At 39.0% G+C, this 58,999-nt stretch overlaps 4 protein-coding genes across 5 annotated transcripts; 3 read left to right on the top strand and 1 right to left on the bottom strand.

Moving 5' to 3' along the window:
* The first annotated feature begins 1,561 nt into the window (after positions 1-1,561).
* On the top strand, positions 1,562-31,216 carry LOC134755725 (probable DNA mismatch repair protein Msh6). Its single transcript, XM_063692272.1, has 19 exons — positions 1,562-1,804; positions 2,019-2,165; positions 3,481-3,613; positions 4,494-4,686; positions 5,775-5,909; positions 6,053-6,188; positions 7,102-7,241; positions 7,809-7,943; positions 8,027-8,216; positions 8,924-9,230; positions 16,242-16,397; positions 17,592-17,838; positions 18,047-18,202; positions 18,605-18,739; positions 19,055-19,276; positions 20,338-20,511; positions 21,240-21,417; positions 27,722-27,873; positions 28,309-31,216. Exons 1-19 carry the CDS (start codon positions 1,651-1,653, stop codon positions 28,588-28,590), a joined length of 3,372 nt encoding a protein of 1,123 aa, XP_063548342.1. The 5' UTR covers positions 1,562-1,650; the 3' UTR covers positions 28,591-31,216.
* A 4,182-nt stretch (positions 31,217-35,398) lies between these two features.
* LOC134755839 (UDP-glucosyltransferase 2-like) lies at positions 35,399-39,717 on the top strand. The gene is made up of 8 exons (XM_063692460.1): positions 35,399-35,559; positions 35,679-35,772; positions 36,151-36,343; positions 37,284-37,481; positions 37,691-37,910; positions 38,260-38,479; positions 39,123-39,342; positions 39,432-39,717. The coding sequence occupies exons 1-8, from the start codon at positions 35,407-35,409 to the stop codon at positions 39,703-39,705; spliced, it is 1,572 nt and encodes a 523-aa protein (XP_063548530.1). The 5' UTR covers positions 35,399-35,406; the 3' UTR covers positions 39,706-39,717.
* A 2,744-nt stretch (positions 39,718-42,461) lies between these two features.
* On the top strand, positions 42,462-53,827 carry LOC134755748 (UDP-glucosyltransferase 2-like). 2 transcript variants are annotated; one of them, XM_063692309.1, is made up of 9 exons: positions 42,462-42,590; positions 47,871-48,026; positions 49,097-49,184; positions 49,741-49,936; positions 50,719-50,916; positions 51,770-51,989; positions 52,206-52,425; positions 52,987-53,206; positions 53,509-53,827. In XM_063692309.1, the coding sequence occupies exons 2-9, from the start codon at positions 47,877-47,879 to the stop codon at positions 53,810-53,812; spliced, it is 1,596 nt and encodes a 531-aa protein (XP_063548379.1). In that variant the 5' UTR covers positions 42,462-42,590; positions 47,871-47,876; the 3' UTR covers positions 53,813-53,827. The 2 variants fall into 2 exon arrangements, with proteins under 2 accessions (XP_063548379.1, XP_063548388.1); XM_063692318.1 differs by having other exon boundaries at positions 42,480-42,491; positions 47,853-48,026.
* Positions 53,828-55,085: 1,258 nt separating this feature from the next.
* Positions 55,086-58,023, bottom strand: LOC134755796 (uncharacterized). The gene is made up of 2 exons (XM_063692405.1): positions 57,339-58,023; positions 55,086-57,006 (listed from the first exon to the last, which is right to left on the bottom strand). The coding sequence occupies exons 1-2, from the start codon at positions 57,768-57,770 to the stop codon at positions 56,053-56,055; spliced, it is 1,386 nt and encodes a 461-aa protein (XP_063548475.1). The 5' UTR covers positions 57,771-58,023; the 3' UTR covers positions 55,086-56,052.
* Between the last annotated feature and the right edge of the window lie 976 nt (positions 58,024-58,999).

Below are 58,999 nucleotides of genomic sequence, written 5' to 3'. Positions count from 1 at the left end.
CTATACATAGTATAGCCGTATAGTATACGCGGTCAAAGTTACGAATCTTGTTTTGCAGGTAGTAGCACTTGCGGTTTTACTTACAATAGACAAAGAGTTAACCAAAAGGGCCAGCCTAGAAACTAACGACTATAGTAAAATCATATTTTAACCACACTAATTACATAGTTACGGTATACGGCAAATACTGGTTTTTAGATAAATATTTGGTGGGTTTTTACTAACTACCCTCTAGTTGCGGTCAACTGCTGCTTAGAAAGCGTCGTTCCACGCTGGGTTCCACTCTCCCATTAAAATAAGTGACTGAGGACTGGAATAGAATCCACAGGTCCTCCTTTGAGAATCCTGAATCCCCGTACACGCAAAAGTACGTGTTGACGCGGCACTTACGTCCTTTTATAAAGAGTTTTTTAATGAAAACTCAAAATTGACCCAACCGATCATGTTCAAAGTTTTTGTTTCTCAAAGTATTTTCTTAGGTCTACTCTTCCGATATTTTTTCATATTTTATTAAACTTTGTTCCAAAAGTTATAGAGGGATGAACATTATTTTGGCCTTTGGAAACGGTTTTTTCCCAAAAGTATTAAATTTATCGAAAAAAGTGCATAATAACTTTGAAGTTATTTTTAAAGACCAATTTAATGATGTGCCACACGTTGGTGGTTTCAGATTTTTTTTATTGTGACACTTAGTTACATGTATGGAACGCCCCTCTTAAAATATATTTTTTACTAATTGGACTACTAAATCCAGTACAAAATACACGTTTATTTCAGATTTCTATACCCTGTCAGCAGTGTCAGCACTCTAAATAGTTTATACCCACCAAATTGGGTATAAACGAGTAAATACGGGTAAATTGAGTAAATACTGAGTATTTACTCGGTATTTACTCTTGAGTATTTACTCACTACCCATCTCTAGTCTGATCAGATACCCTTTCATCATCATCATCATATCAGCCTTCTATCGCCCACTGCTGAGCATAGGCCTCTCCTCGCGTACGCCACTTATCCCGGTCCTGAGCCAATCTCATCCAGAAGTGACCCGCAGTCTTCCGAATGTCGTCCACCCAACGAGCCAACGGACGCCAGGCACTCTTAGGCGCCAGATACTCTTAGGCGCCAGATACCCTTTACCCGTAGGAAACTTGCTGAGTAATGTACAGGAAATGCGGAGATCAGCAAAAAGTTTGTTAGTCCAGTTTGGGTTGGGTTGGGCATTGAACCCACGCTACATTTTTTTAAAGATACGACAGTCCGTGAGGTGCCGAGGGGATATTTTTTTTTATCTGCCTATCGCTAGAATGTAATAAATCTATATGAGATCTATAAAGGCTGATAACGAAATTTTGCGGTAAAATGTGCTTGATCGATTTATCAGAATGTGCTTAGATGATGAATATCTAAAATTTCGACTATTTACCAATTAAAATAGTTTTTTTTAAATAACGGTATAAAACAAGTGCCGAATATCTCTTGCACAGTATTTGACATTGACAGTTTGACATTTGGCCCGGTCGCCGGTCGGTTTTGCGCCAAAATAATGTCAATGTCAAGCACGATTGCACGTACAGCACGTATTCTTTAACTCCTCATAATTATAATAAAGCCTGTTACTAAATACAAACACGATATTACGTACCAACAATGTCTAAACGCAACAGCGTTGGACCTTCAAATACCCTATTTAACTATTTTACTAAAACACCGCCCGCCAACAAGAAGGCGAAACCCGTACAAAATGGAGACGGAACTCCAGACCTCGACTCATTAAAAAAAGAAATAGAAGTTAAAATTGAGAGTAAGTATACATTTAAGTTAATGCTGCTACCTATTGAATACAATTTTAGGGTCAGGGTTTCCTTTACTTTAGAAAGGCTTAAACCATTCACATTTAATGCTTAAGAAGACAGCTAACAGTCTTTGTTTGATCCATAAAGTGATCTTAAATGGAAACTTGTACTCAATTTGATGTAAAATAAAAGACCCAAGAGTGTCTAATTTTATTTTTATAGATAAGAAACGCGAGAGGCAAGTCACTCCCTCTCCAGAAGTGAAGGAGGAAGTACACAGTGATGGTGACGAACCTATCGCTCCTAAGAAACGGAAGAGGATCAGATTGAATCCTGTGGATTCCGATGATTCTGATACGGAAAATAAAGGTAAATTTTTAAACCAGCATAGATATTTATCTATTTAACAAGGTTTTTAAATGTAGAACTTGCCTTAGACTTCCACAGTTTCTTGTTGTAGGATCTAAATAATTTAAATGATACTGAGATAACAGTTCATATAAAGTTAACTGCTTCTTTATTATACAAATACAACATTTATTTATTAGAATGTTACTTTTTAGGGTTCCGTACCCAAAGGATAAAAATGGGACCCTATTACTAAGACTCCACTGTCCGTCCGTCTGTCTGTCTGTCACCAGGCTGTATCTCATGAATCTAGACAGATTAAATTTTCACAGTTGATGCATTTCTGTTGCCTCTATAGTCTATAACAACAAATACTAAAAAGTACAGAAGCCTCAGTGGGCGAGTTCGACTCACACTTCATGATTCGGTTTTATGATTTATTAAAGAAAACTTCTTCTTCTTCTTTTGTCGCGACCTTTTCCCATCTACTTGGGGTCGGCCCTCCTTATCCTTCTCTTCCACTGTGCTCGGTCTTGAGCTGTGCAGGCGTCCAATCCTAATTGTTTTAGGTCTTTCTCGACCGTCGTAAGCCAAGTGGTGGGTGGCCTTCCAGGTCCCCGTTTCGTCGTTGGCAAATCTAGGGCTAGCTTTACCATATGGTCCTCTGGCCGTCTTTGGATATGGCCGTACCAGCGGAGGCGGTTTTCTTTAACTTTTTCTATTATTATTATTATTTTTCTTTATTTATTAAAGAAAACACCATAGGAAAACTTACATACTCCTAAAAAACCGACCAAGTGCGAGTCCGACTCGCGCACGAAGGTTTCCGTACCATTACGCAAAAAAACGGCAATAAAATCGCGTTTGTTGTATGGGAACCGCACTTAAATATTTATTTTATTCTGTTTTTAGTATTTGTTGTTATAGCGGCAACAGAAATACATCATCTGTGAAAATTTCAACTGTATAGCTATCACGCACGGTTCATGAGATACAGCCTGGTGACAGACAGGCGGACAGTGAAGTCTTAGTAATAGGGTCCCGTTTTTACCCTTTGGGTACGGAACCCTAAAAAATCACTGATTACCATCAAGGTAGCATTAGTTCAAGATTATCCAAGCTTTTTTTATCAGTGGGAGAATGCCAGTGTCAAACAGGATGACTTTGAATAGGTGTGTCTAATGTTGATTTAATAAAAAAATCATTTAAGCAACTTTTACTTTTTTTCTTACTGTTATATTCTTTAAGTAACAGTAAGAAAAAAAAATTATATTTAGAAGAATTTGGCATCTATAATTTGACTAATTATGTTGTTTACAATATTTTGGTTGTTTAGTAGATAACATAATTGAGACCCCAAAGGAGAAGACAGCACTAGGGAAAAAACTGAATGATAGTTTTAAGTATGAGGCGATCCAGACACCAAAGGGCACCAGCAAGAGCTCAAAGAAACCAGCTGCAACTAATGGGTAATTTTTATTTACACAAAATAATAATCATTCTGTTTATTTATAAAATACTCAGTTAATACAATTTCTTTTGTTTTTGCTTGACAGATGGCAAATTCCATTTGATATTCTACCTTAAACCAAATAAAACAAAGTATATAGTTAAATCAGACCATTCAATTGCAATTGCGTACAAAACGTGGCAGCATGGTAGAAAATTGAATGTATAAAAACCATCCACCAACCGCCATGTACAAACGAATGGTATTAACATAAAACTAATAAGTCACACTTAACAAAAGGCTATAACAACACATTAACATGTTATTTTCTTACCAAGCACCTCAATTAACCGGTAAACCTATTTCGTATGGGGCAAAGTTAAGTGCTACTTTGAAATGAGTTAAACAGTTAGCTTGACCAAATTCAACCATTTACTACACATGCCACATACATACTTGCAGTGTAATCTTCAGTCCATACTATAAACTTGGTGGCTAAATGTGTATGGTCACATACTTTAATTGTTGATCCATTGTTGGTTGGCAGAGCCTATATCGGACAAAGCAATCAGTGTTTACCACTTTATTGACATCTCCCTTGAGTAGGGAACTATGGTAGCACCCATGAGGCTGACATGTTCACCTAGAGTGTCCAAAGCCTCCATAAAAACCAGATTAAAAAAAAAAATCTAAGGTTCATTACTAATTTATTAGGCTAATTTGGTTGTCAATACTAACAGTATGGAATGTCCAATGTGAAGTAAACCCTAAATGGCTCCACAATTAAAGTCCGTGACAGTACAACGATTGCCGTCCGCCCTACGACCCGCCGTCAATGTTGCAGCCGCAAGTACATAATTATGGGCTCTAAACTCATGCTGCCTCATTTTTTCATGCAGGCCAGCCATACCACCAAAAACTGAGACAGCAGACGAGTTGCCGGTCAACGACGATGGCAACTGGGTGCACTGCAAACTGGACTGGCTCCGGCCTGACAAGATTCGCGACGCCAACAAGAGGAAGCCAGATCATCCGGACTATGATCCTTCCACTCTCTTTGTGCCAACGGAGTTCATGAATAATCAGACTCCTGTAAGTTATTAAGTTTAGGAAGTCATACATACCTCGTAAAGGCTGGCGTCCACTAGACTCGCCGAGGCGAATCGAATCGAATCGCAATAATTCGCCTCCTATACATTTACTATGAATGGTAAATTCGATTCGACGCGCCGCGGCTCTTCGTCAATGGACGCAGTTTCATAGTAAATGTATAGAAGGCGAATTATTGCGATTCGCCTCGGCAAGCCTAGTGGACGCCAGCCTTAAGATTGTCTTACTTTTAGCAGACAGACCAGATTAGGGTCATGAAATTGCACACTTAAAAATTCTCGCAAAATAGGCGCTAGTCGTCGAGTTGCAATACTCGTAACAATACAATACAATAGCGGATTTGTTTTAAGAGAGAATAAAAGACGCAATGTTTATAGCAAACTGAAATTACTTAGGCAAAAAACTACCAAAGTTTCCAGAAACTTTTTGATTGTACAGTCAAATTAAACAATGTTTATCACATTGAGTGCCGGGAAGCCGCTCGGCGGGTTTTCTGTTCGTAGTTGCTTTCCTTTTAATTAGTTAATTTATATAACAATTATTTCATTAATTATTTTTAATCATAAAAAAATCGTAAAAATCAATTAATATTAATATTTAATAAGCTGCTTTAAATGTTATGGAAAATTATTTATATACACATACATATTATTTGCATGTTAAAAAAATAGAATAGAATAGAATTCATTTATTCATGGGAAACTGCATTTCATACAAACGTATTACAAAGAAAAACTATATTTAAAACAAAAAAGTATATACCTAGTTTACCACGAAACTGCTACTTGCTACGTAATTGTAAATATTGTAATGTTATTTAAAGTTGCATGAAGTAAAGGGCTATTATAAAAATATATAAAAAAGTTAATTTCCTCTACATACCGTGAAAACGCTAGGATCGGCAACGCGCGCTATTTATTTATTATTATTCATCTGTAACTTAAACAAGTGCAGTGATATACACGCATCAGCTTTTAGCTGCTAGTGTATTAAACAATATAATATAATATAATAATAATATAATAACTTGTCATCATCATACTCAAGCTTTTTCCCCTTTATTTCTCCAGGCTCATCGTCAATGGTGGCAGATGAAAACATCTCATTACGATTGCGTTCTTTTCTTCAAAGTCGGCAAGTTCTACGAATTGTACCACATGGACGCCGCGGTCGGGGTCAACGAACTCGGATTCTCATACATGAAGGTACTTTGCATCTAAATTTGTTCCCTATATATACCTGTTTATATGCAGCCTTTTTCTTAAGGGGTATTAGTAATCATCAATGTCAAGTTGCCATTGATATTTCTGCCTTATTGTTTTGGTTTCATAGTTCATTTTTGTTATAGGGTGATTTCGCTCACTCCGGTTTCCCGGAGAGCGCGTACGCTAGAATGGCCAATACGCTGGTGTCTAAAGGGTATAAAGTAGCTCGAGTTGAGCAAACGGAGACGCCTGATATGATGCAGGATAGGTGCAAGAAACGTAAGTGTAAATAAGGAAACTCATCATCATCATGTCAGCCGATAGACGTCCACTGCTGGACATAGGCCTCCCCCAAGGCTCGCCACTCCGACCGATCCTGTGCCGCTCGCATCCACCGAATTCCCGCGACCTTCACCAGGTTGTCGCTCCATCTCGTTGGAGGCCTACCGGCAGTTCGTCTTCCGGTACGCGGACGCCACTCCAGAACCTTCCGGCCCCACCGGCCATCAGTTCTGCGAGCAATGTGCCCCGCCCACTGCCACTTAAGGTTTGCAACTCTGCGAGATATGTCGGTGTCCCTAGTTCTACTGCAGATATCATCATTTCTGACTCTATCACGCAGAGAAACCCTGAGCATAGCTCTCTCCATAATAAGGAAACTAATATAATATAATCTGTTTTCATGTCATGCAAAGTTACGAATTGCAAATGCTGTTCAACTGCCTTAAAATAAACCTTCCTTCCTTTCCTTTTTCAAATTACTTCTATACAATTTATAACTCTTGGCTAATAGTTTTCCGTACTAGTTGTTAGTGTTTATCTAATCACTCACACCCCACTCATCCTTATTGCCTAGGCAAGAGAGTTCAATATAAAAATAGAGCATGTGAGTGGTTAAATGCAGAAGAGATGCTATCTTAACATATCACTAGCTGGTACAAGTCACGTTGACAAAGGCTGAGAGGGGTCTAGTCAAATATGTATTACGTTTATGCAAATAATTGTATAAAATTACAAGAAAAACTAAGGTACCTAACATAATGTTAATAGATTTAAAAAAACTTTAACAAGAAATACTGAAGCATTCAACAAACCTAATTAAGATTTTAAGTCAACGTAAACACATCTCTTACCTCACAAAATCTCACCTTTTTATGTTAGGGAATATCTCTTATTCATATATTTGTTCCAGTGGGTCAAACCTCAAAGTTCGACAAGGTGGTGCGTCGAGAAATATGCCAAGTGACGCTACGTGGCGCGCATGCGGCCGGTCTGCAAGACCCGGGCCCGGCCGAGCCTGGCGCGGATTACATGCTGTGTGTAGCCGAGGAGGTAGGTGTACAGTCTCTACTAGTTTTCAAGCGTTATTGATAACACATATTCCGGCGGGTCAAACCTCAAAGTTCGACAAGGTGGTGTGTCGAGAAATATGCCAAGTGACGCTACGTGGCGCGGTCGGTCTGCAGCCTGGCGCGAATTACATGCTGTGTGTTGCCGAGGAGGTAGGCATTTTACACTTCAACAACTCGAGCAAGGGTACTTCGTCGCTTAAACACAGTGAGCGAAATTGGATGTTGCTGCGAGCGTGAGACAAATTTTACCTTCAAATTAGATAATTATTTGTGCAACCAAAAAGCTTTACGCTAAACTTTAAGCTCGTATTACAGATACCTACAACTTTTCACCTCAGCAGAGAGAAGTTATTAGAAGGCTAAAATACCGCATGAAAGATAAGTCCTCCTAATACCTACGTTTATAAATTACATAAAATTAAAAAAAAAAACCGCACACAGTCTCTCTCCGACTCCCGTTCTCGTTGCGTTCCACTTCGCGTTCGATTTCCTGTTCACATTCGCCCTGAAATCGTACACTGATAGTTATTAGAAATTAATTTTCCAGGAAAGCAACGGGATCAGCACATATGGCGTGTGCTTCGTCGACGCTTCAATAGGGTTGTTCCATCTGGGACAATTCAAGGACGACAAGCATTCCTCAAGACTTCTTACTACTCTGGCGCATTTTCCGCCCGCACTAGTAAGTTTATAGAAGAACAACGGAATTTCCTTATGTGTTATAAATTCGGAACATTGGTAGAATTTGTAAATAATACTTTGCAGATCGTATACGACCGTAGATCCACCACAGCGCGTACATCAAAGTTACTCGGCACACATTGCCACCGCGCACGACGCGAACCTCAAGTATTATGGCCACCGGAGAAGACTCTTAAAACGCTTGCGGAAAACTACTACAAGACCAACGCCGATGGGGATTGGCCGGAGGGATTGAAGCCTTTCCTGCATGAAGGTAAATTAGATATGTGTACAAATCAAGATTAAGGAGCTGAATTTCTTGCGCCCAAATTTCCGCATGGAAATAGTTTTATTTGATCTCTGTCGACTGTCAAATAACTAAGGTATCAGACGCACAGACACCACTCAACAGCCTCGAAAAGAGAAGAGCAAGCTCATAACAGGCCATTAGCCAGGTGAAGTGCCCAGTACTGTCCAGTCACCAAGTTTACTTTTCGACAATAGAAAATATTAAATCACATTTAGAAACGGGTCTATCGCGAATTTATTTTGTTACCTTTATTTACCGACGTTTCGACACAGGTTTCACTGGTCGTGGTCGCGGCTAACTGACGTCCCAGCAAAATGTCAAAACAGAGATTTGTGTGACTACCCCACGAAAAGTGCATTTAAAGTTTGATGTAGACATCACATTTTCAAACCACCCACTACACATAAAAGTTAATTATTGTCAATAGTCCGACACACAACACTCACAACATCCGCGCACACATCCGAAGATAGATCCCCCGATAGAAAATACCCCGTAGGGGCATAGTGGTTATGGTCATCATTCAAGGGCCTTCTGCCTTTAATAGTCTATATCTCCTTATAATATGTCTGCTTTTAAAATGAGAGACTTACATTGCTCACCTATCATGGAAAAGTTAACGCTTGATTTAAATTTTAATTAATTGCATATTTACTTCATATTTCTTCCAGGTGACGCCTTAGGTTTAACTCCAGCCCCAAATTGCTACCTAGCGATCAAAGCCCTAGGCGGCTGCGTGTCCTACCTCTCCCAATGCCTCCTCGACATACAAGTACTAGGCATGTCGCAGTTCGAGTCCTTCGTGCCGCCCGACGTGCTAAACAAGACCTTATCGCAAGAGCTCAAGGTCGAGAATAAGTGGGAAGGCGGCAGTACCATGGTGTTGGATGCTATCACGTTGAGGAATTTGAGGATAGTACAGGATGAGGGGTGTTTGTATGACAAGTTGAATTTTTGTGCCACTGCTATGGGTAAAAGGTGAGAAAACAGTCATAAATATCAATTTAGCATGCCATCTTTAAAATGACAGGGGTCCGCTCGGTGGACTGATCTCAAGGATTGGCTCGGGTACGGATTTGTACGAAAGCGACTGCCATATGAGTTTTCAATTCAATTGGGTACAAAGAATAGAATAGTTTTTATTCGTAAACACACAGACAATAGGCATACATTAACAGAACATAGTGAAAATAAAGTGTCACGAAATGGCCCCATCTCAGCATGCTGCTGGCGACTTGAACCACGAATTAATAAACTAGTGGATGTGAAATGACTCCTATTTAGTATGAAAACCAGTGTCGCTAAACTCACACATTCATAGCCACGTTAAAATACGTCACACACTTACAAAATTGCTCTGATTCGTAGCAACTTTCCATACCAAAAGGTTATTACCGGTGGACATTTCTCGAACGAATATCAACTGTAGGCTACATGAGTGACGGTTTAAAATATAATGTCAAAGCTATATGACATACGACTCTTTCATTATCTCATTAATCTCACAAAAGCTCGCTCAACGTTCACCTAATACAACTACTCAACACCAGATGGCGTTATTTTATAGTTTTAAAATCACTTACTTATTACAGGCGAGAAAAGGGCTAAAAAACCAGTATAAGTAAGGTCTAATTACGCATGGTTTGTTACGGATCTCACGGTCACGTTACACTGGTGTTTTCGAGATCTCTACACGCCTGCGAGTAGCTAACCGTTGGAACATCGTTCCATTCGATATAGGGAGGGGACAGTGTAATCGGAGTGTTTTATCGATATTTGTGTGTTCAGTTAGGTATTGATATTTCATTACCGTATGTACACATACACATATACACATTTAGATGATACTTTATTTATGATTATAATATAGGTAGTGATAATCGTGATTGTATGAAAAATAATATGTAGTACAGTACAACAAATATCTAATTAGAAATGTGTTTCTTATTAATTGACCAACTAGGTTGTTAATGTGAACATTAAATATATCTTAAAGTCAAACAGATAAAATCATAGTTCTTTAAAGGTCTATTAACTCGGTATTGCTGTTATTTTGTAATAACAAATCTGCAATTACTTACATAGGTAAGTATTCGTCTTTAACAATATATTTACTTGTAGCAGCATTTAAGGCCAATCTAGACGGGACAACCTGATTAAATTGTCAAATTAATTGTATGGTGTGAAAGCATACATGAAACTGGCTCATCGATCCCACTTGATTTGATTGTAAGATTGTGACCTATCAAATCAGGAAGGGGGGCGGCAAAATTCCAATATTTGACGCTAGTTTGCGTGGTATGGAACACTTTTTATTAATTTAGTGAGCCCGAATGTCACTAATAATTACTAAATTAGTAACTAAGTTTTAGGCTTGTGGACGCTAGATGAGATGTATGGCAATTTTATCCCCAGAAATCTTTCTCTAAGAAATGCTCCGAGCAAATGGTGCTATATTTTTGCGGAAACTAATTTTCTTGCCCAGTAGCATTGATCCACTTATTTTTAATATCGGCATCTTGTGGGAACCTACAATCATTAATAATAAAGAAATAGAAAATATAAATCGTTTATTCATGGCACATTGCATGCATTGTACGCATAAGTACATTAAGTACCTAGTCTAATTATTTTAACGATGAAAATATGATGGGTGTAAAAAACAAAAACGTATGTAAAGGAATACGAAGGTTTGAAAGGTTGCCATGAAATGACCCCGACTTAACTTAGTGCTTGATGACCAGAGCTGCCATATTTACTTAGACATTGATTATCCCAAATAATAATTAGAAACGTGTCTAAAATAATAATTTATTACCGAACCAAACATCAAACTTGAAATATCGTAACTTTAACTTTATCGATATAAATATCGACATTGCGCAGCATCTGAGTAGCGAAGTTATTTGACATTTAGGATAGCGAATATTCCAGATAAACGTAAAGAATAGTGACAAAGGATTGTGAACTCTAAGTTCTAACTGATAAAATATAGATTTACTTAACGAACATTCGTAAATAATGCAAAATAAACAGATTTTTCGTATTAATCGGATTATATTTAAATAAATAACCACCGGTGATGGGAAATACCTCCACGTGAAAGATTTTTTAAACCGCTGTGATTTCTGCAGCTTAATACTGCACAATACGGCATTTTAAATTTAATTATCAATTTTTGTTAGACGAGCGTACGTACGACGTGAATGTCATTCGAGCATGAAGTTTACACAACAACTGAGCATAGTCTGTGCATAAAGTAAGTCGGTCGCTACTAACTGTCGGATAGACGGGAACGCCCACTTGCCATCTCCATCCTACTCCGTGACTTGAACGAAGAACTTGTTGGTATTAGACCAGATTCCTCACGATGTTTTCCTTCACTGAAGAACTATCGCTAAATATAGAATTTTGTACAAATATTATTTTTAAAGTAACTTGATACATTTCACGGCCCATGTATAGTTAGCATGTATGTTATGTATAGCCCATATCACTAAAATGATTGAGAAAAAGTACAAGCGCATATCTATGCTTAAAATGTGTACCTACCTATATGTACCCCTTCCCCTCGGACCCCGCAAGGTGTAGACGTGTCTAAGCCCCCGCGCTAATTGTTACTAATTAAATAAATAAACATTTTACACAGTTTAAATTCGCGTGACAAAATAGGAGCGCATAAGTTAGAAGACGCAACAGTTACCAGACCGCTGTGTGATACGTCACGCCTACGCTGTGGACCGGGTGAGTGCTACGCTGGTACGACGTCATTCGCTACGAATCATCTGCTACGCAGCGGCGAGTGTTACTACCTGTTGTACATCTATGGGCTCCTGGTACTTCGCTGGCATTTCATGTGAGCGCAGCGATTACGTCATCACCTCTCTCTACGCGCCATCTTCTACGCAACCTTTCGCTCCTGGACCCCTGGTACCTCTGACGGTAACCCATCTAAAGAGCGACTAGCAATGGACGACAGTATGATATGCAATGCATGCCAATTGGACTTAGCTGTCGGCGCAGAGTATTTGCAATGCATGCTTGAGACATGTGGTAAATTATATCACTATACTTGCAACAACAAAACCCTTTCAGAGGCCGAAAAGTCAATATGGGTTTGTCCCGAATGTGCCTGTGCAGCTAGGAAAGGAGGCCGGAATTGTGACACCCCGGTTGGTACCCCCGTAAACATAAAAAATGTTGCGCTCAGGAAACCGTACTCTAGTGGTCCTGCACCTCATCCTGCCCCTCAACAATTCCCCCAGAAGTCGCCAGAAGCTGACAAAGGTCTGTCCATGTCAATGCCTACGACCTTGGAAATTACTTTGCTTCGAGACCAAATAACGTGCTTAACAGAACAGCTGGCGGATGCAGTCTCTACCATCGGGCGGTTCCAATCTGAGATTTCTACGTGCACGAGTAAGGTTAAGGTTGAGGTGTTGAGCGGCAAACTTGAGGCATTAGAACGGGCTGTCGAGTCCCGCTGCGTTGGCTGCGCTGCTTTAATAGTATTACCCAAGCCTTTTAACATTAGGGACGATATTGATAATAACAGTAATACAGACGAAACGCGAACAGCCAAACGTCATAAAAAGAGTAAAAAGAGCAAAAAGAGCAGTAAGGTCATGGACCCCGTTACACTGCCCAGTACCTCAACGGTGGAGCCACCATCGGAAATCCCGCATGCAGATCCACCAGTTAACCACTTTGACGCCGCATGCTCCGAGGACTGTGGTCCCGTGACGGACAATTCGTCTGCGGAGAGGAACGGAAATCCTACGGCCGAAAGATGGGGAGAGGTCACTAAGAAGAAGCAGAGACGGCCAGCATCCATACGCTGCACCGGTGGCCCTAATGTTACTACTCTCAGGGCGGTCGAGGTCCGAAAACACATCCACTTGTGGAACATGGTCTCCAGTGCGGATGAAGTCCGGGATTACCTGCAGCGGCTTTGTGAACGGGGCACGTGTACCGTGGAGGAACTTCAGCCCAAAGGTGATTACAAGTCCTACAAGCTGGGGGTCCCTGTAGCTTATTATGATCAGTGCTTGTCGGCGGACGTATGGCCTGACAATGCAAGAGTGAAAGCGTGGTTTTTTCGGAAACAAACCAGGCAAACTAAAGGAACACCGAGCTCTAACTAAGGGCCCAACGATCAGCATTGCCTACCAAAATGTCAGAGGTCTCAACACAAAGCTGAATTTTTTTAAACAAAGTATTCTTGCTCACGAAAGTGATATTGTCGTCGTCACGGAATCATGGTTGTCAGCATCTGTAGAGGACCCCGAACTGGTGGGAGATGCTTGGAGCGTCTTGCGCCGAGATCGCGTCACCGGACGACAGGGAGGCGGTGTACTGGTTGCTTCGAGGCCAGGAATTAGTCTGCGGCGGCGACGAGAGTTTGAAACTGCCGACGGAGAGGATCTGTGGACCTCTTTTGTTGTGGGCGAAACACTGTTGCATTTGTGTGCTGTATACATTCCACCTAACTCTTCCGAAAGTGTGTATATGCAGTTTTTTCAAAAAATAGAGTCATTCATTGACTCTCTTGGTGCGGTCATAATCGTAGGTGACTTGAACCTTAACCCTAAGTATGCCTCAACTAGTATCCTAAGTTATTATGGTTTTTTTACCACAGTCTGTGACTTCACTGAAATGAATGAGGTATTAAATGTGCATGGAGGAATGCTTGATGTAGTGCTGGTGCGACAGCGTGCTCATGGTGTTAAGGTTAGTGAGGACCCACAGGGTAGCCTGGTTCCATATGCCGATGCTTATCATCCTCCTCTTGAAATTTCTATCCCTACCATGAAAGCAGTAAGTGACTCCGTGGAGATCGACGCTAGTAACCTTGATTCGAGCCGCGATTGGAATTTCTCTAAGGGCAATTACGAGCTTCTTTGCCAACTAATTGCCAATGTATCTTGGATAACTGTCATTGAAGCCCGAGAGGTCAATGTCGCCGTAGACCTCTTCTATAAATTGATCTACGGAATTTTTGATTCGTGCATACCCAGGAGGAGAAGGTCCAGCAAGCCCAGCAGACAGTATCCGGTCTGGTTTACTGCAGATCTTATAAGAGACATAAAACGGAAGGCTTCTCTTCACCGGAAGTGGAAACAAACTGGAAACAGAGAAATATATGCAGACTTCTCCAAACTCAGAGCCGATATTAAGACGAGAACATCAGTAGCTTATAAGAATTATATTGGCAGTGTTCAGAGTAACGTCACAGGTAATCCTCGGGTTTTTTGGCAACATATCAACAACCTAAAATCCAAAGGTGGGTTTGTAAACCGAGTGTTACACGACGGGAAGCCTTATGAGGGTGTAGAGGCGGCTCAGGCTTTCGCGAACTTCTTCTCGAGTGTCTTCCTTCCTGGGGTACCGTTACTTGACCCCTCTAAAACTATTCAACAGGATGTGACGAGCACTGCTAATTTGATTAATATCGGCACAATATCCCTTCAGGATGTTGAAGCTGGCATAGCTCGTCTGAAGCCCCAAAGCTCATTGGGTCCTGATGCCATCCCTGCGTATATTCTAAAGGGCTGCAAAGACTGGCTAGTACAACCTTTATGTCATATTTTCAACCTGGCTCTACGCACTGGGGAATACCCGAGTCACTGGAAGGTAACACGGGTACGGCCGATTCCTAAGTCGGGCGATGCAACTAAGGTTGAAAACTATCGTCCTATAGCGATTCTCTCCTCCATTGCGAAGTTGTTTGAGTGTATCATAAACAAACATATAGCCCCTCAAGTGCAGCCGTATCTTTGTGACGCTCAACATGGGTTTAGGCCCAGGCGATCTGTCGAGACGAACCTTTTAACCCTGGTAGACTCTATCTCTGAGCATTTGGATATGGGGATACAAGTAGACGTGCTGTACTTTGATTTTAAAAAAGCCTTTGATCGCGTAGATAACGACATACTCCTAAAGAAGCTATGTAACATCGGTTTCTCGCCAAATCTGCTCCGGTTCTTTGCGAGTTATCTACGCGATAGGCAGCAGTACGTGCAGCACGGATGCTTTGTCTCCGATTCCTACCATACTCGCTCCGGAGTAAGCCAGGGTTCAATTCTAGGCCCTTTTCTGTTCGGCGTCATGATTAATGACCTGGCGTCTCTCCCTAGATATGCGCAATGTCTTCTATACGCCGATGACCTAAAGCTTGTTTATGGTCTGGAACAACTATTGTGATTTTGACAACCCGTTTGTCATCAAGATTGTCTTTACCGCTTTAGTTAGGAGTAAACTGGAGGCAGCGTCCAGAGTGTGGAATCCCCATGAGGTCACTTACGCCTTGCTTCTAGAAAAGATCCAAAAGGCGTTCCTGAGATTTTTATTTAAAAAAATCTATGGGTACTATCCCTTCCTTTACCCAACAAAATATTTGCTTTGAACTCTGGGTTTTAACTCCCTGGAAGTGAGGCGTAATTATGCACTCATGACCGGGGCGTGCAGAATATTGCGTGGGGACACAGACTGCCCTCAGCTGGTCTCGCAGCTGTTGCGCCTCCGCGTCCCTTCTCTGTCTCAGGCAAAGTTTAATTTTAGACCTCGTCATCGCGACTTACTTGCTGCACCTAAAGCGCGCACTGCGGCGTACAGGCAATCACCACGGCTTCGCGCTTTGCACTACATCAACGCACTTCTCAAGTCGGCTCCGGACTGTGACGTTTTTGCCGGTAGTTGGAGGCTAATTTGTGAGGAATGCAAAAACCTTTGTGAGGCAATGGATGACCGTCCGTCCTCAGTTAGTTATTAATATTTCTTTGTATATTGTTTTATTTTGTGTATATACCTCGTTTCTTTGAATTTGTGTAAAAAAAAAAATGTCATACCTACCTAGTCCCAGATTATATACTGTACCTTGTTTGTATGTATTACTTTCTGTCCTAAATTTCGCAGTGCATTAGTACCTACTGTAATGCTGTGTAATTTTTTTTTTTTTTTAATCAATAAAATGTGTGTGTATATTTTCAGATTGTTATACCAGTGGGTATGTGCGCCAAGCTGCAATTTAGCCGTTATAAAGGAACGCCAGGAGGCTGTCAAGGAGTTATTCGAGAACCAAGAGCTGAGTCAAGATGCGAAGAATATACTTACTACATTGCCAGATTTGGAACGGCTTTTGGCGAAGTTAGTGTTGCTCTTAAGTTGTTATTTTCATAGAATTTAGGTTCAAAATTTAGGGAGTTTATATGCGGTTTGAGATGACGCTGACATACTCCACTGACTCGCTGCCGCTTAGGTTGAATCAGCAGAGCCATGCGAGCTTACAGTGCTATTTTGTATTAACATCGCCTTCCCCTTGTAGTCTCCTCTTCCTAGTTCTTGCTCCAGGATCTGCTCGCTGGAGTTACCCCAAGTATCAGTATCAGCTAGGATCAGGGACCGGCCCGCTATCCCTTATCGGGGTTTTATAAGGGTATTGCATAAGGCTTAACTCACCATACCCTTTGCCAGACGAAACCCTTTGTTTTGCTTTTAAAAACCCTTATATAAAGCTACCAGATTTGAGTAATCGGTAGCCCAAATACCCTTACAAAACCCTTATCATCCGCTCACCAACACCTTGCATATTGCTTATAAGGGTTAGCCTTATAAAGGGCTTCCCTTTTAGCATATAAGCGTGCTAATTTAAGTCGTCTACCTTGTTCATAAAGCACACATTACTTCGAATCCGAGCGATCGTCGGCGGCGACGGCGGCGTTCTTTGACTAGGCACGTATTTTCTTTCCTTTTCATACACTACCGTAGATATATACTAATCCTGTCTCTTTCACTCAAAGGGAAACCTTTATAAAAAGCGCTTAAAGATAAGGGTAACCCTTATTAAGAGCTAGCCTTATATTTGGTTAGCTTTTCGATAAGGGTTAGTCAAATGTAAGGGTATGAATGGGCTTGCAGTTTAAAAGGAAAAGTCTTTCAATGTGTTAGCCGTGTTTAAGTGTCGCCCATTGAAAGGGTTTTATCGCGGAAAGGGTTGTCCGGTCCCTGGCTAGGATATAGTTGGTCAAACCACATTGTCAATAAATATAAGAACAAAAAAAACTATATTTATTCTTTTCTTTTGGGTACTAGTACTAGTGTAAGACAAAGGGTATGACTCTTCGTCTATGTTTGAAATGAGACAGTCCTTTGACAAACTACATATGTTACGTTTATATTCTTTTGGTTTCATAAAAAGCGTTAAGGTTAAAGCGTTTTTCAATAAAAAGACACATCAAGATTGTTTACCATTTTTCTAATGCTAAAAAAACGAGGTATAGTAAGTTTACCTTACCGTACGTTAGTACATATTGCGTAATATATAATTCATTTTGTTTGCAGAGTGCACACCCTCGGCAACTTGAAGCGCTCGACATCGCACCCCGACTCACGCGCCATCTTCTACGAAGAGAAGACCTACTCCAAACGAAAAGTCCTCGACTTCATCGCCGTGCTCAATGGATTCCAGTCTGCACTGAAACTTGTTGAGTTATTTGATGACGCAGAAAGCGGAATGTTGAAGAAATTAACGAAGTTTAGTCCGCATGGAAAGTTTCCGGATTATAGGGACACGTTGAAGTTTTTTAAGGTTGGTAATTCTATTGTTTTGTTGTAAAATCTTAGGTCAAACTGTAAAGTCGGAGCTTTTAACCTCCTCGCTGACTGCACATCGAATGACTAACTTTCATTTTGGAACGGACATCTAAGTTTCAGGACATTGCACAATAGATTCGGAAGACGGACTACTGAACAGACCGTTTGTTTTGGTTGTCACCTGATGATGTGTTATTTTGCAGGAAGGATTCAACCAATCCGAAGCCGAGAAAGAAGGTCGCATCCTGCCCGGCGCGGGCGTCGACCCCGAGTATGACAACACACTGCAACTTATTGACAATATACAGAAAGAGCTCAAGGAGTATCTGGCTGAACAGGAGAAATACTTCAAGTGTCGGGTGAGATCTAACTTATAACACGAGGGAATTAATTTCAGGTTTAGACTATAATTAAAAATGAAAAGCATTTGTTGACATAATTTTAATTCACAGACAAAATTGCTTTAAATATATCATGATATTTGACTGGATTACGTTATAACGTTATTGACCAAGCGAGCGTTAAACGTCTCCGTTTTAGCTTGGGTAAAACTGCTTTCGTAATGTCTGCCCGGCTGTTCTCTACAGCTTACATTTCATAACCTATTCTCGTGGAATTTCGTGAGCAGTTTCGATAATTACATGGATTTTTTCGTAGATTCTTGATTTCGGGGTTAGCGAGGTCTATACCGCACAGTGTCACTGGTTATTAACTTCATTCAAATCAGCCTATATCTACGTACAGATATTTCGTTGTTTCAGTTGAAGTACGTGGGAACCGACAAGAAGCGTTATCAGATAGAGGTACCAGAAAGCGCTACGAAAAGGGCAACTTCTGACTACCACATGGAAGGTGCCCGAAAAGGGTTCAAGAGATTCTCTACCAGTGAAACTAAGGTAAAAGCTAAAACATACGCAAAGTATATTCGAAACGAAGTAAGAATTTAAAATTGTAAGCTGGGATTTCAACAAGAGGTGTACTGATTTAGAAAGAAGGATGTGATTTTCACTTCACCAATTAAAAAACCTGCTTTATTCCTATGCAAATATGAAGCACATATATTAGACTTACTCAAGTGAAGTATCAGTTTCACCCAACTACATGTTGGCAAATTTATTAATTTAGATAAATCGACTGATTATATAATTCACTTTACATTTGAATAGCATGTCCTTCCCTTTTATTGTCCTTTATATGTCATACAATTTCAGGACCTCCTAGCCCGTATGACGGCAGCCGAAGATCAAAAGCGCGACGTCCTGAAAGACCTGAGTCGTCGAATGTTCGAGAAATTCTCCAGCAACCACGCGTACTGGGACGCCGCCGTGCAGTGTGTTGCGGTTTTGGACATACTACTGGCTTTAGCAGAGTTTGCGAGGCAGCAGAGCGGGGATGTTTGTCTGCCGAGTGTTACTTTCGACCCGGAGCAAAAGGTGAGACAATATACTGACTGACACACGATGTCATAAAAGACCTGAGTCGTCGAATGTTCGAGAAATTCTCCAGCAACCACGCGTACTGGGACGCCGCCGTACAGGGTGTTGCGGTTTTGGACATACTACTGGCTTTAGCAGAGTTTGCGAGGCAGCAGAGCGGGGATGTTTGTCTGCCGAGTGTTACTTTCGACCCGGAGCAAAAGGTGAGACAATATACTGACTGACACACGATGTCATAAAAGACCTGAGTCGTCGAATGTTCGAGAAATTCTCCAGCAACCACGCGTACTGGGACGCCGCCGTACAGTGTGTTGCGGTTTTGGACATACTACTGGCTTTAGCAGAGTTTGCGAGGCAGCAGAGCGGGGATGTTTGTCTGCCGAGTGTTACTTTCGACCCGGAGCAAAAGGTGAGACAATATACTGACTGACACACGATGTCATAAAAGACCTGAGTCGTCGAATGTTCGAGAAATTCTCCAGCAACCACGCGCATTGGGACGCCGCCGTGCAGTGCGTCGCGGTTTTGGACATATGTACTTCTGGCCGTAGCAGAGTTTGCGAGGCCATAGGTATAGACGATAGCTAGCATCAAAAGCGACAATAAAAACGTGAGTGAACATGATGCATGTAACTGCATCGAAATATCGGGAGCTCACAAATAATACAAAAGGTAATCACGGTCTATATCCCGGTCAATATAAGTCTAATAAAAACGTGCTTTCAACTTTTATAGCACATAGATTTGCTACAGTTGGGTGTTTCTGACATTGTTATACTTTTGTATTAATATATACCAATATATTACTTTGCTAATCCGCGAAAAGATAACGTCCTAGTCAATCAGTGTTAACCCGTTATACTTACTTGCATATTTTTGTATTATAACTACTTTGTAGGGTTGAAATTTTCGCAGATGATGTATTTCTGTTGCCGCTGTAACAACAAATACTAAAAAGTACAGAACCCTCGTTGCGCGAGTCCGACTCGCACTTGGCCGGTCTTTCCTTTTTTAAATAAAATTATTCTCTACCGCATTAACGAAAGTTTTTATTGCAGCCCTTCATAAACATAGTAGACGGGCGGCACCCGTGCATACCCGTCGCGGAGTTCATCCCCAACGACACGAATCTGGGCGGAGAAGCCGCGCTACTTCTGCTGACGGGTCCCAACATGGGTGGCAAGTCTACACTCATGCGGCAGATGGGTCTACTCACTGTTTTGGCGCATTTGGTAAGTTTATGGTTCCATGGTTTTTTAGTTTCAAGGGGCTAACAGCCTCAGTGGTGAGCGTCTAGTACAAAGTTCGATGGAGCGGGCAGCTTGACGTCAAACGGACCGAGCGGCAAAGAGCAGCGCGCACTATGGCCTCTCGCATATATTTGCATTTGTTTGTTATAAACGCCTCACATTCCGCCCTGCTGCACGCACCTCTTGAGTGTCCACTATAAAGTCTACTTTGTATGAAAATAAGATACTAACAATAAATATTTCGAACTTTTTCTAGTATCAGATCCTCAAACAGACTTGTTATACGTCACAATACCAAAGATAATTGGGCCTTTTAACTATAGTTTGTCAAAGGACTGTCTCATGAATTTCAAACATAGACAGAGATAATCATACTATCTTTGTCTTACACTACTACTAGCACCCAAAAAAAAGGATGAGTATAGTTTTTTAGGGTTCCATACCCAAAGGGTAAAAAGTTAAAAACAGGACCCTATTACTAAGACTCCGTCCTTCTGTCTGTCTGTCACCAGGCTGCATCTCATGAACCGTGATAGCAAGACAGTTGAAATATTCACAGATGATGTATTTCTGCTGCCGCTATAACAACAAATACTAAAAAAGTACGGAACCCTCGGTGGGCGAGTCCGACTCGCACTTGGCCGGTTTTTTTGGTTCTTATTTACTGCCAATTTGGTTTGACTTACTATACAATTCAACGTCGATTCCAGGGTTCATACGTCCCAGCGTCAGAATACAGCCTAAGCGTAGTGGACCGCGTGTTCACACGGCTCGGCGCGGCCGACGATATCCTGTCGGGGCAGTCCACGTTCCTCGTGGAAATGAACGAAACAGCAGCTATTGTCAAGCACGCCACCGTGCATTCTTTGGTGCTGTTGGATGAACTTGGTAAGTTTTTAATACTAAAAATGACGGTGACAGTAATCTTACGGCCCAGCGTCAGAATGCAGCCTAAGCGTAGTGGACCGCGTGTTCACACGGCTCGGCGCGGCCGACGATATCCTGTCGGGGCAGTCAACGTTCCTCGTGGAAATGAACGAAACAGCAGCTATAGTCAAGCACGCCACCGTGCATTCTTTGGTGCTGTTGGATGAACTTGGTAAGTTTTTAATACTAAAAATGACGGTGACAGTAATCTTACGGCCCAGCGTCAGAATGCAGCCTAAGCGTAGTGGACCGCGTGTTCACACGGCTCGGCGCGGCCGACGATATCCTGTCGGGGCAGTCAACGTTCCTCGTGGAAATGAACGAAACAGCAGCTATAGTCAAGCACGCCACCGTGCATTCTTTGGTGCTGTTGGATGAACTTGGTAAGTTTTTAATACTAAAAATGACGGTGACAGTAATCTTACGGCCCAGCGTCAGAATGCAGCCTAAGCGTAGTGGACCGCGTGTTCACACGGCTCGGCGCGGCCGACGATATCCTGTCGGGGCAGTCCACGTTCCTCGTGGAAATGAACGAAACAGCAGCTATTGTCAAGCACGCCACCGTGCATTCTTTGGTGCTGTTGGATGAACTTGGTAAGTTTTTAATACTAAAAATGACGGTGACAGTAATCTTACGGCCCAGCGTCAGAATGCAGCCTAAGCGTAGTGGACCGCGTGTTCACACGGCTCGGCGCGGCCGACGATATCCTGTCGGGGCAGTCAACGTTCCTCGTGGAAATGAACGAAACAGCAGCTATAGTCAAGCACGCCACCGTGCATTCTTTGGTGCTGTTGGATGAACTTGGTAAGTTTTTAATACTAAAAATGACGGTGACAGTAATCTTACGGCCCAGCGTCAGAATGCAGCCTAAGCGTAGTGGACCGCGTGTTCACACGGCTCGGCGCGGCCGACGATATCCTGTCGGGGCAGTCAACGTTCCTCGTGGAAATGAACGAAACAGCAGCTATAGTCAAGCACGCCACCGTGCATTCTTTGGTGCTGTTGGATGAACTTGGTAAGTTTTTAATACTAAAAATGACGGTGACAGTAATCTTACGGCCCAGCGTCAGAATGCAGCCTAAGCGTAGTGGACCGCGTGTTCACACGGCTCGGCGCGGCCGACGATATCCTGTCGGGGCAGTCCACGTTCCTCGTGGAAATGAACGAAACAGCAGCTATTGTCAAGCACGCCACCGTGCATTCTTTGGTGCTGTTGGATGAACTTGGTAAGTTTTTAATACTAAAAATGACGGTGACAGTAATCTTACGGCCCAGCGTCAGAATGCAGCCTAAGCGTAGTGGACCGCGTGTTCACACGGCTCGGCGCGGCCGACGATATCCTGTCGGGGCAGTCAACGTTCCTCGTGGAAATGAACGAAACAGCAGCTATAGTCAAGCACGCCACCGTGCATTCTTTGGTGCTGTTGGATGAACTTGTTAAGTTTTTAATACTAAAAATGACGGTGACAGTAATCTTACGGCCCAGCGTCAGAATGCAGCCTAAGCGTAGTGGACCGCGTGTTCACACGGCTCGGCGCTGCCGACGGTATTGTATCGGGGCAGTCCACTTTCCACGTGGAAAAGAACGGGACAGCAGCCATAGTTAAGCATGCTGTGCATTCTTTCCTATTATCCTGAAACGATAATCGCTTGGTGTCAAACTAAAACTGACTTTTAACTCTTTACAAAAAACGCTTCAATTTTCACACGCCGCAGCACATACGTTTACGATTATACGAATACAGAATTAGCTCTATGCATGTTTTTTTTTTTGTAATCATAATTTATATCGTTTGAACACAGGAAAATATAAAAATACTTTTGTAAACCTTCACATTATTTTATTAAAAAATATTTAAAATGTTGAAAATATTTGAGCGGTTGAAACGCTCATAATTTTTGACTCTAATTCGACAAAGCGTGATGACGTCACACGTTGGACGGTCCAACTGACGTTTGCTACTAATGACTATGTTATGTCGTATTTAGTAAGTAATAGAGTTCATTTTTGTATGCATTGCGGGATTCGCCCGATGGACGCCGCAGCGTAGTATATAGTCAACAAATTCGCGCGTCGGACTAATAGCACTGACGGCACAGCGGTACAACGTCGGACTAGCGATCGTATGGGCGAGGGTTCAAACCCCGGTGGCGCATCATCTTTTTCTAAATTTTTAAGGATATTTTTCATACTTATATTAATGCATTACATTCTGCAAGTCATTCCAGCTCATGTCTTTGAAAGATTAATACGGTTGTTGTGTAAACAATGTACCCGCCATAGACATCGAAATTGCAAATGTAAAATTAGATTGCAAAATGCAATCACCGTTTATTAACTAAGTTAGATACTTATTACGGACATTATTATTGTTTTGTTTTGTGAGTGACATTACGGCGAAGGGGTAAGTGCTAGTGGCTAAGCAAACACTGCTAATGTACATTAAATAAATAATATAATATAATGCCTCTAAAAGAGGACTGGCATAGTTAAAGTAAATCCTTTGTTTTAGCCTGTGGACATGCCCTTCAAGGTTCGGTCGAAAATACGACCACTAGCTCAATAAAGCACAGTTATCACGCTAGCCGGCGTATCTTAGGAATAGCAGGATTCCCAGACCTTAGCAGTTTAAACTCCTCTTGGCGTCCAACACATAGTTTTAATTTAGTTATAGGATTGTTCACCAGTTCTTATCGTTAAAAAGCCTAATGGGGATAATAGACTGTGTCTTGACAGCAGACAGTTAAATCGAGTAACAAAACGGGATACATACCCACTGCCTCGGGTAACGAATGTGTTAGATAATTTACGCAATGCTAGGTTTTTAAGCACTATTGACTTACGATCAGCGTTTTGGCAAATTCCGTTAGATGAGGACAGTAAGGAGAAAACTGCTTTTGCTGTGGGGGGCAAGGGATTATTCCACTTTAAGGTCATGCCATTCGGTCTCGTTAATGCCTCACAGACGCAGCAAAGGTTAATGGATGTATTATTTCAGTCAAATGAAGATAAGATTTGGGCATATTTGGATGACATCGTTATTTGTTCTACAAGCTTTGAGGAGCATATACAGTTAATAAATAAGGTGTTGGAAATTCTCCAGAAAGCAAATTTGACGATAAATGTAGATAAATGCAAGTTTGCCCGATCGAGCTTGCGATATTTAGGGTACATAGTTGATAAAGATGGGCTGAGAACAGACCCTGAAAAAGTGGCGGCAATCATTAACTTTCCTAGGCCACGTAATTATTCAGAGTTAAGGCGATTCATCGGTTTGGCCAGTTGGTATAGAAGATTTGTCAAAGACTTTGCCATGGTAGCTGCTCCGCTCCATGACCTTACAAAAGGCAAAAAGAAGAAACAACTATGTTGGACCGAAGAGGCGGAAAGGGCATTTTTAAAAATGAAAACATTACTTACCACGACGCCTGTTGTGACATGTCCGGATTATTCTAAGCCCTTTACTATCCAATGTGATGCTAGTAATAGCGGAATTGGTGCGGTCTTATGTCAAAATCAGGGTGATGTAGAACTGCCGGTCGCGTATTTAAGTAGGAAACTTAACGACAGGGAAAAGAAATACTCGACGTCAGAAAGAGAACTACTAAGCATGGTATTTGCGATTGAAAAGTTTAGGCCATATGTTGATGGAGTACACTTCACAGTGGTCACTGACCATAGTGCGTTGCAATGGTTACACAAGATGAGAGATCCGCACGGTAGGTTAGCAAGATGGGCCGTGAAACTGCAACAGTTCAGCTTTGATATAGTACACAGGCCTGGCAAAAGCCACGTTGTACCTGATGCATTGTCACGGGGTTCGATTGGCAGCACTATTCCGGAAATAAATATAATAGACATTTTAGAACGCCACAAAGATGATTGGTACAGATCTAAGGTAATGGAAGTACAAGATAATTCATCGGACGAGTGGAAAGTCATGAATGGCTTGTTATATAAAAGGATAGAGTTAAGTTCGTTTCCGAGCCAGGAAGATGTATGGAAATTGTACGTGCCTGAGGCATTAAGAGGTAAGGTCTTCGCAGAGTGTCATGACAATGTGACGGCTGGTCACTTGGGCATTCGTAAGACGTATCTAAAAATAAAACAAACATATTTTTGGCCTAACTTGTGGGAAGAAGTGAAGCAATATGTGACGAAATGTGATACGTGTGCGAGGCATAAGGTTTCACAGCAAGGCCCATTAGGACTCATGGGTGAGCATAGAGAGGTTACACGGCCATGGCAGCTAATATCATTAGACTTGATGGGTCCGTTTCCGAAAAGCAAATCAGGTAACACTATGTTACTCGTGATTACATGTTGGTTCAGCAAGTTTGTGCTTCTCTTTCCATTAAGGACCGGAAAGGCAGAGAAGATATGCGATATACTGGAAAATCAGTTACTGTTATATGGTGCACCTAAAGCTATCATATGTGACAATGGTCGCCAGTTCTGTTCACAGCAGTTTAAGGATTTGGCGATGAAATATAATAGCAAATTGTGGTTTACGCCGAATTATCATCCCCAAAGCAATCCGACTGAGAGAGTCAACAGAGTGGTGGGCACTATGATTTCGACGTTTGTAAAGTCAGGGAAACACAATATGTGGGACGTCAACCTACCTCAGATTGGCAATGCTATTAGAACTTCAGTGCATGAAACGACACGCCACACTCCTTCGTATTTGTTTTTAGGCAGAGAGACCCGTGTACCGAATCTAGATCGGCCCAATTCAGTGCAGTTATTACAAAATAAGGACAATGATTACCCGATAAATGTATCGACCTACATAGAGAGTCTCCAGCAACGGGAGGAAGTTTTTGAATCTGTTCGACAAAGGTTAAGGCAAGCACATGAAAACAGTCGGCAGCTTTATAACAAAAAACGTAGGACTCATACCTTTAAGATTGGAGAGATGATATATAAAAGGACTAAATGTTTGTCAAACGCTCCGAATAAGTTCATGGCAAAACTAGCTCCTAAGTATGATAGGGCTATAATAGTGGACAAGCTCTCAGAGACTGTCTTTCGTCTAAACAATGCATATGGCAAATGTATAGGAAATTGGCATGTTAAGGACCTCAAGCCAACATGTTAAAAAAAAAAATATATATATATATAGATATATATTTTTTGTTGAGGGAGGAGGAATATGTTATGTCGTATTTAGTAAGTAATAGAGTTCATTTTTGTATGCATTGCGGGATTCGCCCGATGGACGCCGCAGCGTAGTATATAGTCAACAAATTCGCGCGTCGGACTAATAGCACTGACGGCACAGCGGTACAACGTCGGACTAGCGATCGTATGGGCGAGGGTTCAAACCCCGGTGGCGCATCATCTTTTTCTAAATTTTTAAGGATATTTTTCATACTTATATTAATGCATTACATTCGGCAAGTCATTCCAGCTCATGTCTTTGAAAGATTAATACGGTTGTTGTGTAAACAATGTACCCGCCATAGACATCGAAATTGCAAATGTAAAATTAGATTGCAAAATGCAATCACCGTTTATTAACTAAGTTAGATACTTATTACGGACATTATTATTGTTTTGTTTTGTGAGTGACATTACGGCGAAGGGGTAAGTGCTAGTGGCTAAGCAAACACTGCTAATGTACATTAAATAAATAATATAATATAATGCCTCTAAAAGAGGACTGGCATAGTTAAAGTAAATCCTTTGTTTTAGCCTGTGGACATGCCCTTCAAGGTTCGGTCGAAAATACGACCACTAGCTCAATAAAGCACAGTTATCACGCTAGCCGGCGTATCTTAGGAATAGCAGGATTCCCAGACCTTAGCAGTTTAAACTCCTCTTGGCGTCCAACACATAGTTTTAATTTAGTTATAGGATTATTAGCATTTAGTACCCTCGTGTGTGTTTAGAATATAATCTTAAATTGGTCACCGATGTTTCATTAGATATTATTCCCTGGCTTCAACACGTAACAACACTTATGTGAACTAATTTGTTGAACGCGTGACGTCACGTGACGTTTCGCTCACTAGCTTTTCGCGGGCAAATTTTTGTACTTTTTATTTATTATTTTAAGCAATTAAATGATAATTTTATAACTGAAATGCATTTGTAACATGATATAATAACGGTAATAAACATTCGAATAAAAAATATTTCATTCAAATATAAACTTCATGCATGAGGCTAATTTTGGAAACTCGGAGCCTTGTCTATTTTACTCCATGTTAAGCTAAAGTAAACCATAACACTTTTTTAATAAGCTTCATAATCCCCAGGCCGCGGCACGTCGACCTACGACGGGACAGCGATAGCGTCGGGCGTGTGCGTGGAGCTAGCCGAGCGCGGGTGCCGCGTGGTGTTTTCTACGCACTATCACTCGCTCGTGCATCATCTGGCGTCGCATCCTGGAGTTGTGTTAGGACATATGGTGAGTACTTTAAACAAGTATAGTTAAATAAACCTTCGTTTCAAGACTATCTTTGCATATGTGTCGTTTTCAAGCAAAAGGTACCACATTGTCGCTTGCCATAAGGACGCTCTGACAGATTTTTCGTATAAAAATACAAGCAATTTTCGTCCTTATGGTAAGCGACAATGTGGTACCTTTTGATTGAAACGTCACATTTGCTTACTGCTTCTTGCTACTGTTGCTGATGTTGCGGTCAGGTGGCAAAGTTAAGGTATTTTAAAATTTGTATTACTCATCCAAAACGCGAAGTATTTCTTGTCATCAAAAAGAGGTTGTAAATTTTTATCATTTTTATTCAAAACCGAGTTCTAATCCAAATTTTATGCACGAATTTATTTTTAAAAACGATAAGTGACCAAATAAGCAGATTGACCATTTCCAACTCTCAACCAGGCGTGCATGGTGGAAACGGACGAGTCCACAGCGGACAGCGACGACCACATCCCCGAGGAGACCATCACGTTCCTGTACAAGTTGTCCCCCGGCGCGTGTCCCAAGTCGTACGGCTTCAACGCCGCGCGCCTCGCCGGCGTACCCCGCGAGATCACACGCAGGGCGCACCAGATATCCAAGAACCTCGAGAAAGAGGCGACGTGTGTGCGCGCTTTTAGGGATATTGTGAAGTTGGACGATGGTAAACAGATTAGGGAGCTGCTAGCGGCTTTGAGTATTTAAAAATGATAATTTACTTTTGATAAAATTGTTTTAATATTTTTGGCGATATTGAGTAGTTTGACTCGAGTTATTAGTTTTAGGCGGTCGAATATAAATTTCTATTAATACTTTTGCTATTAAGTTTGATAGAAGGAGGCGACGTGTGTGCGTGCTTTTAGAGATATTGTGAAAATGGAAGATGGGATACAGATTAGGGATCTGCTAGCGGCTTTGAGTATTTATAGGTGGTCAAGCAAATCTTGTCAGTAGAAAAAGGCGGCAATTTAAAAGAAATGTGGGCGCGAAGCATTATCGTCCCATAGAAAATTTGAATTTCTCGCCTTTTTCTACCGACAAGATTTGCTGACCAACTATAAATATAACGATTTACTTATGATAAAATTGATTATGAATTTTTGGCGATATTAAAGAATTTGTCGGGAGTTATTGTTAGTTTTAAGCGGTCGAATATAGTTCGTTAATACTATTACTATTACGATAGTTGGATAGTCTAAAGTCTCCAACGCTGCGGTAAGCAGCTTCAAAGCTGCGCTCGCGGCTTTCATTGAGAACTGCCACCGAAGTATTATTCTAGACATGAAAGTTGCCTCCGAAGCAGCCATAGACGTTAAGATTTTCGTAGTCTATTAATTATTGAATTGTGGTTTATTGTACATGTACTGTCTTGAATATCCTAGTCTGTTCTTGGAGTATAATCTTTTCTCAGTTGATGTGATAATTTTTGTTTAAAGTGCTAGAGATATTCAGTTTTTTTTTTCATCATAATATAAATGAGAAGTAGAACTATGATTATTATGATTGTTGGTAGGACAGACTCTCTTGAGTCTCAATTTGAAGAACTTGAGTCGTTTTTACGCAACTTTGCGCTTAAAAAACTTCCGAGTCTGAGTGCTTTATTGAGTCTTTTAAGCGCAACTTAAAAGGACTCGAACCTTCGGATAAAGACTTCGTCTATTTTATTTTTAGGTTTTATCTAAATGAACACTAAGGAAAATAGGCGTTATTGAAAAATTTGTACCTAACCCATGAATTTCGTATGGAGACTGCGTTAAATAAAGAAATGATACATAATTTAAGTTCTCTTTATAGGACTCAAGTCTTTACTAAAGACTCGGGTCTCGATAAGAACTTAAGTTTCTACTTAATGACGAGTCTGAAAAACTGAGTCGAGTCTTAAAGCAGGGGACTCAAAGGACTCTAGTCTTAGTATAAGGCCTGAGTTGACGCTCGAAGCGGAGCGTTCGGCGGGGCGTGCAACGTGGCGTCGGGCTCGCAAGTGATGTGACCAGCGTGTACTAACGCCGCTCCTATACGTTTGCATTTGTTTAACATGCACGCCCCACGCCCCGCTCCGCTGCACGCCTAAGTGTAAGGCCTGAGTGGACGCTCGAAGCGGAGCGTTCGGCGGGGCGTGCAGCGTGGCGTCGGGCTCACAAGTAATTTGAGCAGCGTGCACTAAGGCCGCTCCTATACGTTTGCATTTGTTTAATATGCACGCCGCACGCCCCGCCCCGCTGCACGCCCAACTCGAGCGTCCACTCAGGTCTTACACTAATTCGAGCGTTGAGCGTGCAGCGGGGCGGGGCGTGCGGCGTGCATGTTAAACAAATGCAAACGTATAGGAGCGGCGTTAGTACACGCTGGTCACATCACTTGTGAGCCCGACGCCACGTTGCACGCCCCGCCGAACGCTCCGCTTCGAGCGTCCACTCAGGCCTTACACTTAACCAACACTAAATTGATTATCTATGCACTAGATTTTAGTTTAAGATTTATATAAATCATAATGCGGTAATGTCACTTTATTGTATCTAATTCTGATAAAGTCGGACTACGATAGCTGCATGTGCATTTGCAATGAAAGTATGATTAGATTAGATATGTTTATTTCACAACATATGATTGCAGTACAAATTACCTACATTAATGTCAATTTATAAGAATCTATATTGTGATCGTCAGAAATAAATTTAAACAATAGACTTATATTGACCGGGATATAGACCGTGATTACCTTTTGTATTATTTGTGAGCTCCTGATATTTCGACGCAGTTACATGCATCATGTTCACGGGTGACTGAAGAAAGTCTAGTGAAACTAACCGTGAATCATTCAAAACTCTAAATTTAAACAATAGCAAGATAATCCAAATAAATTCATTTCATTAATTATACATTATATAAAAAAAATCCCCTAAAAAGGATCGTCAAATAATAACAATAATAAACAAAGAAAAAGTCAAAAATAAGTATGCGATTATAAATTATAGTTATGTCTAAAAATTCACTTATTGAATATAATGGGTTGTCCAAATGTCCAGTAAAAAGTTTCTGAATCGACGCTTGAATGTTGTATGTCATGTATAATGCCACTCCCTCACTTTGCTATGTTCACATCGGTGCAAAGTTAGCTTACACGGACTCTACCACTGTAAGTCTTAATGGCATGTCATTATAATTTACCATAGAATAGAATGAAATAGTTGCGTTGAATGAAAAAATGGGTTAATTTTGTTGATGTTATGTTTGTCTGTATACTTAACTATAGCAATATCTGTGATGCATGATTATAATCAAGAATCTGTTAAAAAACACCACCGATTTTTAAATACATTTTTACAAATAAGTTTATTTTTATTTACTTCTATAATTGGGTCAAAATTCTTTTCATTGTCTTGTTTCTGACCACTGTCACGCTTGTATTTCCGTCTTCTATCAAATAAATAAAAAAATGGAGTGCTATTGCATTTCTTTCTAGCTGTAGATTAAATTTTACATGAGAAAAATTTTAAACAAAATTTCATCTCATACAAAAAATCTTCACTCCGTCACATTTTTTGGGGATAAAAACAAGACAACGAAAAGACTTGACCCAATTGTTTACCTATTCTGATTGTATTGAAGATACATGTGGGTACTGAGAGCACTTAATTATCACCATAAATCTAAAATTGGTGATTAAATTGGAGATTGACGCCAATTTCTTTTCGGATCAAAACTGTCGATTTGATCATCCCGTCTGCACTGGCCTTAATAACTGTAGCAAACAGGTACAAAGATCGCTATTAACAGCAGGTAGGTATATTATATATAATATGTAAGTCAATTAAATTGTGATTATCAAATCGCTCCCACCTTAAACTTAGTCTGATATCATCACGTTTTGTAACTGGAAAACTGGTTGTCAAGAATTATACCTATAATAGTCTCCAGCGCATACCAACAATATAATGAAAATGAATAAGTAAGTATACAGGGTGTCCTTAGCCATTGGACAAACCTTGAAATCCCACGTAGGGTTACTTCTCAGGAATACTCTAACGTTATTTTTTTTTAAATTTAATTTTAATTAGAACAAAAGCACAGAATAAGTAATAGTATTATCATACAGAACGGCCACGCATCGCCCCACCCCGACTCGAATTACCTCGCCCCGCGACAGCAGATTGACGGCCGTTTGCCGGCCGCTCAGTACTATTTTTAAATTTTGAAGCATCTTACTCACACTATGACGCATTACGCGTGTACAGACGTGCCGTTCACACATAGAAACGCAAATGATTTTTGATGTATAGCGTGTCCGCCCTGTGACAAATGATAAACAATCCATATCCATACTAATCCATACTTACATACTAATATTATAAATGCGAAAGTCTGTCTGTCTGTGTGTTCCCTCTTCACGCTCAAACCGCTGAATCGATTTAAATGAAATTTGGCATAGAGATAGGTTGAGTCCCTGAGAAGGGCATAGGATAGTTTTTATCCCGAAAATCATCCCTTAAGAAAGTAAGCGTAAAGCGGGGTGGAATTGAGATAATTAATGAAGTGTCTGCTAATTTGTGTGCAAAATATGCTCAAATTGAATAATTGCTATGAAAATTTTTCCAGGCGCTATTAGTAAGTCCGCGCAGACGAAGTTGCGGGCAAAAGCTAGTATGTATATATTTTCAAACAAAAGTTATTTCCAACTACAACAAACAATCGTAATTTGTTAATTTCTTCGTAACCGCTACACCGGTTGTTTGATACTTTGTATACTGGTTCTAAATACCCTAATCACACCGATGCATATGTACATTTCGGCTATGTCCAATGGGTAGGGACGCCCTATATACTGATTATTAATAATAATTCAGTCTATATACGTCCCACTTCTCGGCACAGGCCCCTCGTGCACAAGATACTATGTAATTCTTATGTAACTATAATTGCCAAATAAAAGATGAATTCGGCCTTCAAACTTTAGTTCCTCTACTAACTGCGTAGCAGCCAGACATGGCGCTAGCAAGAATCCGTGTGTGTACATAAAACTTAGTCCTGCAAAGACAAACGATTTTAGTGCGAATTAAGATAATATATTGTCTAGTATATCTACTTATAAAACCGTATTATAGTGTGTGCGAAGTGTAAAGGTGTGTTTATGATAGTTATACTCTGGCACGACAACAGTCAGTAGAAAAGGGCGCGAAAATTAAAATTTGTATGGGATAGGTATTGATCCTTCGCGTCAAAATTTTTCATATTTGCCGACTTTTCCTACTGACAACTGGCTTGCCAGAGTACCTAATTAGTAATTACCTACTACTTATACTAATGCTTACACGAGCTATAGAGACAGACATTATTATCTATAAAGATTTTAGGTAAATAAATATAAATAAATATAAACATACGGTCCTTGGATCGATAAAACTATCTACATCGATTGATAGCACAGACTATCGAAACGAATTATCACTATGACCTACCTATCACGCTACGGTCGTATTGAAGAATCTCTTATCTTAAATCTGGTATCTAATTCAGTCCTTTATTAAAAATACCGAGTGTTAAAAAAATATGTGACAGTAAGGTGCATGATCCCTATGATAATTCATTTTTTATACGGAATAGGTAGTTCTGCCGTCGTGTAAAATAGTATTTTATACAATCGTGATATATGTAAATAATAGAGAGCTTTTCAGTCGAGTATAATTAGATTATATAGTATAATTATATAGATTAGATAGTATTATACCGTGTTTAGGTAACGAAGCTTGCTGAGTTGCCTAATTGAGGTACGAGATTGAAAAGCTTGATTATATCACTATTGTAAATTGTATTGTATTGTATACATTATAATTGTATACTTTTTCTACGAGTCATCCAAAATAATACTTTTTTTACTATAAAATCGAAATGATTAATGAAAATTGGTACTACAAAAATGTAGTACAAAAGACATCAACGCGCGTCTATTGTTGCCCGTTCAGTCTTTTCTATGGGAGCGCGGCTGCACGTGATCGGTCAATTTTTGTATAGTTGACTACAACAGCGTATCGCAATGAATATTATAGTTGAGTTGGAAAAAGTTAGCAATTATAGAATACGAAATCATAATTCAACCATTACAGTCGACGAGTAGAAAAAGCAGTTTTTTCAACAAAAGCTAATAGTTTCGAGATAAATACGGCGTTCTAACTTAGGATATTCTTGGTACGAAGTAGAAACTAGGTAATATTAACGCCGTATATGTAACATACTGCCTTTTTGCTTAGCAACAATGAGTATTTTGCACTTGAAATCCTAAGTTAAAATACCGTATCGGAGTTATATTCAGGGACCGGACAACCCTTTCCGCGATAAAACCCTTTCAATGGGCGACACTTAAATACGGCTAACACATTGAAAGACTTTCCCTTTTGAACTGCAAGCCCATTCATACCCTTACCTTTGACTAACCCTTACCGAAAAGCTAACCAAAAATAAGGCTAGCCCTTAATAAGGGTTACCCTTATCTTTAAGCGCTTTTTATAAAGGTTTCCCTATGCGTGAAAGAGACAGGATTAGTATATATCTACGGTAGTGTATGAAAAGGAAAGAAAATACGTGCCTAGTCAAAGAACGCCGCCGTCGCCGTCGACGATCGCTCGGATTCGAAGTAATGTGTGCTTTATGAACAAGGTAGACGACTTAAATTAGCACGCTTATATGCTAAAAGTGAAGCCCTTTATAAGGCTAACCCTTATAAGCAATATGCAAGGTGTTGGTGAGCGGATGATAAGGGTTTTGTAAGGGTATTTGGGCTACCGATTACTCAAATGTGGTAGCTTTATATAAGGGTTTTTAAAAGCAAAACAAAGGGTTTCGTCAGGCAAAGGGTATGGTGAGTTAAGCCTTATGCAATACCCTTATAAAACCCCGATAAGGGATAGCGGGCCGGTCCCTGGTTATATTCGGCCTTTTGGTTAGTATTATAGTAAAATTTACGATTTTGCCCTGATTTTCGACTAGCGTGAGTTCAATTTTAGTTTTAATATCGACTCCACAGTTTTCTTTTATCTTACCATGCGATAAAAAATTCGAGGCTTTTTTGATATAAATAAAAAGGCTGATAAATGTGAGTTTAGTAGTATCTATATGTTGTAGCCATTGACAATTTATTTTATTAGTTTCTTATATTTAGTTCATTTAAATTCTTAGTCGCCTGTACTGTATGCCTGGTCGCGTAGCCAACATGCCAATCGCTTACGCTCCGTAGCGTATCGTAGCCATCTCTCTCTATCACTCTTCCATATAAGTGCGACAATGACAGTTGCGTTTTGTTCGCTACGGAGCGTGAACGATTGCACTTTGGCTACGCGCTCTGTACCACGCCTAGACCTATCAATCGACTAACCGACTCTACTTAGGCAGAGATACTAAACCTAGGTAAATACTTTTAGCTCGTTAATATTTATGTAGGTATTTTGATTACATCGGAATCATAATTAAACATATCATTTGTGTTGTTAATGTAATATCGAACCAACTTTTTTGATTTCAGTTAACGCCATGGCAAAAATAGTGCTATCTTCTCTAGTTCTGGTAGCTTTATTACACCTATGTGGCGGCTACAAGATATTATTAGTTTTCCCGTTACCTGGAAAAAGTCACCACATCCTTGGGGCTGGTTATGCCAAACATCTGTTGGAAGCCGGACATGAGGTAAGTGCAATCAATTTTCTGTCTTTGACATAAACAAAATAAAGTCAATATTAACACAACGCCCAATTATGGTAGGTACATGTAACTTTATATACAACATGTAATGCTTAAATTTCCAGGTTACATATGCAACCCCGTTTCCAACGAATAAAACGACGGCAAAGTATCACGAAATTGATCTAAGCAAAAGTGTAGAGTATTTTAACAAACACAGTGAGTTTATATTATTATTATCGGCGATCTAATTTATTTTGTTTTTATAAAGCAAATGTTTTATAAAACATACAAGCAAATGTTTTATAAAACACACAAGCAAATGTTTTATAAAACATACGAGTCGATTTTGATCACTTCCAGTAGTTGAATGTAGGTAGATCGAACGAAACTGCAATTATAAATAAAGTACTTAGAAACTTGATCTAAATGTTTTACTATTTGCTATTATTTCCTGATATATAAAAATTGGTCATATAAAAATTTCTCAATTTTTTATTGTTTTTTGGAACACAAATGTCGGCATCGCTAAGTAGGAAAGTAGGTGCTAATGCTAATGGGTTTAATGTAATTTTAGTCATAATTTTTATCTTACAGGTGCTTCAATATTAAATTTAAAAGCTATTATCGAGAAGGAAATAAGCGGCGATGTATTAAGTTCGCTACCCGTGTTCATAGACATGCTTAAATGCAGCTTTGACAATGAAAACCTTGTGAATTTCCTCAGCGACACTTCGAAGGAGTTTGATGCTGTTATTGTAGAGTGGCTTTTCACCGATGCTTTTGCCGGGTAAGAACACAAAGGAACACTCACCTACCTATCTGACGATGATAGACTTAATTAAATGTGATTGCGATCAGGTTCAAATAGTTCAAATATACATAAACAAGCAAAAAGTTTGAAAAACTGACGAGACTACTCTTCTTCAAGTAGTATAATAAATCGATTGATTTCTTAATAAACAAAACTGAGTCAGTAGTTATGACGCTATGGTGGAACACACGACACAATATTTTTACAAATACGTTGCGACACACATACCTACATGCGTATCTATTCACATGTAAATAAATTCGTAGGACATAGACTGAAATGATAACCTTTACCGTATAGTCGGCTAAATTGTTCTTTTTGCCTACTGAGGATTTCATTATTATGACGCGTGATTTTTTCTGACCTCATCAGTTATAAATTACTAATAATGGTTGTACATGCAGGATTGCGTCCCTGTATAACTGCCCTCTGATCTGGTCGTCGTCCATGGAGGCACACTGGATAGTGCTCCAGCTGATACACGAGCCTTCAAACCCCTCGTTTAACCCAAATGTGCTGTCTACCACGATCCCACCATTTACGTTCTTCGAGCGTGTTGCCAACTTGTTCACCATGGCTGTGTTTAAGGCTGCAAAATAGAAAAACTGACGAGACTACTCTTCTTCAAGTAGTATAATAAATCGATTGATTTCTTAATAAACAAAACTGAGTCAGTAGTTATGACGCTATGGTGGAACACACGACACAATATTTTTACAAATACGTTGCGACACACATACCTACATGCGTATCTATTCACATGTAAATAAATTCGTAGGACATAGACTGAAATGATAACCTTTACCGTATAGTCGGCTAAATTGTTCTTTTTGCCTACTGAGGATTTCATTATTAGGACGCGTGATTTTTTCTGACCTCATCAGTTATAAATTACTAATAATGGTTGTACATGCAGGATTGCGTCCCTGTATAACTGCCCTCTGATCTGGTCGTCGTCCATGGAGGCACACTGGATAGTGCTCCAGCTGATACACGAGCCTTCAAACCCCTCGTTTAACCCAAATGTGCTGTCTACCACGATCCCACCATTTACGTTCTTCGAGCGTGTTGCCAACTTGTTCACCATGGCTGTGTTTAAGGCTGCAAAATATTTGTAAGTTTAAACATATAGATATGTAACTATACTAAGTTTTGAAAATTCACTTAGGGGTGCCTGAACTTTATTAATAAACATAAATATGTACTTACCTACTTAACCTAAAAAAATATTAGCGCTCGTAGTTTGTCTTGCGCGCCCTTATTAAATATAGAATGCCTCTGTATTCAAACTGTGTAAAACAGACTATAACCATGTACTTTCAGCTACTTATTGCCGAGAGAGACCGCATTGTACGATGAATTCTATACGCCCCTGTTCGCAAAACGGGGTAGGCAGCTGCCCCCATACGAGGAAGTATTGTACAACGGAACGTTCGTGCTGACAAACTCACACACTTCGTTGAGCCAGCCCATCAGTGTACCTCCGAATGTTAAAGAAATTGGAGGATATCATATCGATCCTAACACCAAGCCTCTTCCAGCGGTATGTAGCCACAGTTAAAATTGTTCATTTCAAAAGTGTAGTACAGTCGCCATCAGATATATGAATCGGAGCGGCCGAGGTGTTTACAATATCTGAACACGCACTCTAACGCCTTGACTATAGAGGCGTGTTCAGATATTTGTGAGCAGCTTGACAGAAATAAAGTCAGCCGTTTAAGTGTCGGAGATTCAAAATAGTTCTTGTAGTAACGAAACGGCCAAGCCACATATTTTTGACTTGACACTACCGTGCCCCCAAGAACTTAAAATTATATACTTATAACTACTTATATCACCGTTTATTCGAGTATACCTAAGTTACACGCTGTATCTCAATTTTACACTTACAGAATCTCCAAAAGATTATGGATGAGGCAAAGCATGGAGTCATATACTTCAGTATGGGAACCAATGCCAAGAGCAAAGACTGGCCAGATTCTTTAAAAAAAGAATTCTTGGAAGTATTTGGTGGATTGAAGCAAACTGTGCTATGGAAGTTTGAAGAACAATTACCAAATTTACCTAAAAATGTTCATATTTTGGAGTGGGCGCCGCAGCAAAGCATTCTTGGTGAGATAATACCTATTGGACATTCAAGAGTCCCCGGCAAGCTCGGTTCTCCATACAAACGTAGTTACGCTCTCATTTTAAAACGACTAGCTAAATTGCTCTGAAACTTTGTACTTACAATAGGATAAGGTATATCTAGGTCGGTAATTAGTTTATGTAGCTTCAGATACAATAATAAAAAAATACAGCGAATTTAAGTTTTTCATACAAAACTTGTTTTTGTTCTATTTCGTTTGTTTTATATACTAGAGCTATATAAACTAATTACAGACCTAGATATACCTCATCTCATTGTATGTGCAAAGTTTAATTACAATCCAACACGTAGTTTTAAATTTTTCTGACCTCATCACTGTTATAAAAAATGCCATGACTGAAATAAATGCGTTTTTTTTTTTAAATTACTAATAATGGTTGTACATGCAGGATAGCGTCCCTGTATAACCCACTGATCTGGTCGTCGTCCATGGAGGCACACTGGATAGTGCTCTAGCTGATACACGAGCCTTCAAACCCCTCGTTTAACCCAAATGTCCTGTCTACCACGATCCCACCATTTACGTTCGTCGAGCGTGTTGCCGACTTGTTCACCAGTTTCAAATTATCAGATTGCAAACTATTAAAATTTGTAGTTAAATTTCAGCTCATCCCAACATACGCCTTTTCATCACCCATGGCGGTCTCCTGTCCACCACCGAGACAGTCTACTTTGGAGTCCCGACGATCGTCATGCCGTACGGAGCCGACCAGCGCGTCAATGCGCTGAGAGCTGTGAACAAGGGATACGCGAAGATGGTCGACCTGTCCTATGAAATGGCTGGTGACATGAAGGTTGCCATAGAAGAAATGCTAACTAGTACAAAGTAAGTAAAACAAAACAGGCGGATTTTTTGGTTTATAAAATAAAATAAATATTTTACCAATCATATGTTGATCTCACAATTTGTTTTAGGTATTCTGAGAAGGTCAAAGAACTTTCAAAGTTGTACCACGACCGCCCGGTCCCCCCGGGCGCGGAGCTGGTGCACTGGGTGGAGCACGTGGTGCGCACGCGCGGCGCGCCGCATCTGCGCTCCCCCGCGCTGCTGCTGCCCTGGTACCAGAAGATCTACTTAGACTTATTAGCATTAGTTGTACTTGCTTTGTATGTTATAAAAGTAGTATTGAAATTGTTATGTAGGAAGGGAAACATAAAAGTGCCTATTACTAAAAAGAAAACGAATTAAATATATATGAATGACGATAAAGTACGTGTAATTTGTAAACAAGTACAGATATTTTAGATCTATCAAAGAAACGTTTTTATTAAATTTCGCATTGGTTTAAAGTTGTTTTTTTTTATAGATTTAGGTACAGGCTAGCCTGTTTTAGGGTTCAGTAGTCAACTAGTACCTACATAATGACACACTTTGCGCACTTACCTACAACAAAATGTAGGGGAGAGGGGGTCACAGTGGATCACTTTTTTTGGAAGAGCTGTAGTTGCGCCATTTCAACTTGAAATTGTATCGTTTCCTTTCTTAGCCTAGAGTATCAATCTAACTCTTAAACCTTATTTTAAAAAAAGCTGTAAGGAAGCTAAAAAATGAAATTAGATGTGTGGGTAAATTGGGTAATAGTGGATCACCGTCCGATTAAACGAAACGATAAGAGCTGCTGCATTGTTTGAGCCTTTATGCATTAAAATATGTGAAGTTTTACGATATATGTGCAACATTTTGATCATATCAGTTGATCATAATTTGTCAAGTGTGCGAGATTAATTTTTTGCATACTGTCTACAATTTGATCTATATCCACTACCTAGTTAAACAAAGGAGGGGCGTAAAAGCGGTAACGTCGTGAGCGCTTACCCCTGTACAAGTAATATACAAAGTTATTGCAAAAGATCCACTGTGACCCACTCCCCCCGGAGTAGACTCTGTGTCGTCTCTCCTACTATGTATATATTATCTATTTGCGTCTAATGTCTATTTAACACTCGTTATTAAAATGAAATTCAATATTTTTAGGGTTCCGTACCTCAAAAGGAAAAAACGGAACCCTTATAGGATCACTCGTGCGTCTGTCTGTCTGTCTGTCCGTCTGTCACAGCCTTTTTTGTCCGAAACTACTGGACCAATTAAGTTGAAATTTGGTATACATATGTAAGTTTGTGACCCAAAGACGGACATGTAACATAAACAAATGAATTTTAAACATGGGGGCCACTTTTGGGGGGTAAATGAGAAAATTAAAAAATAAAGTTTTTTAAACCATATCGTGTTATATATCAAATGAAAGAGCTCATTGTGAGAGTCTCAAATATATTTTTTTTATAATTTTAGGATAAACAATTTAGAAGTTATTCAAGAAAATAGGCAAAAAATTACCATTCCTCCCCCCTTTATCTCCGAAACTACTTGGTCTAAAATTTTGAAAAAAATACACAAAATAGATCTTTACCTATTGATTACAGGAAAACCAATTAGAAATTGCAGTCAAGCGTGAGTCGGACTTAATTACTTAGTTTTTGGTCCGACCCCTACGGGTTTTTTAAAGACATTTCACTCACGTTTCACATAAAAAATGCATTGTCTAAATTGTGTAATGTACGGAACCCTTGGAACGCGAGTCCGACTCGCACTTGGCCGGTTTTTTACTATATGTAGTACCTACTTGGTACTTATATAGATAGGTATTGGGTGTGAGCCGTGTGAGTAATAAGCGGATTATGAGACTGGACTGGATTTGTTATAGCGGTAAAATATAAACAAAAGCAAAGCAAAATTCCATGTAGATATTTTGAATGTAACAATCACACTACATTTTCTATTTAGTTTTATATCCATAATGGATGGTTTTATATCTCGCGGCGAGATACTGTCGCGCCAATCATGTGCTTGGCCTACTGATACTAAATATCCCGTCTGGCAGTGACGACACAGTGATTTGTCTATACAAGGTCGGTTAGGTCGGGTAGTTATAGTTACATCATTAGCATCTCTACGCAGTATCAGTAGGTAGGTACCTTACCTAAGCACGTTTATCTCGCTTAGTCCAGTCATTTTACAGACCAGAAGTATTGCGAATTGGAAATAATTTATTGTAGGTAGCTGATGTATTAATTTTAAGGGATATGCTACAAAATATCGTTATAATATGCTTTCCGGTACAAAGTATGTATGCACTCATTAGGTAGGTACAAATGTTTTTTCTGCAGATTTTTTATGAGAATATCCCTTCTAGATAGTTAATGAGAAATAAACATTTAAAGAAAGTACTAGAGCTAAATTTAAAGGAAAGTACTTATTAATACCTATTATTAAACAAATAGTTGTTTGGTACCATTAATTACGCCACACGAATTTCTAGGTTTTTTGACACACTTGGTCACATTTGGCAAACCCCTCCCCCCTGGTGGTGTGACGTCACATTTTTTCAATTAAATCGGCAAATCGAATTAAGTATTATTAATATTTTATCAAAATATTTTGACAAAAGAAATATTAGTAATTTTATAACCCAAAACTGATTATGAAAGAAAATTAAACGAATAAAAACGATGATCGTTCCAAAAACTTGTTATTTAACTGAACAGCGAATAAAATATGTTACTAAAATAATTTAGTGACGTCACAAAGTTTGTGACTCCCCCCTCCCCCTTGTCACAACATGTCACATTTTCTTGACCCTTCTCCCCCTTAAACGTGTGATGTAATTAATGGATGACCCCTAAAAACGGGGTTAATTTTCCTATTTACTTACTTATAGGGTGCTTATAGCTGGAATGTTTGTAGGATTTCTGCGTATATTATTGTCTGTAGATATAGAATATGATATTTATAAAAATCTGGCTATAATACGCAACCCTATCTTTACTGGGCTAGATAGATCCTTGTGTACTGACAACTGACCTTCGCAAATGAGTGCTCATTGAGTAAAGTGTCACTGTGTGCTGATTCAGTATCTGTTGCGTCTTGTTATGATATATGCTTGCCGGTGGCCCTTGTAGATTTGAAAATGGTTTATTGTTATTGTTATTATACATGGAGTCATAAGTAGTGTTAGTTAGTAATGTTTGTCTGCCTCCACTTTAAAATTGTGTCCAGTATTGTTTTTTTGAATTGAGGTGAGTAATAAATAACATTTCATTGGATTAGATGTACACAAATTAGATGCGTCAAGTGTTTATTTCAGCCAAGTGAGATAGTGGATGTGTCATATATTTTTTTCTTGAGATTGAATGTCTTTTAGAAAGGTAAGTCGGATCAATAGTTCGTCTGATTTTAGTTAAAAAGTATACAGTGATTGTAGCCGCCGTGCAGGTCTCGACGACAAGTAAAAAGACTTCGATTTGAAGTAAACGTGTAAAATATAGGTGCTGGTTACTTTACAAGGTACAGTTGACGTAAACGGTTAAAGGTGTAGAAGTGGTGGTAATAGTATGGAGGCTGATGCGAAAGTGATTTAGCTAATTTTGAATGTTAAAATGGTAGTCTAATAAATTTAGGTGCCTCTAATTGGCCGCGAACAGGTTATGTGGAGCGCTCCTATTGGTGCATTTAAATAAGCCTCCGCATAGTAAGCGAGCCCGACGGCTGCGTTTAGCTACTGCATTACAAATAAAAGGTTGCGTTCGCAACAGTGATACTCAGAAATATAAATAATGAAAGCAGTTTGTGAGTTTGTAAAAGTGTTTTGAGATTTGGGCAATTTTCTTTAAATTGTTATGGAGTAGAAACTTTATTTCATATTGCTGTAATCCCAGTAAAATAAGTAGGTATAAGGTCATGTGGGGTAAGAGAAACATAGTTTATTTTACTCGGGACAAGAGTAACAGTATGAGGATTCCCTACAAGTCTTACTCTTGCCCCAGTGTTTGTCTGACCCCATCTGACCTTTCCTACACCCGCAAACGTCTTATGACATATAATTAGTAGGTACTTCTTCTAATTCTCAAGATCGCTGTGATAGAAATTATCAACTACCGTAAAACTACCCAACTATACATAGTCCAATGATGCAACTATCATGCAACTATTAGATATGGTCTGCAAGTTCAAATACGCAACTAACAACAAAACTTCCGTGAGACACAGACATATTAAATATATTAATAACGGGTCACTCACGTATGAAACGCAACGCAAGCTCCTGATGATACTTCTCGGTACGGAGTAAAACATGTCGAGCGTTTTTCGACTTAAAATACGTGAGTGACCCGTTATTAATATATTTAATACGCAACTAGCTATGAATATCAACGTAAGTTTTGGGTTTGTCTGTTCTCCCGTTTATGATTTTTTTGCTTCTAAACTTAGTTCAAATAATAACTGAACCTGAACAACGAAATTAAAGTCCGTTTTGGACCATATTTGTTAGATTTTGGACTAGAGTTTTGTTTTACCGCGTGACCCAGCCAGCTGTAGCTGTTACAGCCATTTTCCGTATTCTCGTTATTTAAATTGTTAAACAGATTTTCCAAAAGCTGTTGTTATGCGAATGGTGCAGTTTTTATGCGTAGTGGGGCAGATATATTACGATGCCCCCCCCCCCCCCCCCCCCTCCGCGTCTAATTCACTTATTAGTAGAGTGATTCTTAAGGAAGGTTTAAGTTTTTATTTGTTTAGGTTTTGTGTAACCCGTGCGAAGCCGAGGCGAGTGAGTAACATTAAATTATCATAATTAATCAGTTTACATTTATATCATAAGAACATTATTAGGTTGGGCAAGTTACCGGTTGTTAAAATAAAAATTGGCCGGTTTTTATTTTAACAACCTGACTCGCGTTCCAAGGGTTCCGTACATTACACAATTTAAACAATGTACTTATTTTTTATGTGAAATGTGAGTTAAATGTCTTTAAAAACCCGTCGGGGTCGGATCAAAAACTAAGTAATTAAGTCCGACTCACGCTTGACTGCACATTTCTAATAGGTTTTCCTGTAATGTATAGGTATTTTTTTGGGGGAGTGGTCATTTTTTGCCTATTTTTAACCGACTTCAAGATTTCAAAAGGAGGAGGTTCTCAATTCGGTTGTGTTTTTTTTTTTTTTTTTTTTTTTTTAAATGTTTGTTACTCCATAACTCCGTCATTTCGGGAACGATTTTGAAAATTCTTTTTTTGATTGTAAGTATATACATACAGATTGGTCCCGTTTTGGTCAAAACGCAGTTCTGATGATGGGATCCATGAGGAATCGAGGGAACTCCTCAAATGTTAAAGGCATACATATAGTGATTTTAGTATTTTCATCAACAAATCAAGCATTTACATTTAAAAAGTGATATTTGATGAAGTGGAACTGCTGATGATGATCAGAACGGAACTCTTCAATGACGCATAGTTCACATTTGGCGATTTGTCCTCTTCGTTATGATTGGTAAGCAAGTTAGGTTTTCAAGACACATTTTTGTCAAGCTCGAGTTTTGATGATGGGATCCATGAGGAATCGAGAGAACTCCTCAAATGTGAAAGGCATACATATAGTGATTTTTGTATTTTCATCAACAAATCCAGCATTTCCATTTAAAAAAGTGACATTTGATGAAGTGCAGCTGCTGATGATGATCAGAAATATCAGAATGGAACTCTTTAACGACGCATAGTTCACGTTTGGCGATTTGTCCTCTTCGTTATGATTGGTAAGCAAGTTAGGTTTTCAAGACACATTTTTGTCAAGCTCGAGTTCTGATGATGGGATCCATGAGGAATCGAGGGAACTCCTCAAATGAGAAAGGCATACATATAGTGATTTTTGTATTTTCACCAACAAATCCAGCTTTTATTGATGAAGTGGAACTGCTGATGATGATCAGAATGGAACTCTTCAACGACACATAGTTCACGTTTGGCGATTTATTCTCTTCGTTATGCAACCAGACCCAAACTTGGACCTGGACTTTTTTTTGACCTGCGATCTTCACAGAACCGAACTGCTATCAGAAAAGTGGGTTAGGTTAGAACTGTGACCCTTACAGAAACGAAATGCTATCAGAACATTGGGTGGTTAGGTTAGAACTATGACCCTTACAGAAACGAAATGCTACTAGAAACGGGTGGTTTTACCTCATTTTAGTTAGGCAAAAGATGCTGTATTTTCTTGGAGTGCACCATCAACAATAAGTAACCTTTCAACGGCATCCCCCATTGAAGTCGGTTTTTTTTTCTTAAAAATTATCTTGAAAACTTCTAAACTGTTTATCCTAAAATTATAAAAAAAAATACATTTGAGATTCCCACAATGAGCTCTTCTATTTGACACGATATAGTTTGAAAAAAATATTTTTTTAATTTTCTCATTTATCCCCCAAAAGTGGCCCCCATGTTTAAAATTCATTTGTTTACGTTACATGTCCGTCTTTGGGTCATAAACTTACATATGTATACCAAATTTAAACTTAATTGGTCCAGTAGTTTCGGAGAAAATAGGCTGTGACAGACGGACAGACAGACCCTATAAGGTTGATCCTACAAGGGTTCCGTTTTTTCGTTTTGAGGTACGGAACCCTAAAAAAAAACTTCACATAGGCGGTTCCGAGACGATCAATTGCGATTGTCGATTTCATATTATGTATTATGATTATTTATGATTGACAGTTATCATCAAAGAATAAAATAAGTATACCTTCTATACAGGGTGTCCCAAGACTATGTGACATGAAGGGAAAGTACCTTAACCTTTCGTATGCTTACGCTTAGGAGCAGATCTGCTCCATATATATATTCAACTTAAACATGAAGTTGTCACGATTGCTATTTATATGGCAAATTTTTTGACATGCACATACGAAAGGTTAAATATCGTAGATATTTTGCTGAAAGAAGACTATGTTATTTTTACAAGTTAGTAATACTGCATCAAAGATTTTCTAAAAAATACTTGCTTCGTCTGGGAATCGAACGGACTTAAGTGCGAAAAAAAAAATCACCCGTACTTTTATGATGCCAATCGAAAGAATGGACAAAAAATTATAATTATTCTTAAGTAACATAGTAAAGTCAAAAGAAAGGAATAACGTAAAATGTTTGATTCCATTTTCAAGAATAATTATTGCCGACGACGACGTAAATAGCATTGATTATTCGCAAAAAAGTATCCACTTAATAAACGACTTCCTGGCATAGTTTTCCTTATTATAAGTGCACGTGCAGATAAAATGATAAAACTTAGTACCTATTTGAATGCATCCTCTGTATGCATATCTCTCATACTGAAGGCAAATTTAAAGGAAAAATAATGTTGTTCTTAAAATATTCAATTGACCTCGGCAGTTTCAAGTACTTTTGTTTTTAATTTGATTAAAATGATTAATTTGGTATACAAGATAGTATTAAAGTAGGTATAAGTACTTGCAGCTTCAGATTTTCTTTGGAATTGTTTTTCTTTTTAGCTTTGTTTATTTTTGTGTACAAAGTTGCCTGCTATAATGCTGCTGCTGTATAAGTCTGGTCATATTTTTGAAAAAATCGAATTCGACTGTCAAATCATATTACTTTTTGGCAACCAGGTTTTTTAACCTAATTTGACCCCGCTGAATCCGAATTTGCCGATTGCTCGATAGAAATCTTGACCGGAATTGAGATATTCAAGATGGCGGCCATTATTACCCACTAATGAGTTCTTGTATATGGAGACCCGTTTTTTTAAATAATAATTATTGCAAAAAATAACAGTAATAATAACGCGTATTTTCTGAAAGGTTGTACTAAACAATTTGTTCTAAAGAAATATATGTACATTATGTACCTACTTACCAATAATAAACCTACATTCCTTGTGTTTGACTTTCCTATATATAGTCAAAATGAAAAGTAGAGTATTTAACTCGGGTAAAAGTAACCATTTCACACTCGAACTTTTGGCGCTCTCACTTCGTTCGAGCGCCCAAATATCTCCGGTGGTTCGCTTGCTATTTACTCGGAATCAAAGTGAAACGTAGAGTGTATATAGGTATAACTAAGGCATAAACGTCCATTTTTGTCCTCGCTGCGCTCGGACCTATAAATTGACTCGGGTGCCTGCGAGTAATGCGGGTATTATTCTATTATTATGCAATAATAACATTTTGACAGATAAACAGTTTGTTCTAACAAAACATTTCATCTTTATGCTGGCCGTAATTTGCGGTTTTTGGACGCATCATAGAGGGACAATGATATGATATGTGTGTAGATAAATAAAATTAAAATTTAGTTTAAATCGTACACAGTACATAGTAAATACCTACATAGTATACATATGAGAACTATGAAACTGTTTAAATCAACATGACTATTCATTTAAGTAAGACAGCAAAGAGTCGCTGAAAATTTAAAGCTATAGGCACCGCTAACTATTGTATCTAACTGAAATTAATGTCGAATTAACTATATTAATTTTTTTATGAGTTTTGTTTTTCATTTCAGTTTAATATGGAAAAAATAACGTACCTGATTATATTAGCGACGCTTGTACAAGTATGTACTCCGTACAAAATTCTCGTGGTGTTTCCGTTGCCCGGCAAAAGTCACAATATTCTCGGACAGGCGATCGTCAGGCACCTCTTGAATGCAGGCCATGAGGTAGGTAACTTGTGCTCCTTTTATTTCACACCTAATATTTTCCTTAGGTTTTCCCCAGCCCGGGGGTGAGATGCGTAAATGCATTTACCCCTGCGTCAAAAAAGAAAAAAACCGGCCAAGTGCGAGTCGGACTCGCGTTCCAAGGGTTCCGTACATTACACAATTTAAACAATGTATTTTTATGTGAAATGTCTAAAAAACCCGTAGGGGTCGGATCAAAAACTAAGTAATTAAGTCCGACTCACGCTTGACTGTACATTTCTAATAGGTTTTCCGGTGATCTATAGGTAAAGATCTATTTTGTGTATTTTTTTCAAAATTTTTGACCTAGTAGTTTCGAAGATAAAGGGGGGGAATGGTCATTTTTTGCCTATTTTCTTGAATAACTTCTAAACTATTTGTCTTTAAATTATTAAAAAAATATACTTGAGATTCTCACAATGAGGTCTTTCATTTGATATGTAACACGATATAGTTTGACAAACTTTATTTTTTAATTTTCTCATTTACCCCCCAAAAGTGGCCCCCGTGTTTAAAATTAATTTGTTTACGTTACATGTCCATCTTTGGGTTACAAACTTACATATGTGTACCAAATTTCAACTTAATTGGTCCAGTAGTTTCGGAGAAAATAGGCTGTGACAGACGGACAGACAGACAGACAGACGGACAGACAGACCAGACGCACGAGTGATCCTATAAGGGTTCCGTTTTTTCCTTTTGAGGTACGGCGCTTTGACTGATCACTAAATTTTAAAACAATTTCATGGGATGTGCGATGTCGCCAAAAAACCGCGGACAGAACGAAAAATAAATATAGCGAAACTGGGGGCCTAACTTCTTAGTACAGTTGAAACGAAACGCTAAGATAAACCTAAATAATGTATGGAAATGATAGCGTTTCGATTCGTTTTCTGCAAACGATTGTCATCTCGGCTAGACCACAATCAGCCTTATCTTATTTGGGCAAAAACAGTTTCCTCGTAATTATATATGTTGGCTTTATTTATATGTAGGGTTTACAATACCTACGAGCAAATTTTCAATATAAATTACTTAATCCTTTTCAGGTCACATACGTTACACCATTTCCCACCGGTAAAACGACTGATAAGTACCATGAAGTCGATCTGAGCAAGAATTTGGAGAACCATAAAAGTAAGTAAGGTGCGTTGCGGTAAGATTGAACGGGGTTTTCATGAGGGGTAAGACAAAAAACGTCCTTATGCCGATGAAGCATTACGGGCGACTTTTTATCTTACCCCGCATGAAAAACCCGTTCAATCTTACCCCAACGCACCCTAGTATTTTTTTTTGTTAAAGAAAATGTGTGCGTAAAAACTCTCGTCTAAGAAAACCAGGCTAATATATATAGGTAAATACGTTATACATACCAGGAAAACACAAAAGTTGGGAGTCGGAAAATCAGTACTATATTTAGCTATACAATATTGAAGCTCATATTAGCGAACTATAAATTTAGGTACGACAATAATGAGTGGCAGAGGGCTGCAACCTCTGTCCTATACACATTTCGGCATTGGCCCAATAATAAAAGTTGTTCAGTATGGCCTATAAAGTCACTACGCAGAGTATGAACGGTGGTTAAAATTTCACCCTGTATTTATAGTATGCAGATTTGACATTTTACTTTTATTAGACTATGTAATGTATTATTTAAGTTGACAGTACACATAGGTTTTATTTATTTCAGCGAATGATGACTTATTTAACCTGAAGACAGTTATTGATAAGACGGGTAAACAAGAAATGTTGAGCCTGTTGCCACAGATGATAGAAATGTTAAAGATGAATCTAGAGAATGACAATCTGAAGAAGTTTCTCAGAGACACCACTCAGACCTTCGACGCCGTCATTTCAGAGTGGCTGTTCAGCGATACATATGGCGGGTAAGTGTGGCATACGGATAAGTGCGGCTGGCCTTCACATTGGGACCTGTTTACACATTTATTATTAACGAAATAAACGAAAACATAGAACATTTATTATTGTTTATTGCGAGTTCATACATTTGCTACTTGCTACTTGCATGTAATGGCAAATGTATAAACTCGCAATAAACACTAATAAATATGTAGGTAAATAAGCCCTAATGTGAAGGCCAGCCACACTTTACCTTACCCGTATTGACCCTTACCTTATTATTAATTAAAACAATCAGAAATGGAAGGAGTGTGAGTGAAGAGATGACAGGGTATACATATACATCCGTGCCTTTCTATCATCCATCAAATAAAAGACATGTCGCTCCATCCCAAGTTAACTGATTTTTTCCAGTTAATAGTGCCGTTGCAGCATATACATAGCCGTTGGGTAAACCGGAGCGAATTTGAAGACAGGACGGTGAGAATCGAGTTGTATGAATGCCCTTCTACTGTCAGTTAACCCTCGACACATACACTTATGGACAAATTTAGAGGAACACAAAAAAAATCATTATCAATTTTGAAATTAGTACCTTTTTTTGCGTTCCTCTAAATTTATCAATGAGTATATTTGTGACGTTTTCAAGTAAAAGGTACCACATTGTCGCTTACCATAAGGACGAAACTTGCTAGTATCTTTATACGAATAACCTGTCAGAGCGTCCCTATGGTAAGTGACAAAGTGGTACCTTTTGCTTGAAAGCGACACATTTTAAGATTTTTTAATGAACAATTTGTTTTTTCAGATTCGCCACTGTATACAATTGCCCATTAATCTGGTTCGCGTCCACCGAACCTCACTGGATGGTTTTGAAGCTGGTCCATGAGGTCTCAAACCCAGCATTCAACCCGAGCCTTATGTCCACATCGACACCACCGTTCTCTTTCGCAGAGCGAGCTACTAGCTTGATGGGCGTGTTTATGTTTACAGCTCTCAAATACTTGTAAGTTCATCTTTCTCCGTATGCCATGGATAATCAGGTTTTTGTAACAGAAAACCAGCCAAGTGCGAGTCGGACTCGCGTTCCAAGGGTTCCGTACATTACACAATTTAAACAATGTACTTTTTATGTGAAACGTGAGTGAAATGTCTTTAAAAAACCCGTAGGGGTCGGATCAAAAACTAAGTAATTAAGTCCGACACACGCTTGACTGCACATTTCTAATAGATTTTCCTGTAATCTATACGTTAAGATCTATTTTGTGTATTTTTTTCAACATTTTAGACCCAGTTGTTTCAGAGATAAAGGTGGAGGGGGGGGGGGGGAAATGGTCATTTTTTGCCTTTTTTTTAATAACTTCTATATTGTTTATCCTAAAATTATAAAAAATATATATTTGAGATTCAAACAATGAGCTCTTTCATTTGATATGTAACACGATTAGAGTTGTGCCGTTCCCGGTAACATTCCCCATTTTGTATGGGGAAATTTCTCGCTCGGTAACATTCCCCATACTAAATGGGTAATGTTACCGGGAACGGCACAACTCTAAACACGATATAGTTTGAATAACTTTATTTATTAATTTTCTCATTTACCAAAAGTGGCCCCCATGTTAAAAAATTTATTTGTTTACGTTACATGTCTATCTTTGGGTCACAAACTTACATACGTATACCAAATTTCAACTTAATTGGTCCAGTAGTTTCGGAGAAAATATGCTGTGACAGACGGACAGACAGACGCACGAGTGATCCTATAAGGGTTCCGTTCGGAATACGGATATCGGAGACTAATAAGGGATATCGGAGACGTGATTTTTTAGGAAAAAATAAAGTATTCCGTTTATTTTTAGCTACCTTGGCCCTGCTGAAAAAACAATATTTGAAGAATATTTTGGTCCATTCGTTCAAATGAGGGGAAGATCGCTGCCAGAGTACGAAGAAGTTCTACACAACGGTTCTTTGCTCCTGACTAACTCCCACTCTTCGCTGAGTCAGCCCGTGAGCGTGCCTCCGAACACCAAGGAAATTTCCGGATACCATATTGATCCTAACCCGAAACCTTTACCCGCTGTAAGTAACAATAATAAGACGAAAAGTACCAATCGCATCATTTTGGTTCGAATGCCATACACGATACACGCAATCGCTCTCTTAAATAACCACAGCCGCCGCTGAATTGCTCGATTGTTTAAATCTACGCCTTAAGAAGGTTTACTCGTACAAATTACGCTGAAACAGAAAATCACAGATGTTTTAGAATTCTAGTGATAATCGTTTTTTTTACAGGATCTAAAAAAACTTATGGATGAAGCTGAGCACGGCGTCATCTACTTCAGCATGGGAAGCAATGCCAAGAGCAAAGATTTTCCCGACGAACTAAAACAAGATTTTCTGAGAATGTTCGGTACTATGAAACAAACTGTACTCTGGAAGTTTGAAGAACAGCTTCCCAATTTGCCTAAAAATGTCCACATTTTGCAATGGGCGCCGCAACACAGTATCCTTGGTATATATAACATATTATTTAATTCACCTTTATATTTTTAATACTCTTCGGTTACCGCGATAGTTACTCATGAAATAAAACTATGAAAACGGATTATATCGCGTATATTGAATTTATACTACATCCCGACGTTACGAACCCTTTACAGCGTTCGAGGTCAACGGGTGACTGAAGGTGAAGAAAAGCTACAATGTGCAAATTTACCCACATACAAAAATAATGAATCATAATAAACCATAAACTTTAAGGCTGGTTGTACATGCAAAATACGCAAGATGAACAACACAAAAACAAACAAGAAAAAACAAACAATACAAAAATAAACAAGATTTAGTGTCAGTATTTGTTGCAGTTCAAGTTAAATGTCTTAATATATTTCTTACTTGTTTTACTTGTTTAAAATCGGTTCATAAGGCTAGTTATAGGTACAATACAACTATTTTCATAAAAATATATACGCGACAAAAAATTCAATATACGCGATAAAACCCGTTTTGAGTTTTATTTTACTTTATATATTTGTTATAATTAAGAAACAATGCACTAACCTTTTTGTTTCAGCCCATCCGAACTTGCGTCTCTTCCTTACGCACGGCGGTCTTCTGTCTACTACTGAAACTGTTTTCTTCGGGGTCCCAGCAGTAGTGATGCCGTATGGACTCGACCAACACCTCAATGCGGAGAGGGCTGTTAACAAAGGCTTTGCACTGAAAGTCGACCTCTCTTACGAAATGGCTGGTCACATGAAGCTAGCTATAGAGGAAATTCTGAGTAACCCCAAGTAAGTCAACAGCTTGATCGTTCTGTTATTTTTGAGTTAATTATTAAGTCGAACAGCTTTTTTTACTAAACGTGGGTGAATCACTGAAACACTATACAAAAAATAATAATATTAATAGAATTAAAGGTACTTTATAAAATAAAATATGAGTAAAACTAAGTATGTGAGTATAACTAAACGTAACTTAAAAAAATAACTAGAACCTATGCTTAATACCCGTTAATCTTTTGATTTCGATGTAAATTACTTGATACAAAGTTTGTTTTTAGTCATATTTCTTTTAACTATGATCTTTGTATTAGGTACACCGAAAGAGTGAAGCAGTTATCGCAGATTTACCACGACCGTCCAGTCCCCCCGGACAAGGAGTTGGTGCACTGGGTGGAGCACGTGGTGCGCACGCGCGGCGCGGCGCATCTGCGCTCCCCCGCACTGCTGCTGCCCTGGTACCAGAAGATATACCTCGATCTTCTAGCAGCAATTTTACTAGCATTGTTTGTCGTTAAATTAATATTGAAAAAGTTGTGGGGTATAGGAATTTTTTTTTTAAGAAAATTAGGATTAGTGAAATCGCCCTTTGTTAAGAACAAGAAAAAGACTAAGTAATAGTTCATTATAACCACTACTTAGACTTTTTCTTGTAACGTTGTTAATTAAAATTGAATTTAAAATGTTTTCTTTTTCATAAGTTTAAGTATAGTCGTTATTTTACAAGCTGGCCCTTACGGGTAACTCAAAAAAAGGTTCGGTCACTTTAACCCGTTATTGAATAGGTAATAAATTACAACTCCTATGGAAATTGCAATAAGATTCAAATGAAGTAATGGAAATAGTAGATTGTTAACCAAGGGTGGAAAGTGAACCATTACACGCGAGATATTTCGAGGCCACATATTTTGACTAAGGTATAGAGTTTGTGAAGTTAGGAGTTTGGCTCTACAAGAGATCTGATAACTGTTTAACAGTGCGAGCCTTATTATGGTTTCGTCTTGGCAACATTTTACACGAAAATGTTTTTGGTGGGATTAGGTATGACGATAGGTATACGCCAATGACTGAACCTTTTTTTTGCAGGTAGTACGTGCGGTTTTACTTACAATAGACAAACAGTTAGCCGTAAGGGCTATACCTAGTACCAACTGCAAACGCCTCCTTACGTTTTCGCGCTCCTCGATTGCAGGTAACTGATTATAAAATAAGCGTGTTGCCCAATTTGAAATATCGACACACTGGCTCCTTCCCACCTCACCAGAACCAATAATAAAGTAGGTGCGGCGGCTAAAGCGATCGAAAATGATTCAAAAATACAGGGGTCTCAGGCCCGTGGGGACCTAACACTCTGCAACTGTTCAAAGAGCTATCTAAATGACTCGCTTCACTGGCGACCGACGAGCTGACAGATTTCTACTTAGCATCGCAATACTTACTCGTATAGCGGGGATAGGTCCTTACTAGTTCAAACAAAGTTACGAAGTCAAAAATTGTGTTCTAAGCATTTCCCTCTATACCTTTTTTTGACCATTAATTGTCTGGCCTATCCTTGTTCCACGCTCACCCACGCTGCTGCTGCCCTGCCCTGAAGACACGTCTTAACATCTGGACAGTTATAATTTTAATTCTTATCTTTTGGCACGATCACCGTAGTTATAAATTCCACACAATTATCTCCTTTTACCAACTTCGTTATTTTTTCTAGACGAATAACTTTTCGCGAGACTGCAATGTAATTTGTACCTTAACTCCAGAGGGTTAGGGGTTAAATTATTTCCACACGTAGTGATTTATGAATCCATCGTAAAATTAATTGATAGACCACCTACGTGTCGATATAATTCATTTTAGGCAATCTCTACTGATAGTATTTAATAATAGACAAGAAAAAGTCTTAATTATTTACTAACAAAATAACATTTTTAATTTGACAGTTATTTAAAATATTATAATGCAATATGTAGTGCACTTAAATTTCCCGACTCATAGACTCCTACCACGCACGTAGTGATTGTCACTGCCTAGCCAAACATATCCCATAGAAGCGCCATACTTCAGTTAGTAAAGCCTGACCAAAAATATATGATCATTGTCAAGAGGGCGCTGTTATTCTCATGTATAGAGTATGATGTTGTTCAGTATAGTATGAAAAAATTAGAGGCTTGGCTTCTTTTTTACCTACCTTAGAAAATAATTAATTTTCCAACTCTGTTCTACCTAAGTACATATAAATAAGCAATCTTGTTCATCCTAAATCCTAATACATGAAAACAAAGGGTATGTACAGTTCAAGTGTAATCCTTAAAGGAGAAACTGAAATAGATTTCATAATCATATACTAAAGAAAGAGTAACCCAAGTCCTCAAGTGCCATGCTGGAGGTACAGTCACCTTCAGATATATCAGGGCGGCCGAGGTGCTCAAAAATATCTGAACACGCACCTAGTGCCATGACAATAGAGGCGTGTTCAGATATGTGTGAGCACCTTGGCCGCTCCGATATAGCTGATGGCGACTGTACCAAGGACTGCAGGGATTAGTCACTTTTACTTTAGACAACATTTCTTTTGAGTTTATAATTGATATTACATAGTAATGTGACTACTTAAAAAAAAAAACAAATCAAAACATTTAATATACAATACTTTGGTTCACCAGATGTCATTCTTTATTTAGTTCAAATTAGTAGTGTTATTACAAATAACAAATTGAAGATTCCTGCCTTTTCTTAAACCTACTTATAATAGTCTGATTCAGGGAAAGGAGTCTTGGTGCTTACACTGTGGAGTTTACAGTGTGAGAGTTCATCCCTGTAGACCACATTGTGGCAACCACCTAAGAGTTTCAAAGTATTACTTACTTATTGCAATAAATATTAACATTTTGAATATTACAATTGTTGAAGCGCACTAGGGTACTCATCATTTGCTGTAGATTGCCGGGTGCGCCTGGCACATTAATATTTACAATTTTATTGCTATTGTCTTCTAAGGGATTTTCAGTTGGATTCCTCACTTTATCTTCATCCTCAACTGAATCGTCAAAGTAGTCTTCTGATAAACTCGTGCCTGGAGTGTTCATACTTACATCAGTTTTCCTCTTGAAAAAACAATTCTGTATTTGACTCCATACTTCATCTTTGTTTTCCATTGAGTTCTCTGTAACATCTGTAGCTGTATTTGTAATATTTATATTTACATGTTCAATACTCTGGTTCTCAAAGGAATTCCGAAACTGATTTGGCTTTTGAATGTTATTCTCTGTTACATTGTTTGAGCGAGTTTCTGGTATAATTGTGCTAGGATCATTTTTGTTTACATTACTTTCGTTTGCAACCAAACTTGGCACTGAGTCATTTGTAGAGTCCTCCGGCTCCGATATAGGTATTGTTTTGTATCTAGCATGCCCTCGTAAAGGTAAAATATCCCCATCAGCGTCAACTAATATTGTTGCTGATGTCCTTCGAAAACAGTGTCCAGTGTACAATTCCGGATTACGAAGTCCTAAGAATTTGGCAATAGTTTTGCCTAGATTACCAAACTGGTTAATACCTACACTCATTGAGGTGTATTTGCCTGCATGGTAGTGTATGAAAAAGCTTGGGCTACAGCAGTGATCAGGTCGCAGGCTTATGTATTTTTTAACAAGTTCAAAATATTCACCAGTGACAGTGAACACTCGGTTAGTGTTTGATTTGGTGTTGTAAATCTTCACAAGAATTCTTGATCCACAAACTTCTACATCTGTGAACTGAAGTCTGTGCAATTCTTGACGCCGACAAGCTCCCACAATGCCAAATATCAAGGCGACCTGTAAATGTAACAAATAATTAATTAGTGACAATTGTTTTGTTTGGCTTTTTATTATCATTTAAAAATGACGAAGCCTGATGCGGATATCATCATTGGTTTGTTTGGGATGAAGCATGTTGCTGATTTGCAATTGTGACCACCTGACAAAGCCTGTGTTGTGGATATTTTATGTACAATTTGATTGCATGACATGAAACATTATAGGTAATTTTCTTTCACATTATTATATTCTATAATAGACTTCACAATAATATGATATTTATAGGTATTAATTAGTACATGTGTTAATATTTAAAACACAATAGGATAATGATAAAAATAACAGGTTACCTTAGCAGCAAGGTATTCATCATCATTTGCTTCTTTTAAGAACTTATTTATTTCATCAGGTGAAAACGTCTTGGATTTTTTCCCTGTATAGCCCTCTGCTTTACTTTTTATGAGAGCAATCACCTTAGAATATTTTGAGATGTCCACCTTATGATTTAGAACTAGAGTATTTTTTAGAATAGAGAAATTTGTTGACAAGGTAGAATATTTGAATTTGTCCGACATTTCTCGAAAGTATGCTAATATCACCTCTTCTTTGAAAGATTGTATATCGTTTGTTATTTTCCAGTTCATAAAATCTTGGTAAATTTTATCATATGCTTTTCTTGATCGTTCCGGTACCAGATAGACATCGTTCGCTGCTGATTCAGATACACCAGATGAAGCCACATCCATACTTTCATTATCAGAATTTGTGTCATACATTTTCATTAGCTTATTTTTGGAAAGTTTTAACAACAAATATTCCACACGTAAGTACACAAACTTTTCTACGGAGTTGTGTGTGTTAGAATTGTCATAATTATGCGAAGTTACTATCAATAAGTAATTTATTAAACATCAAACTATTTCACTAATAAAATTATGAAGAAGTAGTTTACTACGCCTACGCTTAGGAATTCTCAGCCTTTCTAAAATTTTATCGCCATCGACGACGGCTAGCTAGCCTACCGCTCTATTCACTTCACTCACTGATACTGTCACTACTGTCAGTGTCAAATTAAATGTGTCAATTCGGTTGTCTATGGTTTATATTCAGGGGGGTTCAGGGCTTTACAGATGTGACAAGGGCAAAGCTTAAAGCGCGCTCCAGACTACGCGGCGCGAAGCCATTGTGTATGACCATTGGCCGACTATTTTCGACAGATGGCTACTCCGTTTGGTTATATCCTCCTAGATTGCATTGCGTTAAGGCCCATCCACACTCGTGCGCGAATCGCGGCGCGCAGCCGCGAACGCGAGTGTGGTGTCTAGTTCGCTAATCAGCGAAATCGGCTACGCGCCGCGATTCGCGCACGAGTGTGGAAGGTCCTTAACGCAATGCAATCTAGGAGGATATAACCAAACGGAGTAGCCATCTGTCGAAAATAGTCGGCCAATGGTCATACACAATGTATGGACTGACGTTTATCTGACATGACTATTTTTACGTTACGTATACATTTGACATTCTCCTCCCAAACCATTATATTACCATTACACCATTATGGTATTATTATTACCATTTCCTGTGTTTGTGTATTTGCAAATTTGTAATCTACTCATAAAGCGCTCTGGTATGTTTTCAGTAAAAAAAAATGTATTTTAGTAGTTTCCTATAACAGAAACTTATACTGTTATTCGAATTGATGTACTTCTCTTATTTTAAAATATTTCTGGTTAATTATTTTTGAACATTATATAGAGGATATTCACAGTCACATGGTATGTATTTTGGAATAATCCATTCAGTAGTTTTCAATCTAGAGCAGTTCAAAATCAACTATACATTGTGAAATATTTGGACGTTTTCTTCTAATTTAGACCACGTAGTGAAAATGCTATAGTATGTTACATATTTGTAAAAAACTTTTTACACCACATGCTCGACAAAGCCGCAATCATATAAACCTCACCGAAAGCAAGACATTATATCCATTATAGACATTATAATGTTGTAT

Source organism: Cydia strobilella, chromosome 1 (genome assembly GCF_947568885.1).
Source record: "Cydia strobilella chromosome 1, ilCydStro3.1, whole genome shotgun sequence".
In the NCBI taxonomy this organism is placed as follows: Eukaryota; Metazoa; Arthropoda; class Insecta; order Lepidoptera; family Tortricidae; genus Cydia; species Cydia strobilella.
The sequence above is the reverse complement of the archived record's forward strand: the minus strand, read 5'-3'. Positions and strand labels throughout refer to the sequence as shown.

Bases quoted from the DNA above. Each gene is read 5' to 3' on its own strand.
- LOC134755796 (XM_063692405.1), bottom strand. From the start codon at position 57,770: ATGAAAATGTATGACACAAATTCTGATAATGAAAGTATGGATGTGGCT. The intron at 57,007-57,338 runs GTAACCTGTTAT...TTACATTTACAG, and splicing joins ATGAATACCTTGCTGCTAAG to GTCGCCTTGATATTTGGCAT.
- LOC134755839 (XM_063692460.1), top strand. From the start codon at position 35,407: ATGGCAAAAATAGTGCTATCTTCTCTAGTTCTGGTAGCTTTATTACAC. The intron at 36,344-37,283 runs GTAAGAACACAA...TTGTACATGCAG, and splicing joins TTCACCGATGCTTTTGCCGG to GATTGCGTCCCTGTATAACT. The intron at 37,911-38,259 runs GTATGTAGCCAC...TTACACTTACAG, and splicing joins ACACCAAGCCTCTTCCAGCG to AATCTCCAAAAGATTATGGA.
- LOC134755748 (XM_063692309.1), top strand. From the start codon at position 47,877: ATGGAAAAAATAACGTACCTGATTATATTAGCGACGCTTGTACAAGTA. The intron at 48,027-49,096 runs GTAGGTAACTTG...AATCCTTTTCAG, and splicing joins TCTTGAATGCAGGCCATGAG to GTCACATACGTTACACCATT. The intron at 52,426-52,986 runs GTATATATAACA...TTTTTGTTTCAG, and splicing joins GCCGCAACACAGTATCCTTG to CCCATCCGAACTTGCGTCTC.
- LOC134755725 (XM_063692272.1), top strand. From the start codon at position 1,651: ATGTCTAAACGCAACAGCGTTGGACCTTCAAATACCCTATTTAACTAT. The intron at 5,910-6,052 runs GTACTTTGCATC...TTTTTGTTATAG, and splicing joins TCGGATTCTCATACATGAAG to GGTGATTTCGCTCACTCCGG. The intron at 19,277-20,337 runs GTGAGACAATAT...TTTTTATTGCAG, and splicing joins CTTTCGACCCGGAGCAAAAG to CCCTTCATAAACATAGTAGA.